At 45.6% G+C, this 71,413-nt stretch overlaps 3 protein-coding genes and 1 long non-coding RNA gene across 8 annotated transcripts; 1 reads left to right on the forward strand and 3 right to left on the reverse strand.

Moving 5' to 3' along the window:
* Positions 1-8,622: 8,622 nt before the first annotated feature.
* On the reverse strand, positions 8,623-23,427 carry LOC127305681 (uncharacterized). Of its 4 annotated transcripts, none has more exons than XM_051336193.2 (10): positions 23,165-23,427; positions 14,789-14,922; positions 13,940-14,084; positions 13,655-13,827; positions 12,876-12,944; positions 12,676-12,790; positions 12,508-12,611; positions 12,377-12,418; positions 9,732-9,944; positions 8,623-8,922 (listed from the first exon to the last, which is right to left on the reverse strand). In XM_051336193.2, exons 1-10 carry the CDS (start codon positions 23,277-23,279, stop codon positions 8,854-8,856), a joined length of 1,179 nt encoding a protein of 392 aa, XP_051192153.1. In that variant the 5' UTR covers positions 23,280-23,427; the 3' UTR covers positions 8,623-8,853. The 4 variants fall into 4 exon arrangements, with proteins under 4 accessions (XP_051192153.1, XP_071679037.1, XP_051192155.1 ...); XM_071822936.1 differs by lacking the exon at positions 23,165-23,427 and adding an exon at positions 16,366-16,508 and having other exon boundaries at positions 13,700-13,827; XM_051336195.2 differs by lacking the exon at positions 23,165-23,427 and adding an exon at positions 16,366-16,508 and having other exon boundaries at positions 12,876-12,947; positions 13,700-13,827.
* Positions 23,428-27,731: 4,304 nt separating this feature from the next.
* On the forward strand, positions 27,732-29,263 carry LOC127305680 (uncharacterized). Its single transcript, XR_007854065.2, has 2 exons — positions 27,732-28,002; positions 28,943-29,263. It is a non-coding gene; the product is annotated as an uncharacterized lncRNA (long non-coding RNA).
* Positions 29,264-29,685: 422 nt separating this feature from the next.
* Positions 29,686-33,916, reverse strand: LOC127305679 (uncharacterized). 2 transcript variants are annotated; one of them, XR_011747803.1, is made up of 4 exons: positions 33,730-33,916; positions 31,878-33,543; positions 30,269-30,333; positions 29,688-30,176 (listed from the first exon to the last, which is right to left on the reverse strand). XR_011747803.1 is itself a non-coding variant. In XM_071822935.1 (3 exons), the coding sequence occupies exon 2, from the start codon at positions 33,348-33,350 to the stop codon at positions 31,905-31,907; it is 1,446 nt and encodes a 481-aa protein (XP_071679036.1). In that variant the 5' UTR covers positions 33,351-33,543; positions 33,730-33,916; the 3' UTR covers positions 29,686-30,333; positions 31,878-31,904. The 2 variants fall into 2 exon arrangements, 1 of the variants encoding a protein (XP_071679036.1); XM_071822935.1 differs by having other exon boundaries at positions 29,686-30,333.
* A 2,518-nt stretch (positions 33,917-36,434) lies between these two features.
* LOC127309239 (ethylene-responsive transcription factor 1-like) lies at positions 36,435-37,491 on the reverse strand. Its single transcript, XM_051340161.2, has 2 exons — positions 36,672-37,491; positions 36,435-36,590 (listed from the first exon to the last, which is right to left on the reverse strand). The coding sequence occupies exon 1, from the start codon at positions 37,489-37,491 to the stop codon at positions 36,703-36,705; it is 789 nt and encodes a 262-aa protein (XP_051196121.1). The 3' UTR covers positions 36,435-36,590; positions 36,672-36,702.
* Between the last annotated feature and the right edge of the window lie 33,922 nt (positions 37,492-71,413).

Below are 71,413 nucleotides of genomic sequence, written 5' to 3' on the forward strand. Positions count from 1 at the left end.
AGATGACTGGAGAGCCGATATCTTCAATTACTTGAAAGATTCGGCTCGGGGGGCACCTAAACGGATAAGATACAAGGCCATGAAGTATGTCCTTATTGGGGATGACATGTTCTACAGAACTTTGGAAGGGTTACTCCTCAAATGTTTGGGAACGGCCGAGTCGAATCGGCTCTTACACGAGGTACATGAAGGCGCCTGTGGAACTCACCAATCGGCTCATAAGATGAAATGGCTGATCAGGCGATCGGGATTTTATTGGCCCACCATGCTTGAAGATTGTTTTCAGTACTATAAAGGGTGTCAAGCATGTCAGAAGTTTGGGAGTATTCAGATGGTACCTGCATCAGCGATGAATCCCATCATCAAGCCTTGGCCATTTCGAGGTTGGGGCATGGATATGATCGGCAAAATTAATCCTCCATCGAGCAAAGGCCATGAGTGGGTTCTGGCCATTACAGATTATTTCACTAAATGGGTGGAGGCCGTCCCTATGAAGTCAGTGGCATCAAAAGATGTCATCAATTTCGTGAAGGAGCATGTCATTCATAGGTTCGGGGTTCCCCAGACTATCACGACCGATGGAGGTTCGGTTTTTATTTCTTGCGAGTTTAGAAAGTTTTGCTAGGACATGGGAATTAAGCTGATCCGATCATCTCCATACTATGCTCAAGCAAATGGGCAGGCTGAAGCGTCTAATAAGAGCCTTATCAAGCTGATTAAGAGGAAAATCGACGAGCACCCTAGACGTTGGCACGAGGTATTGTTAGAGGCTTTATGGGCTTATCGCATGTCATGTCATGGAGCGATAAAAACCTCGCCATACCATCTGGTCTATGGACAAGAAGCCGTGTTGCCCTGGGAAATCACGGCTGGCTCGAGACGGATTACATTTCAGAATGAGTTAACAACTGAAGAATATGCAGCCCTGATGAGTGATAGCATTGAGGATGTCACGGAGCTTAGACTTTGGTCGCTTGAGAAAATTAAAGAGAACAAGGCCAAGGTAGCTCGCGCATATAATAAGAAGGTGAGACCAAAGGAGTTCCACGTTGGTGATCTGGTATGGGAAGGTGTATTGCCATTGGGGACTAAGGATAAAGTATATGGTAAATGGTCTCCAAATTGGCACGGGCCGTATAGAGTCGACCAAGTTTTAAAGGGTAATGCATACATGCTGGAGGAGCTGAGCGGTGTGAAATTCCCAGTGGCTGTCAATGGTCAGCATCTCGAGAAATATTTCCCAAGTATGTGGGATGATGGACAGTGAAATATGGAGGCCGATGCATGAAATCGGCCAGTAAAAATTTTTTTTTTTTTGAGGCACAGCCGATGCACAAGACATCGACTTTAGAATAAAAACAGCCGATGCGCAGCCATCGACTCTAGAGGTACAACTGTCACGAGCAGGCATCAGTTCATCGTTTGAATTTGGGGGCTGGCCCTGCTGGCGTTTTTGGTAAAAGACCGATGCTTTGCCATCGGCTCTTTGAGCATTGATCTATTTTGGTAATCGGACAAATCAAGCATGGAATCCTTCTTCATTGATTAAAAGAGGATTTTTTACAAGAAGAGCCGATTGCTCTCAAAAGGAGGATTTACTGCCTAAGATACTACTACTAGTCCTATGCTAGTAGTGCCTAATCTAGAGGCCGTCGCTGCCCTCGTCGTCGCCATCATAGCTGTCGTCGGCGCTGCTGCCGGCGACCTCCTCGTCGCTGCTGAAGCCCTTGGCGGGAGCTTCGTCTTCATCTTCATCATCGTCGTCGTCATCATCTTCTGACCCGGCGCGGAAGCGTTTCGCCGGCGGGTACTCGTCGGAGGAGGTGTCCTCCTCCGTTTCCTCGTCTTCCTCATCGGAGGAGAGGCCCGCATCCCAAGAGAAGGCGTCGTCGTCGCTTGCCCCCTCCAAAGCCCCGTCCGCGAGGAAGTGGAGGTCCTCCTCCCCGTCGGTCAAGGAGTCATCGTCCTCGGACTCGACGGAGAAGTCCCAGTCCCTCTCATCCCACCACTCCGGGGCGCGGGCCTCGTACGCCCTTATCGGGTCATACTCCGGCATTGGCTCGCTGGAGGAGGAGGACTGGAAAGAGAGACCGGAGGAGGAAGAGGAGGAGGAGTCCATGGTGGAAGGAGGGTTTTCGAGTGCTACAGAGGAGCAGAGGATGAGGAGGCGATGAAGAAGTGAACTGCTCGACGTGGTTAAATAAAGGGAATATAGTGGAGATGATTTAATGCTTGAGCAGTTTCCGAGGATGCGGTGCCAGAATTGTCAATCGTGCAGAAGTTGAGAAGACAGGGCACCATGATGGAAAGACACTGAAGCGGTTCTGCTCTGCGACGCGTGACCCGACGAAGAAAAAACAGAGTGGTTTTGGAATTATTATTGCCAAAATCAGGGGGGCATGTGTTATCACCAGAATTTAGCCAGGGCAGGAGATGGGCCGTGATCGAGATGGGCTTAGAGGATGTGCACGTAAAATATTCCTGAGTCGGCCTTGTACGAGAATTTGGGCTAGATTGCCCGTGTATCTGTATATTATGGTAGATTTTGTTAGAAGTAAGAGATAGAGTTTAGCTCGTACACGGTTAGGTTTATTCCCGAATTAGAAAGTCCACGGACTATAAATATGTACCTAGGGTTATTGAGAAAGGAGGACGATCACGTTCACAACAAACCAATCTAGGCGCATCGCCACCCCTTGTTTCGAGGGTTTCTCCCGGGTAAGCAACATGCTGCCTAGATCGCATCTTGCGATCTAGGCAGTATCAGTTTATTCGTTGTTGGTGTTGCTCGTGCTGAAGCCTTTTTGATGGCGAGCAATACCCTTATCGTGGATGTTTTGGGGCTGACGTCGATGCTTTTATGTTATGCTTGTTTAGCTACGCTGCCCCTCAATATCTAGCTGCCCTTACACCTATCTTGGGTGTAAGGGCAGCATCTTGCTTAATCTTTATTTGGTAGATCCGATCTGTTATAGTTGTTCCTTGTTCTTCAAGGATTAGTTTGATATCTGCATGGTTAGGCCTTGCAAACGGGTTGAACGATCCGGTAGTGCGTAGGGTATGATTTGCTGATCCTAGAAGGGATTGTTCCGGGAATCGACTTCATGTTGGTTTTAGGCCTCTTTAAGGGCTGGTTTTCCATCATCTCACGTATCTGCTAGGCTCAACTACGCGTAGGATGTTCCGGTTATGCGGTGAAAACCCTAAACTGTCGTAGATTGGTTTAACTTTGTATTGATAAAGCAGGATCCCCATGTCATTGTAAATCCAACGTGAATCATGGGGCAATCGGCTCTTTGAGCCGATTCACAGGATAACCTAAGAGCCGATCGGGGCTCGTATTTAATGTTTACGTGTTTGCCATGCAGGAAACTAGACGAAGCAATCCATCACCTTCCTGACCAGGTATAGGTCAGGTGGCACGCCCTTGCAACCGCCAGGACGTGTGCCGGAGCATTGCGGGCCGTTGCCCGAGGGACCAGGGCCCACCAGCAGTCCTGGGAGCCTCCCGGCTCTCCGTGTTGCTCGCCGCTGCTCGCCGGTGGGTTTTGGCAGGCAACAGTACCAATGAAGACTGGACGGCAAACGCTGTTCTCCCTTCAAGCAATCTAGATAGTCATTGAAAACCTTACTAGACTTCTTCGGAAGAGTACACTTCATGCCCAGAACATCGCCCGGAAACTCATCAACATCAACAGCATCAATAGCCGAAAGCGCCGGAGAAAACACCGCAGCAACAAGAGAAACCGCCGGGGGAAAAACCGCAGCAGTCTGAGCCAACCCGGCCCAGGGCCCGGTTAGACCGGCTTCCAGACCGGCCAGCCCGGTCCCTGGCCCGGTTGACTGGTCGCCAACCGGATGCATCGCACCGGAACACAACCGGACGAATTTTTGCGAACTTCCCGGTTTGCCGCCCGGTTGACCGGATTCCACGCCAGGCTGCCCGGTCACTGGCCCGGTTGACCGGATTTCAGACCGGATTTTTCCTGGTCGCGAAATTTCGTCTTCTTCCCGATTCTGGTCGCGATTTTTCGCGATTTTGACCTCCGAAACAGCCATGGATGACCTCCAAACTGCACCAAACTATGCCAAACTTCCTCCAACCAACCTCCTTCGACCGAGAGCCAAACTCCTCCGATCTTAGAGCTAATCTTCTCCGATGCAAACCGATCAAAGAGATCGATCAACAAAACATCGCCGTGAGCAACCCAGAAAGCTGATACCACATGATGCGTGAGAACCCAGTGGATCCTCCTTGGTTGATGCCCGATCTTTCACAGCGAGAACCTGGGGTAGAGATTCCTCCCAACAACGCGATGAACGCAGCCAGGAGAAGAGGGAACGAATCCAGCAAGCAACGGATCGATGAACGATACGTCTCAAACCAAGAGCTAGACAATCCTTGATGAACACAAGAACCTTCGCAGCGGATAATATAGATAACGGCAGCGCCGTACCCCCGGAGGGATGATACACGTGAACACACGCAACTAGGTAAAACCTAAACTTTAGACTAAATTTGTTCTACCTCTAACCCTAGCCGCACCTCCACTTATATGAGAGGGAGGTGGCCGGCCAGCCTTGCTAGGCTGGGGCGCCCCACTTGATGGGCTGACCTGGTTTGGCTTGGACAGGCCCAAAACCAAACACAACACTAATTTAACCCTAATTGGCCCACCACATGACCTGGCTACATTATTTCCTAACATAGAATGAATGACACAACCTTAGACTTAATTATTACATGGCGTAGGTCGTCCTAGCGTGTCACTCCTGAATCTTTGATGGCGTACCACCTAGGTTGGTGGAGTCCTGAAATTGGGCTCCACATAGGCCTCCGTGCCCATATCACATCTCGTCCTTTAGACTTTGAGCGACCTCTGTCGGTCTTGCTCTTATCTCTGTTGTAGTTGTTGTTTCTGTTCTCGGTCCTGCCTTGGACCTGCAGTGCTTCTGCCTTAGATGATGAACCCTCTGCCTGCACCATAGATTTCATCTTTTCCCTCTGCTGGAGGGCCTCATAAACTTCAGAAAGGGTTAGTTCATCACGACTGTAGAACAAGGTGTCTCGAAATTCACAAAAGAATTAGGCAACGAGACTAACAGTATAAGAGCGAGATCATCATCATCATATTTTACCTCCATGGACAGCAAATCAGAAACGATCTCTCTAAAGATCGATATGTGATTCATCATTGACGCACCTTCTTGCAGCTTGTGCGAAAACAACTTCATCTTCACGTTCATCTTACTGGTTAGATCTTTAGACATGCAGATCGATTCCAGTTTCAACCATAGTGCTGATGCGGATTTCTCAGCCATCACTTCCTGCAAGATAATGTTGGATAGATGAAGCTGAATTAATGAAAAAGCCTTACGATCTTTCCTCTGTTCATTGTCGGTCCAGGTCTTGGCATCTTTCTTGCCAAATCCATCAAGAGCTTCATCCAGATCAGAAGATTGGGTAAGGATCGCCCTCATCTTCACTTGCCATAGAGAAAATCTCGTGGTATAATCCAGCTACGATAGATCGAACTTCAAGGAAGACATGTCGCAAAACCCTAGATTGAAACACGGGCCCTGATAGCACTTGTTATAAAAGGGACAAGCAAATAACGAAGAACGATAAAGGTAAACGCAGCGGAGACACAAGATTTAACGTGGAAAACCTCTTCCAACACAGAAGGGGAAAAAACCACGGGCGCCAGCCAGCAAAACTTCACTATATCGGGGAGTGTTTACAAATGTCGTGGGTTATCTTATAATCTGATTAACCCTAGCCGGCGGCCTCGCTTCGCTCGTCAGAAGTTAGCCTCCCTTTAATATATGAATTTGGATCACAATATAACAGACGTCGAGGATCGTGGCCGTGGACGCCGGCGAGCTACTGCGGTGAATCGAGCGCGGGAGGCCCCCGAGGAGCTAGCCGGCGTGCACCTCCTCAAGCTCCAGCCCTCCTACGTGCACGTACGCCTCATGAACGGCGCCGACGTCGACACCAAAGCCGCCATGCTCCGCCACAACGTCAACGCCGTCCAGGTCCAGCGCGGTCTACGTCGGCGACTTGCGCTGGGCGCACGACGAGGTTCCAAACTTTGGCTCTCAGGCATAGCCGCGGAGGTCTGCCGCTCCCGTCCGGTGGTCGCGTCCGCCCAGGAGAGACGAAGCTTCTCGCGTGTGAGCTTCGAATTCAGGTGGCGGATGCTGCATGCACTCGACCAGAACAACATGGTCGCCGTCGCTGGTGGACCACCCTCACTGAGTCACAGGCGCGCCCGTCGCCGCCAAGGCTTCCAAGTTCCCGTCCTGCATCCCCGCCCCGCCATGGCCTCGACGTGGTCTCCTAGCATGTAGGCGCAGTTCGCCGGCTTGGGGCTGTCGCCAAAGCCGCGGAGATCGACGGCAAACATGCTACAGTTCGTGGTGGCACGTTCTGGGTACACGGTCGGCACATAGAAGGAGGAGAACACGACGTGAAGCTGCGTATGATGATGGCGGCAGTCACCGGAAAAACGACGCCGATGGGCCTCTCTTTGTCCACTAGCTCTGACGGTCTCATCGGCCACCACTCTGACGTCTCCCTCTGCTTCGCTCGGATGACTACTCTCGCCGCCGTCGCAGTGGGAAAGGTAGGGGAGCTCTGCTGTCCGCCAGTGGAGAATATAGCGTTGCGGGTCCCTCCCCAAGTCCACATACAGGTCGTCGCTGTTGGAACAGAACAAATGAAAAAGCAAAGGCTGGAGCTCATCTGTCTTCGATCATTTTGTGTCTGTCTGATACGGAACGAATGGTGCATGGAGAGGGTCAAGGCACACCGTGAGGCTGACGCACAGGATCCTAGTCAGCGTCAGCCGCCGTGGCTTAATCAACTCGTGGCCCTAACGGGAGAAAACAGCCGTTTGGCCTGACAGTGGGCCCTCATCTCTTAAACTGCTATCAGACGAGATTTTGCACGATCTGTTGTTGGTTGCTTCAGAAGTGTTAGTTTTTAGCAAAATTTATCAAAAATGATGCTGATCTGAAACCACTGCCTCAATTGTGGTAGATTTGTGTAATTTACTCTGCCAAACCACACATGCAAACTAGCAAGACAGCATGACATGCACGATGTCTTCTGTCCGTCCGCAAAACACGCACGGCCCCATTTCCGGGACTTGTCGTTTCCTCGGTTGAATGCCGCTCGGAAGGCAATCATGGGAAAGCGTCAAAGGTGAATGAACATCTTCCCCGGTGCCTTGACACTCCATACAGATCTTCCCCGGTGCCTTGACACTCCATACAGATTTCCAATGCTTCTCTGTTGCCTTTGCATCCAACCTCTACGGGCGCCTCTACAGGCGTTAATACATGCTGGGAGTTCGCACCGACTATTCAGTACTATCACATTATGCAGCTGGGACCTATGGGAGGTTGCCAATGCAAGGGCCTTGGTGTGGCGAGGCTATAAAATGGCATCGCTCCACAACTAGCATAGGTTGCAAGATATGACTTCCCCTTTTAGATCGTGCGCTCTACTGCCAGTAGCGGTTCCCAACATGGGTTGACAGAGTGTAGAGATAGATCGAAACCAGAAATAAAATACATTTTAGGCCTTGGGTGTGGCGAGGCTATAAAATGGCAGGGTGCCACACTCCACAACTAGCATAGCTTGACAGAGTGTAGAGAGATAGGCCGAAACCACACATAGAATATATACGCTTCACATGATTGGTAGAAAACATACGTTTAGACTAGGATCGGGAGGTCTCCGGAATACCTAGAAAACATATTTGCACGCGACTAGAACAAGATCGACCACTGGACCTAGAATTAGCTTAACCCAAGGTCACCCAGCAGCCACGACCCGCATTTTCTATTTTAGGAAAGCCAGCCCAGTCTAATTCCTTTCCCAGAAATAAGCAATCGGCTTCTTCCGCTTTTCCTAACATCACGCTCTTGGTCGATTCTCTGCTTGCCCAGTGTCACCAGAAAACACAGCCCTTAGTGCACAAAGATAGCATCCATGTAGATCATGGCGTACATAAGCTTTATGAATACAATTGTTGTTGCTTCATGAAACATGTTTCAGTTCCTTTCTGGACTTTTTTTTTTGAAACAGGATTTCCGTACTGAATTGCTTACATGCTAGTGCATCAAAGGTTCGGTGAAAAAGAAACTTGATAGTAATTAACTTAGATTGGGCACATGTACCTGTTATTTGCTGAACCACAATGTAAACAAATGACAATGTAACAACATATGGAGTTAGGTAACATTCAGGCTTGACTGAAAAAAATAGTTGACATGATTGTAGAAACCGTGACATCTTTGCACAAATCATCTAACTATAGATTCAGGTTTAGATTATGTTGCTGTTAGTACTGCAAATATGGTTGGTCCTTAAACTGTTTTGCGACATGTTGTATAGCCAAAAATTACTCTTTTAAAAATAAACTATGCTGTCAGCTAAGATGGCAATAGAGTATGTACCTCCAAATATACACTGTTTTAGTCTTAACCAACGAACATTTGTGATAATTTTATAGCAAGAAGTTCAATTCCTGCAGGACATAGGAAATATGCATAGGAAATATTCACGCAAATCAACCCAAACAGTTCCAAACTGGTGTTGCAAGCAGGTCATCCGCTTAAACAATGTTGTAGATTATTTTATGCAATAGAGATGCAAGAACTTTATGCATCCTAGCTTCAGAGTTGTTTCAAGTAGGCAACAATGTTTTGCATAACCAAACTGGTTGAATTTCTATGATTCTCCAGCAATTTATATACCAATAACAGCAGTCTTTATTTGACAATTCTAGTTCTAATTATCCGCCTTAAATAAATCAACAATGCCCCATCTACTCACTTGGCCTAGTTCACAAATTCTATTTCGGTGAATGGCTCCCCCGCATGAAGCTTGAGGGCAACATCACCAACAACCTGCACCAAAAGGCAGCACGTAAGTCACTACGAGAGGTAAAGGTAATTGGGCCCAGCCAAGTTGTATTCTCTCACATTGAGGATTTCAAATAGGAGTACTTGTATGACAATAGACACAGTTATTGAACTGTGTGTATTGTCATACAGCCCCTTAAAAAACAATACGCACAGTTAATGATGATGGTGGTGGCTTCCTTTATTAAGACGGAAATGGCAGCCCATCTAACTAACTAAACAAGGGGTTGAGTGAGGTACCCTCCAAAGTATGTTCAGGATTGCAAAAGTTCAAAAAAGGAAGCCACGGCTCAGAAGGAAAATTATGAATGCACGCACAAAGAGAAAGAGGAGGTTCATGACAGTGAAGCCATTTGATTTTTTAAAGCATATAGGTTCTTGTTTAGTGATACTTCTAGTCATAACAAAAAAAAGTTCTTCCAGCACGACGCTCTTTTTTCATACCAATCATGTGATTCTTCTGAATCTACAGGTTCTTTTAACACACACAAATCAATACCGTGATGCAACTATAGGAGTTAACGGGCAAGATATAGCTACTAGCAAGAAATGCATGATTGATTACTGAAAAATAAGGGATTTGCTAGTTCTCAGCTAGCTGAGAACTAACTTCGTGCTCAGTTAAGTCGTACATCATTTGATTGCATCGTAATTTGTGCGAGTCATGAGTTGCAATATTAGTTGTAACTGAGATTTGATGACATCCTCTGAATGAGAATGAAGTTAGTTCTCAGTCGACTGAGAAATAGTCACACCCGAAAAACAAGTAGCATCGCAGTGAAACAAGTGCAAACCTTTGCCATTGTTCTGTAAGAGTACTCCGTGATTCCTGCAACATGTGGTGTCATAATAACATTTGGGAGTTTCAGAATTGGATCCTCTGGATCGAATGGCTCTGTCCAAGCAACATCAACGCCCAAACCACCTAAATGGCCTGATTTAAGGTGAACGAACACAGCTTCGTAGTCCAGTAGGCCTCCTCTAGCTATATTGATGAGATATGATCCCTACAAAATAGGGTAGATACTGAGAATGGACGATCTGCTCCAAGGTGCATATGTTCACAGTTTTCAGAAAATCCAAAAGAAGTCTGATGTGTAGATTGTGAAAAAAATGTATGAACTTTGAAAGTGCATCTAGGACACCTAATGGTTTTTTTGTTGATTAATGACAAGGCAATTAAGGAACTAATAAATTATTAAGTGTTTCAGGTTTTAATCCCTACACTAGTCGGAACATAGTCAATGACCCCCAAAATTAAGAAAATTTATGGCATTCCGATGTTAGATTTCCTAGTTTATTTGAGTCAATAAGTATGCGGTACTATCAAGAGGTGTAGTTGGCTAGATCAACAGATTTTTTTCAAAATTCTCAAAGTCGTTCCTCAAAAAATTCAGCTTGGATCTATCTTTCCCATAAAATATGTATCTCCAGAACTACCATACAAGTCGATTGGTACCTCCAAACCAAATGGGAAGAGAGCTGGTGAGAAAACGTAAATATGGATTCAAAACTGCCAAGCTTAGTTCACGGACCTAAGGGACTCAGATTCTTTTTCAGATGGTGTTCTGTTCAGTTTGATACCTCCGAGTGGATGGTGTGTGCAGTACCTCCGAGTCGTAGTTTGTCCTCAGCTAAGTGCAGTTCCATTATAGGTCCAGAAATATAACGAAAACCTAGATTTGCTTTATCGGGTATCAAACGGGTTTTCCCAGAACCTCTGAGCTGCGACTTAGCAGTTTTCATCTTGTCCTGTTTCCTGATGTTGTTCTCTTTGGTCCATAACTTCCAAGTAAATTTTGTCCAGAACTACCAGATATTGAATCTTTGCTGCTGGCAGAAGCTTGCGACCGTTCATGCCCGGTACCTCCGAGGTGTCGTGGCTCCTGAGGTGTTTCTAGACGGCTCGATACCTCATGGTACTTTGCTTGAATTTCTGGGAAAGGTGTTTTCCTTGCTCTGACCGTACAATTTTTTTACATATTAGTTCCTCTAGGTATGTTTTCTGGAACTCACGACACATTGTATTTTCATCCAAAGGTCGGATATTCAGCCTTGCCTATAACTAGTTGCTCCTACCCTTTGGGAAGGCTGAGGGAATTTGAGTGAAAGAAAGACTTTGAACCCCCCAAAGGCCCCAACCCTTGTGATTTGTGCTTGTGGGGCTCCCATCCACTCCACTCCAATCTTTGTGAGAGAACATTGAGGCTTTGAGAGACTTCCATGAGAAACTTTGGAAGGGTTGAAGATCCAAGTGGAGGCACCAACTACTGGTTACTCTTGGAGGGCGTTGCACCTCCTACACGAGTAGGTGTCACTTGGAAGCCTTCAAAATTTTGCGAAGGAGGCAAGAATTTTATAGAAGCCGGAGATTGCCTACTTTGTGTAAAGATCTACCCTTAGTGGTCGGGCATGGACTCAGTGTCCTAGAGGCATCTTGGTGGCCGAGACTTTGGTGGTTTCTGAACCTCTCCGACAAGGACGTAGAAATTGCGCCAACTATCAGAACCGCGGGTCTATATCTTGTGTTTGCGTTCCTTTCCACTTAACTCTTTTTGTAAAATCTACTTTGTCAAAAGTTTATGTTTGTATAAAAGCATGCTATGGTAATCTTATGAAATTTGTAGATAGCAATTTATTAAAAAATTGACAACTTCCACTAATTAATTTTAAATCACCTATCCCCTCCCCCTCCTTCTAGTCAACATTTTCAGTCTTTTGTGTGTGAATACAAGGGAAGAGATGCTCAAGCCAAAAGTAGCAACTCTATGCCACGAACCTTGGATAATACCTATAGCCCAGGAAGGTCGATAGTGGAGAGGAGAGGTTTAAATATAAGACTGATTATTTCTTGTTTCATTAATATATCCTAAGAGGGTTTTCTTTGTACAAAATAAACTATGACAAACGGGATCGTTATTTCAGCTGGCTTAAGGACCAAGCTACATGATGTCTTTGTAATTTCAAAATAGTCAACTAAGCATCCCATAATTAGTGCCGACTAGGGCCAGTTATGCATGTCAATTGTGTCGTCTGCAGCGGTGCACACATGACACTTCACACTATATGTGCGTATTTTCTTTGTGCAATGCACAAACAAACACTTCACAAAAGAATTGTGCATACAGCATAGTTCCATAAATACTCTTGGTTTTCAAAAAAATTGGAGTTGTACGTGTATTTTTTGAAGCAGGAAGATACGCCCTGAAGATCATTTTGGAATGTTCAGATTTTATTCAGTGCATATGTCAGCACAATCTGATCCTCCAAAATTATCATAAGATTAAAAAAGTCTCATGTACACTTTTTTCTAATATAATGAACCAAGAATGATGGCTTCTTTATTAGATACTGTAAATAAATCTCAGAACGAGATTAAAAAAACAATGTGTAAATCTGCTGCACTGCAGATAAGTATGTCAGAGACAGATACACATACCTTTTTCAAAGCTGAGATGAACTTGTGATCCACTATCCCAACCTATAAAGATTTATAGCTTAGTAATTGTAGTCAAATAGAGGTTTATCTGGTGGAATTTTTATTAAAAATGAACATAGAGAGGGATTAACTGATTCATTGTTTAAGGTCATGCAAGTTATAACTATGTCAGCTTCCCGAGCAAATTCGTACATATCTTCTGGACCACCTTTCTTGTCAACCAGCCCATCAAGATCTGCATCGGCAATGTTTTAAGAGAGAGGAAGGGAGGAAACGATACGGGAACTACTTCCGCTTACCACAAGGCACTGTATTTAATGACCAATTTCTTTTTGTAGCGAGAACTTTTACTCCAAATGGTTTTAGTCTCTTGGCAACTTCCAAGCCAATGGCTCCAAACCCTAGGATGAGGATCTAGGAAAGTACAACAAGTTGCTACTCAAATGGGATTCTTCACGTGGGTAGTAGATAACAAGTAACTTATGCACAAAAGGCATACTGTTTTCCCGAATATTGTTTCTCCAACTGGAAGGCCCAAGTCCTTCTGAATGACAGCAGTGTCCATTTCCTTCTGCAAGTTAAAGGCCAACATCCAAAACATTAATCCATTACAACTGAAAGAAGCTAAGTTAGATTAATAGAACTAAAACAAGAAACTTATCTTCCAGATAGTGAGAAACTAGGAAGGTAGCTTATTTATATAAAAAAAACTGAATGAATATTCTGTATGAATATATATGAACTGATGAACGATGCCTCGGAAACAGTGTCCAGTTGCCTGGATTTTTGGAAAATATACTAAGTACAAGATCCACTTGAAGCATAAGTTATGTTCAATAGATTCATCATGCATGAGTTCCCAGATTTCTACAGCTTGCAGGCCCTTATATACCAGAAAAGACTTCTTCAGAACACAAGTCTTTCGCAATCGGCAGATGTGTCATTATGAACTTTCAGGTCCTATGTAGTGACAATTCCAAAGTGTATACCTGAAACTTAGAGTACTTAACTTGAGCCATTATGTTTCATGTGCTGCAGAATACTATATCCTCACTCGCTTAACGCTTTAGATACAGATAATTTTACAACCAAAATACGTAATGTTGTAGAATACTATATGCTCACTTATTCATATTTGCATCAATCTTTCATCCAACGTTCAGAAATAATCAAAATAATTAGGCCCACTATCATGAGAAGTTAAGGTATACAGAAGGGGAAATAGTCTAGTAAGAAAATGAATGCATTCAGTGTTCATCAAGAGGAACTCCCCGATACAGAGAACACTTCGAAGAGAACAAAACTGACAGCCATACGACGTACTTGCTTTCGCAGAACACCTAGAGTTAGATAGATGGCCATTTCTGCGCAAGCGATTGCATTTCCTGTCGTACTCCCAGGTATCCGTGCAACTTTGATTTTTTGTTTTGTAGCAGCATTTATATCAACACCTGTGAAAAAATTGCATTGCTCCATATAAGAAGAGCTAGTTTTGTGGAAAGGTCATTAAGAAAGTAAGATAACACATCAACACCCGAACCACTACTCCACGCTTATATTCACCTTCTAAACCAACACCATACTGCATAATAATCTTCATTTTAGTTGCCTTGGCTATGATATCTGAATCTATACGTTTATTTTTCACTACACATATATGGTAGTTGTGAATGACATCGGGTACCTGCTCAAGACCTACTTCATCAACCTGAAAGTGCATTAAAATGTGGTCAGACACAAGTCCAGACATGCATAGTGACATTTGGCACACACAAAAAACACACTCAAGACTAAGCGCGTGCCATCAACCATTATATCAGAATCAGACTATCAAGATTAAGGATTCTCCACACTCCAAATGGGGAAATGAGAAGCAAGGTACGTATACATAATAATCCACGTAAACAATAAAACTAGGAACCAATGCAGCCTATCTTACAAAGCTTTTAAGTAATAGGATGTACTTACAAATTTTAAAATATATCAGAAAGAAAGAAAGAAAAAGATAAAACATATATCATGTATCACTGAGAAAGGACGTTCATTACTATGAACACATCAGCTTTCAGTCCTTGCACAATCCTTAATTGACTAGATTTGCCTGTTTGTCCTTCTATTTGAACAGGGAAATCAAAGTATGTGCTCTGTGTCAATTCTTATCAAGGACATGCGCCGTCATATGAGCTCTCAAACTCGACTACTAGAGCTACAACTACAACAGCCAATAGAACTTAAACCAACAGTCATCTGAGCTTCTGAAGATGCATCAGTATGCGGTATGGGTAGCTAACAGAAGATGCTAATTTCAGTAATCTTTAGCATACAACAACATCAAAGCCTTTTTCGCAAGCAAGTTAAAATCAAGTTAAAGTTAGAGGACGATCAGTTACTTCCACATGCATCACTAATAACCTGAATAAATGGGTAATTTTGCAAATACTCCTTTGTATACATAGTAGAAGCAGGCCAATAAGGGCCACAGAATAGCACACGTGTAACAGCACTGCAGCCATTGCTTCCAACTGAACCAGCCATTCTTGAATAGTCTGCAATGGAAAATAAGCACGAGGAAAAAAAAAGTGGTATCAGGTGCTAAATATTGCTTAGGGAAATTGTAGGATAAAAGAAAATTTAAATTATTATATAGAGCACTTTGAAAGCAAGAAATTTCAAGAATCAATTGGAATCTTTTCAGTTTTTGAATGATTCGATCTTTCTGTCTTCAGCATATTTTTAAAGAGGAAATAGAATTGCTGATTCTGTGTTTATATATTTAATAGTTACAAATCAGAAATGTTTCATACAAGAAATGATTCTTTGTTTAAATCGAGTATCTTCCAAGGATTTGCTATCATAGCCCCGAATACGTGAGTCAAACAATTATCTGCAAGGCTGCAGCACCAGGCTAATGTAAAATTTGGAACCCTCTAAAGAACTGTTTTGAGAATTGGCACGCAATTAAATACTTGTAAGAACTCAAACTTTGCAATTTCAATTTCTTTGTTTAAAAATATTGTCTTTCTTATTCAAATAAAGTTATTTGATAAGATTAAGAGTAAATCGCACTTTTAACCCCTGGTTCAAGTTGTGACTTTGTAGAAGTTTTTACCCTATTTTAAAATTCTAGCCACATTTTCCTCTTGGTTGTGACACTGTGACAGCTTTTACCCTATTTTATTATTTTCTCCAAACTGAAAAACTTCATCCACTTGTTATGGCAGCAAGAACAGACAACTCACCACACAGTCGTTAGTGGCATACAATGCCAGATTATATGAAATTCCCTCAAATCTCATAATATTCAGTCCAATTTTATGAAATGTGTCAATTTGCCGAACATGTGCAGCTAAATGTGCCACGCTGCTAATGCGCCATATTGGACACACCCTAGAGAATGCTGGTCTGAGTTATCTGCCTAGTAATCACAAGGTCACAAGTAAGAAGTAAAATGTGACAATATCATAAAAGAAGAAATCGTCTATAAGACTAAATTAGTAGATCCAAGATCTGATCTGCTTCAGCAGGTGAATTCCTTCGGTTTGGGGGGGGGGGGGGGGGGGGGGGGATCTGGGCGCTGATTCACGGTTAGACAGGACTTCAGCTATGTCATATGGAATTGCAGACCCAGAAAATAACAGTGAAATTCATTGATTAGTATCAAACCATCTACTACCTCTGTATAGATACATCCAAATTTAGACAAATCTAAGATTTCTACGAACATGGACGGAGGGAGTACATTGTTTCAGCAACTCATCTGCCATACTCCCATGCCCCACGCAGTGCGCTTATCAATCATATTATTCTCTTCCTCCCAAACCCATCCAATTTCATCAACCAGTTCACCGCAATACACCTCAAAACAACCCGCGGGCAAAATTAGGAGGCGCCCAAGCTGGTTGGGCACCACGGGAGACCATAAGGGGCTAGCCCAAGAAAGATCCAGTCTACAGAGGAGCGCGGAGAGAAGGAGGAGGAGTCGGCCGTACCTCGCGGGGAGTACGGGAGATTGGGATGGTGGCTCGGCGGCGCTACGGCGGCGCGAGACAGTTGGAGTAGTGAGGAGCGTGTGAGTCTGGTTGCTGCTGATCTTGCGCTAGCCATATAGGGGAGAGAGCAGAATACTGGCTGGGTTTGGTTTGGTGGAGGCGGGGTGTCACATTCACATCACACCATCTGAACTACTGTACCGGCGGGGCGCCCGGCGCTGGGCCAGATCTCCGATTCCCGAGTTCGACGCATTTTAGTTGGGATCCCCTCTACAAAAGAAAATGCACCTTGCGTCAGGAAGAAACTAGGAAGTTTTGGCGCCGCGCCCGTGAGGTGATATTGATCGTGTAAAATAAGTGTAGCGTCATTTTAAATTACCGGCATGCAGTTATTCAAAATTTACCCTTTTATGTTTTGGAAAATCCTTTCTTTATATATATATACGGTTTAACAAAATATAAAAATGGACGATATTTGGTGGAAGGAGGTGTCACAATATGTCAGCATTTCCAAATATTTTTGATAAATTTTCGTAATTTCTGTGATTCGTTTGAATTTCTAGGCTCTAATCTATGGTTTAGTTGTCATAAGGCGAAGAGAATTATAAATATGCTTCCCTTTTCTTCCCATACATCCCAAACATAAATACACTAACAAATAACAACGGTGTTTTCAATTTATTTATTTATTTACATGATGTTTATTTTTCCTCGATGGAAAATAACAATAGCACTAAGTAAAAAATGGGAAAATACAGTACCGGTACAATCAACACAGATTTAGTTGGGGTTTATTTTGAGTGAACACACACGGATTAGGCCTTATTAGGAGTGGACACAACCGTATTAGGCTAACATGTGGACACACGCCAAAAAAAAAAAGCAAACGCATCAGACGACTCACGACTAATGTAATAATAACTAGTGGTTGGGGCGCCCCTTGGGGCGCCTCCTCGCCGGTGTTGGGCATCCCAATCATATAACTCTATGTTTCTTTCCTTAGATGCTTGCAATATGCCATGATTCAAATAATGGATATAACATAATAATGTAAAAAAAATCAACATCACTCCATCAAAGTAGAAACACAACATGAATTTTGAAAGAACAAAACCGAAATGGCAAGAAAAGAGCAGTGAAATCAACCCTCAAAGAATAAAGCTCAACATACCTTCTAGAACCGCTAAAATCCATTAGTACAAAATTTAGACAACAATCATCCATCGCTAAGTCAAGTTTAGTCCATAGTCCATTTGGTATACAATGGAAATACAAATTGTTTTGCACACATAAAAGAGGCCAAACCATATTTTTTCCATTTATTACTGAACTGTTACATAAAATTGTAGTACACATAAAAGAGGGGAAACCATAATTTTTCATCTATTCTCCCTAAGGAGCCATCGACAAGACCTGTGGCTGGATAACTTGTCAGCTTCTTAGAAGGTTGGATCCATTTCTGAAATAGTTCAAATATCAAACAGAAGCAGTTATTATAGTGAGCCAGAGGGTAATGTTTCTTTGCTAATAAATCTTCTGAAGCGTAAAGACCTGTGAGTTCAAACAAAAGCAGTTATTATAGTGAGCCAGAGGGTAATGTTGTTTCGCTAATAAATCTTATGAAGCATAAAGACTTGTAAGCGGTCTCAACACTCTTATCTGACCAACCTTGCAATTCAGAGTTGATGCATCAGTAACAGTTCAGCTATGAGTAGGCTTCCGATGTAAAGCTAGGTTAGACAAAATCAAAGCTAAATAATAAAGTGTGCTGCCACCTCATCATAAGATACTAATTCCGGCACTAAAGAGATAATGTATAGTTACAAAAAGTGTGGTGATATTTCAATTTGCATTAAGAATCTTATAAATGTTCAAACAAAAATTATGTAATGTGACTTACAAAGGCTTATCTCTGTTACCTAAAAATAGCTTCTACTCCTCGTCTGTTTTCTGTTCAAACTTCAGCTCTTTAACCTCGTTATATGAAGCCCTCTATGATCAATTCACTTGTATTCAATGAGACCATGTATACCGAAAAGAATCTGAGATCGAGGCCATGGCATCTTTGATCTCCCCTACAACCTGAATCAAATGCATGCACATTAGCCAATTGCATAAAGTCCTTTAACAACATTTCATAAGGGACAATCGGGACAAGAAAGGAGGAAGGCTCTAACAAAAACAGATGCAGCAAACTCATATTTTTACCATTTCCATTAAACATTGTAGAAAATATCATTATATACTATGTATCCAAGTCTATTTTGATACAATTGCAACAGCGAAACATTTGTTGCAAAGTTCTTTATCATGCGAACCGGGATGCGCAGCTCAGTAGCAACCTTGATTGTTAATGGCGCAAAAATGATGCATTAGTTCAGGTGAATCTGACACTTTCTAAACCTCGAGAAGTGATATTTGCAAACAACGCTTCAATAAAAATTGCACACTTAGTACCATACTACTAACCTTGAGAATGTTCTTAGAAGCGCCTAGTTCGCCTATGCCGTAGCCCCTGACAGAGTGAGGCCCTCCAAGCGCGAACGCCTCATCACTAGGCAGATCTCCTACACATCATACGTAGCGACTGTGGGCGATGAGACTGGCCGGCGGTGGCTTGCCAGCACCATTCTTTTGCTTGTTTAGATTCACGAACTTGAATCACGGCATATTGCAAGCATCTACGGAAAGAAACAGAGTTATATACGATCCCTTAAATTAAAAAAATCGCCAAAGCAACTTTGGCTGTGTTTCATTAAATGAGCAAACAAACAACAAAATGTTATTTACAATGTTAAGAGGGGCAGTGAACAGTTCTGACCCAAAATTCAAGAATTTAACATCCATCATGCTGAATATAATAGCATCTAATCTGGCTCTCTAATCACATTATATTGGAGATGGCAAAGGCCCGCATGTCACCATTTTTTTTGCCTAGTCCACCATACGCTCGAAAACGTGCCGAACAGAGGTGCAGCATGGTCCAAAGAAGCAGCCATTCTCCTTACATATCATCCAAACAGTGAGTATTTTGGCTGCCGTGCAAGGAGCCATGCAATGTGATTAGGAGAGTAATGCAAGGAGCTCCCAGGGCATTCGCCACCATGGTCCACAACTGAACTGCAAAGCAACACGAGGTTAGATATGGGCGGCCCATTCAGGAGCATTGGAGCACAATAGGCAGCAAGGGTTATGCTGGATGCACCACCAGGCAAGTGAGGAAATCGCGGTCGCCCTCGTCATCGACCAGCATGAGGCGCTGAGTGTGCTGCCAAAGCTAGCTGAGGTTGCAGAGAACCGGCATAGGTGCATTAGCCTTTGACATACCGAAGTTATAAGTTGCCGGTGCTAGCCTCACACACTGGAAGATTTCGACCAGTGGAATGGCTCCAGAGCACAAGCCAGAGGTCTTAAGGCAGGCGCCCATCAATCTAGTGGGTGTCCCAGAAGTCAGCACGTCACCCATCACCGATTGTGACAATCCTCGAAGCCTGGAACAGACCGTCCACTCCAGGGTCAGCTGCAGTGCTAGGTGTTGGATAATTAGGCACAATTTCCATGATTAATTCCAGAATATTAAGCATGACGACAGTAACTACTAACATGTGAAACTCGAACATACTAGATGTAGTGATCAACATGAACAGTAGCATAGCAAACAGTACAACATCCATCGCTAAACAGATCGAGATATGTCGCACGTACCGATCTGGTGGAGGTGGCGGTGGAGGTGTAGCAGATGATGTCGCTGCAGTAACGTTGTTGATGACAACGTTGTTGACGACGGGGAAGACGGGTCGAAGTAGATGGCGTTGAAGACGACGGTAGGCAGCACCGCCCGACTTGGACGGAAGGCGACCCGTGATGAAGAACTTGAGCAGTCGCGCAGAGCGCTTCCCAAAAACCTAATTCGCCCTCTCCCGTACAGGATCGCAAGGACGAGTGGTTCCGGAGACCTGCTCTCCCGTTCGCCGATGCACGTCGGCGCGCGGGATGGAGTAGGCTACGATGGCGGCGCAAGCAGAGAGAGGTGGAAACCCTAACTCGTGTATTAGATGTGTTTCTGCGGTAGCCGGGCAGGAGATTATATAGGCTCGGGAAACCCTAGGCAACGTGGGCCTCGCCCACGTCGCACGAACGTTTCGAGTCGGTTACAGATAGCCCACGATCCGGGAGCGACCCGAACCGACTAACTGTGACGCGTCCGTCTAAGACTCTGTTCGTTTTCCTGAGCTGCAAAAAGTAAGGAAAGTCTCGGCTCGAGGCTCAATCCACTCACCACGAGCGCGGCGCGGCGCGCGTCGTGACGTGTCGAGTCGAGTCGAGACGAGCGAGGAGGAGGAGGAGCGCGCGTGTAGCACTCCTATTCTCACTCACTTACTAGTGGTGGAACAACCCACCTTATAAGGTGGTCTAACTTCCTCCCAACTTTCCATGTGGGACTAAACTTCCCACCTCTTGCCACTCCCTAGTGAGCTGCCACCAACTTGGGCTCAAACTCACAAGGCTGCCACTATGTGGGCTTTGAGATTTATAGGAAAAACTGAAATCTAATTTGGGCCACTAAAAGTGGGCCCAATATTTCAACAATCCCCCACCAGATCTCAAATCCCCATTTAGAGATTTACCAATACTCGCTGCTTGTTTATATACCAAGAGTTTCACGGAGATCGTTAAGTTGAACTTCCGCCTAGAACTTTAAGCTACATCCACTCACACTTGAACAATGGACTAAGCCTTGAATTGCAAGTTTTGCGTGAACAGGGTTTCACTCAAAGTCATGACCAGTACATGGCTGCCAGTAGCCTACCCCGCGGGTGAAGCATATGCGTCATACTTCGTGGTCTCTTCATGAGTTTACTAGAGATCACCCAAATCTCATAGATTGCGACGTTTAACAATCGGACTCATATAGGTGTGTTATTTCAAGAATGCTCTGTAGGACAGCATCTTTGCTAAAATAGCCAACATAAACACATTAAGGCTTGTTGCCAACTCCGCCTTACAAAGAATCGAGAGTTGTGCATCTTCACATAGAGAGGGTTACATAATACTCTCCTCAATTAAACCACTAGTTTGTTCTTCCCTGTGTCCTAATTCACGGGATCTCCGATCACAAAGGTTGGGTTACCACTATGGCGTAACATCAACGGGTCTCAAACCCATCTCCTCGATGCACTTTCTATCACATTACGTGATAGTCCCTTTGTAAAGGGATCTGCTGTGTTTTTGTCTGTTTGAATATATGTAACAGCTTATTACTCCGAGTTTCGCAATTTCCTGACAGACTTCAAACGTCTCTTGACGTGTCTTGATGACTTCGCGTTATCCTTAGAATTGTTCACTTTGACAATTACGGTTTGATTGTCACAATTCAAAAGGATAGCCGAACAGGTTTTTCAACCACGGGCAAGTCCATCAAGAGCTCACGCAACCATTCCGATTCAACGGTGGTTGTGTCTAAAGCAAAGAAGTTCTCGCTTCCATAGTTGACCTCGTCAATATGGTTTGCTTACAAGATCTCCATGACATCGCGCCACCTCCAAAGGTAAATACATACCCACTTGTGGCGTACAGATCAGCTACATACGAGATCCAATTCGAATCACTATATCCTTCAAGCACACTGGGTGTCCCGAATAGTGAATCCCATAACTCATTGTACCACATAGGTAGCGCATGACCCTATCAAGTGCATGCCAATGATCGACCCGGGTTTGACATGAACCTCCTCAACTTGCGCACAGCAAAAGAGATGGCGGGGCTAGTCGCGCGCGCTAAGGACATGAGTGAGCCAACGATCCGAGAATATCTCAATTGATCTATGGCAATCCTCCTGGTTCTTGCGTAGTGTCACACTGGGATCATAAGGTGTTGAAGAAGGCTTGCTATCAATATAGCCGAACCGGCTCAAGATCTTCTCAACATAATGGGATTGCGTTAGAGTAATCCCACTCTCGTTCTTAATCGCCTTGATATTCGTAATCACATCGACTTCTCCCAGATCTTTCATATCAAAACTCTTTGACAAGAAAGACTTGACCTCGTGTATTACTCTCATGTTTGTACCAAAGATCAGAATATCATCCACATACAAACATAGTATAACACCTTCGCCCCCACCATAGCGATAGTAAACACACTTGTCAGCCTCATTGACAACAAAGCCTACGTGGTTAAAGTTCTGTCAAACTTCTCATGCCATTGCTTAGGTGCTTGTTTCAGGCCATATAAGGATTTCAGCAACTTGCACACCTTTCTTTCTTCACCTTTTACTACAAACCCATCAGGCTGATCCATATAGATTTCCTCTTCCAACTCTCCATTAAGGAAAGCTGTCTTTACATCCATTTGATGAACGATAAGACCATAGGAGGCAGCCATGGATAGTAGTACTCGAATGGTGGTAAGTCTAGCGACAGGTGAATAGGTGTCGAAGTAATCTTCGCCTTCTCTCTGTGTGTAGCCTTTCGCTACAAGCCGCGCCTTGTACTTTTCAATAGTACCATCAGGTCTTAGCTTCTTCTTGAACATGGACGGAGGGAGTACATTGTTTCAGCAACTCATCTGCCATACTCCCATGCCCCACGCAGTGCGCTTATCAATCATATTATTCTCCTCCTCCCAAACCCATCCAATTTCATCAACCAGTTCACCGCAATACACCTCGAAACAACCCGCGGGCAAAATTAGGAGGCGCCCAAGCTGGTTGGGCACCACGGGAGACCATAAGGGGCTAGCCCAAGAAAGATCCAGTCTACAGAGGAGCGCGGAGAGAAGGAGGAGGAGTCGGCCGTACCTCGCGGGGAGTAAGGGAGATTGGGATGGTGGCTCGGCGGCGCTACGGCAGCGCGAGACAGTTGGAGTAGTGAGGAGCGTGTGAGTCTGGTTGCTGCTGATCTTGCGCTAGCCATATAGGGGAGGAGATACCGAGAGAGAGCAGAATACTGGGTTTGGTTTGGTGGAGGCGGGGTGTCACATTCACATCACACCATCTGAACTACTGTACCGGCGGGGCGCCCGGCGCCGGGCCAGATCTCCGATTCCCGAGTTCGACGCATTTTAGTTGGGATCCCCCTCTACAAAAGAAAATGCACCTTGCGTTAGGAAGAAATACTAGGAAAAAGTCATTCTCAAAAAAAAAAGGAAAAAGTCCATTTCAGATCTTGAACTCATAGTGTTTGGACGAATTAAACCCTGAACTCGAAATCCTAAAGCTTGTTCGGTTAATCCCCTTGTTAAGTGGATTCGAGTGGATTAAGGTGCATTAGACGTACTAATTTGATTTAGATGGGATTTAATCCCTTCCAATACATGTCAATCCTGGTGAATTTGTAAGAAACCAAAAAAAGGCCTAAACTATTGAATTCTAGTCTAAATCAAAACCTACACCTGTCTGGCACACCGGGAATAGGATAATCCCAGCTAGAAATACCCATTGTCTCACTGACTACATGGGTCTTTATGTCATATATATTCATCTCCTATTTCAATCCATATCTCCGTTCTCTCCGTTCCATTTTGGTTTTCGAGTAATAATTACCATGATGAATTTGGTTCCGTATTAAATTTAGCCGACTTTTATTTAGAAAGTTGTGTCACGATCAGCATTTTTCGAAAGCCAAACTAATACTTTATCCTTTCCTAACTAAAATAAAACTACACCAAGTTGTACCACTGTTAGGCCAACCACCAATAACAACAAAATGAACATTCTTCTTTCGCTCTTCGTTAATAAGGTATGCGTTGGTATTAATAATTTTTTATAGCAACTACGGCACCCGACCCTTTAGAATCCACCATGTCGGTGTCTGCCAAGCTGCCAAGGATTCCTCCAGATCCCCAAAACCTCGCCCCCGAACGCTCCATCGTGCTGCACCAAACTCGTCGTCCACCAACGCGCGCCACCACGGCCTTGCAAACACTAACGCCATCTCACTGTGGCCATCGACACGAGACCAGCGGGATCGAGAAGGACCAGCCTAGAGCGAGAAGCGGTAGGGCAGCGGCCACGTGGGAGGGGAGCGCCTCCACCGCCATTGGTCGTAACCGTATGGACGCAGCGACCAGAGCAAACCAGGCCCCCCTGGCCCGGTCAGGCCAACTGCGGGCTCGTGAAGCTCGCAGCGTCAACCCCGCCATCCTCAGCTCAAGCCGCCCCTCGGTCCGCCGGAGGCGGCATAGACGCGCCCAGCCTCGGCCCACCTAGAACCAGATGTGGCCAAAAGATCCCAAATCTCGGCTAGGCGAGCACCACCACGAGCCACCCCGCCACCCCGCCACGAAGGAACCGCGTCTTCGCCACCACGCCACCTTGCCCTGCGCCACCCGTGGATGCGCGCCCCGCCACCGGAATTGTTGTCAACCTAAGGGCACCGCCACTGGGCAAGGAGACACCGTGTGCCCCCTCCACGCGCTTGGGGAAGAGCAGCTCCGCCGCCACTGGCACCGCGTGGCCTTTGCCCAGCGGCCTGCGCCAATGGCGGTGGCTAGGTAGGGGGAAGGGGAGGCGACTGTAGTAGGGTTTGGTTGCCCACGAGAAGTGACAAAGGTAGGTTGGCTATGCCCCTATTTCCGGTCTGACCTGACCTCGGGACATAGATGACCACACGAAGGTACGCCCAGTGGAAGTGTGGAAGGGATGTTTCGTCCCATGCAATCTAGTTAAATCGTTGAGTAAGTTTTAGATAATGCTACACTGCATCGATGAGCTGCTGACAGCCTGGTCAAGAGGTGCGTACTACGAAATGTTCTACCACAGATTATGTGTTGCAACTTGCAGGTGAGCTCGGTATATATACAGGGGAAAATGATTCCTTGCCCTCCGGGGATAAGGCTCTCCCAGCCCCCGGGTCCCCAGCCGTCGGATCAACCATTTTGACGGTTAGATTTGCATGTAGCAAAAAAACACCTTCGGTAGAAAAAAATCACCCCCGGCAGCAAATGATTGAAGCAAAAAACGGTTCGTTCAGAAAAAGAAAAATAAAAAGGCTGGGCTCGCCGGAGACCTCCCGGAGACCACGTAGCAAAAAAATGTGGTAATGTAGCAAAGATGAAAATCGTCAGAGACATCGCCGGAGACAACGTAGCAAACATATTATCACGATGTGATGCTATTTTTTTTGCTATAATTGTTTTGTTGTTTTGCTACTTTAATTTTAAAAAATTGCTACGAGCTCTTCAGCGAGATCTCCGGCGAGCTCAGCCTTTTTATTTGATTTCGTAACTGAACCGTTTTTTGCTACAATGTAAGCGGGTTATGTTTTTGTTGCCGGAAGGTATTTTTTTGCTACATTCAGTAGAAACAGATCTGACCGTCCAAGATAGCCGATCCGACGGCTGGCGATCCGGGTGCTGGGAAATCAGATCCCCCGGGGGACGCCTCCCATATACAGGTGAATAGAAGTTGAGACGGTGACTCTTGGCTAGGTTGGGCCGTTGGGGCGCCGGTATGCACGTGGTGGCACTGGCGACGCAGAACGCGAACATAGCCATGATGCTCGCGTTCTCGACCTCCAGGCGTCCACCCAGCAGTAGTACACGACGGCGCTGCTCACGCGGCTCGAGCTCTAGGCCAACCTGTTTAACGGAACTGTGTCCTTGCACTCCAAGTTGTACACTGTAAGGTCCAGCGTGGCATCGATGATTTGCGACGCAGCGAAGTCGTGCACAGTGTGTGCAATGGTTGTCGTGGCTAGATCCGGCACAGTGTGCTCAACAACGTGCACATATGGGTTCACAACGATTTCTTATATGACGTGGGCGTAGGGGCAGAGTCTGTGACGGTGCCGTCTGTCCATGGCGCGCGCGTGTCCAATGGTTTGGTGATGAGTACTGATAAAAGAGCAACGTCCTACGACATATCACAAAGCCTTAAGGGTTGGATTACGGGTAGAAAACCGAAGGACATTGCGTCTCTTATCTTCGACTCCTCAAAGCGCAAAAGGTGCAATTAATGTCAATCAAGCCTTAAATGGAAATGCTTGGGTCAATATGATCAAGTTGGGCAACTACTTCACCATGGCTCAATTCTCGCAATTCCTCGACCTTTGGACACTTTGCCAAGGGGTGCAACTTCAAGAGGCGGTGGATGACGACATTACTTAGAACCTCACGGCTAGTGGACAATACTCCGCAAAATCGGCTTATGAGGTGCAATTCATTGGCTCCGTCGCTTCCTACCTTCACAAGTCGGTTTGGAAGGCTTGGGCCTCTCCCAAAGCTAATTTTTTTGCTTGGCTTCTCGCTCAAAACCGCATTTGGACCGCCGATCGCCTCCAAAAGTGTGGGTGGCCAAATTGCGGCCTATGTCCTCTTTACAAGCAAACCATGGAGACGGTTCCGCACCTCTTCATCCATTGTAGGTTCACTACACGTCTTTGGGGCAAAGTGGCGGAGTGGTTGCATAACACGGACATTCTTCCGGGTGGTTGGGATGGCCTCTCCATCGAGCTTTGGTGGCGCAACATGACAAGCTCTCAAATGCCGAACCGCAAAGCCATCTCCTCGCTAGCTCTTCTTGTCACTTGGGAGCTTTGGAACGAGCGCAACGCTAGGGTTTTCAACAACAAGCATGCTACCCACGATGTAATCCTAGAAAAGATTAAGAGGGAGGCCCGCTTGTGGGTTCTCGCCGGTGCTAAGCACTTGGGGCAAATCATGCCTGGAGAGTAGTCCCATGTATTTTTTGGTTCTTGTTCGGACTTTCTTGTCAAACTCTTCGCCTTAATCAATCGAATGGGGCAAAGCTTTTGCCCATGTTTCAAAAAAAAACCTTAAGGGTGATATTGGTTAGTCCAAGTATACCACGACTATTACCTCCGGTGCAAGTTGTGATACCAAAAGTATATATAACTTTAAAAAACCACATACGTGTGATGATAGAATAAATCATTTGTTGCAAATCCGCGTCTAAAATGTCAACCTACCATGATTAAATTATGTGCAGACCACAAGCCTGTTGGAACCAGGAAGGGGCATATCTTAGAAGAGCTCTAAGCTCTCAGGGTTCCCGTGGCCTGTGGTTGCTCCAACTGTTGTCCCAGCATGTCAGCGTCTTCGTTGATTTTTCTTCCAAAACACGTGCAACAGTCAGCAGTGTGTCCATGGCGGTTCATGTTGTGAGGTGGTTCCCTGGGTCAATCCAATCAGCCAAAAGAAAAACTCTAGCTGAAATAGCCCAATAATCCGGGCTATTTGATAAAATGCTCCATTTTACTTTGACATTTGCTTCAAAGGGTACATTTACTTTGTCATGGATGAAATGCCCTATTTTACTTTACCCATTTGCTTAAATGCCCCATCTAAATAATTTACTGCAAACTAAAACAGCATCCTTCTAATCTAATCTGACCTGCAAGCTGCAATTACTCTTTACCCCTGACTTTACCCCTGAGCTGAATAGCTGAGCCGTGGAAATGCATTCATCTCTCTCCCGGGCGACGACGCCGGCGACTCGACCGGCCGGCCGTCGCGACCAAGCAAGATCGCCGCGCTGTCTCTCCACCGTGATGTCCCTCCTCGCCCCTATCCGTCGCGCCCCTGTCTTCCTCTCCCTTTCTCTCTTTATGTCCTCTCCCTCCGCGTCCCCGTGCGGCGACCACGGATGACGGTGGCGGCGCATCCCGATGTCTAGAGGTCAGTCCCCTCCACTTCTTACTCCTCTCCTCTGCCTAGTACTTCTCTAATTTGTTTTTTGCTCTCTCTTTCGGTAGGCAGAAACACTAGAATTAGAATCGAGGGATGGCTCTGGACTGAGGTGTGCTATGGATTTGTGGAGCAGTATCCCGGCTCCTTATGGTTAATGATCCCATCTTTATTTTTGTACTGTGTATTTTTCATGGTAGAGCAGGAATAACACGATTAGTAGTGTCTCTAAGATTCTAACTTGTGCATTTTTTCCAATTCGAGTACCGGTCATGGCGGAAGACAAACGAGCATGGCCATGAGTATTGAGGATAGGGTAAATCAGTCATTGTAGGTTTTACATTAGATGGAGAAACTTGTTAGATTCGAAGTGGGGCATTTTAGCAAATGGGCAAAGTAAAACGGGGCATTTCATCTATGCCAAACTAAATGTGCCGTTTGAGGCAAATGCCAAAGTAAAGTGGGGCATTTTATCAAATAGCCCTTTCTTTGCTGTCGAAGAGCATCGGAGATCTCCACGAGACGATGTGATTGTGAGAAGAAGAATCTGCTCATTTTCTGAACCGGTATCATTTTCTGTCAGTTAGTTTGAGTTAGCATGTTGTCTTTGAACTTGTATTTGCAAATTGAAAGTTAATTTACTTGTATGTGCGTCGCTTACTGCATAGGAGGGCCATTAATTGAATGTTACCGTATATCCTGAACCTCCATCATGTGCTTAAATTGGTGAAAACACTATATCAGTTGCTGAAAATAACAAAGTCCGCCATGTAGTAAGCGTTGCTTACTGAACCTATGTCATGCTGAAAAAACTACTCCATACAGTGCCTCAAAAGTTTGTATATCCTGTATTAGTTCCTCCATGACAGTTGCTGAAGATAACAAAGTCTCCCATGTAGTAAGCGTTGCTTACTGATATCATGTTTTTCAGGTGCTGAAAAAACTACTCCATAACAGTGCCTCAATGATGGCTTCCATTCCGCATCAGTTCTGGCAACATGATGTGCCACTGCGTCCGTGAGCAGCAATGTGCTATTAGTGTTACTGAAATCATTTGCAATCCTGTAATCTGAAACTTCCTAGTTCATAAACATATAATTTTTCGGTGGTTTACGTTCATGGCTGGGAATCTGTGCAGGGAATAGACAGGTTTATTAAGCACACATCTCATGATACTGTGATTTTCGTTCATGGCAATGTCTGAGCTGCACACATTTCGTGAAAGCATCATCTATTGATTCCACAATACGCATCTCATTGTTTTATTTGTACGCCGATGTATTCTGATGAAGTAGTGAAACTGAACATGAAAAAAGTAAAAGTAGTTCTAAGACCACTGCAAATTACCGACAGTCAACTTGTTAAAACTTCAAGCTGACACTTGTTGTTTGATAGGCCTATCGGCAAGAATGCAAGATACTCTAAGTTGAGGATCGACCGATCAGCAGTCGGAGGAGCTTCAGCAATTTCATCAGAAGAAAAAGGCGTGTCGATCTCAGACCGGTTTGAGATCCACGAAAGTGTAGTTATTCTCCGTAGAGATTTTGTTTCGGAGATTGTCTGCACTGGAGCACGGTGATTTTTTTTTCTTCTTCTGGGAGTGTGTTCTAATCTGAACTGAATGAACTGTGATATTTCTGATTGCTTTTGTAATCCAAGCTGCAATGCCTAATCAGATCATACTATTTACGACTGCACGATTCAATCCGAGCTTCACACATTACGAAATAAAACAAAAACTGGACATTATGAAATTATTATGAATTCGGCGTTATTTACATGACACTGGCGAATCAGAACTTCAAAAACATGCAAGTTAAGACTACAACCAAGGCGACGAGTACAATAAAGGTTGGCATTGAAAATCTGATCAATTTCTCTACTATAAGAACCTTGAGCTCTTTTATCTTCTCTTGTTGTGCAACATCTTTCTTATTAATTATTTCAACCTTTCTTCCAGCTCTTCTATCATCACATCTTGAAATGCTAGAAAGATCTCTTGTTAAAACTTGTTGCATAACTAACTTTTTGTCCCGAACCTGCTCTTCCATATCATGTATCAAATGTCACTGTCTTTACCTCCAAGTGTAACCTGCGATTTTTCTCCTTCATTTCAATTTTCTCAGCATCCAGTTGAGTAGCCTTGTCATGTGATCTAAGACAATCTGGGTCATCGAAGTCACAAACAATTCAAGAAAATGAACTAGATAAACATAACAATGAAGCTTGAAAAACATCACAGGGCCAGTACACTAACGATGTGCACAGAAGAGCTGTAAGACATGACGGAGGCCCCATCCTCACCAGTATAGCCACTATGTCCTGACATTAGGGAAGGAAAGCTGAGTTATTATAATATTAAATCATGACAGGATAAATTGTCAGAATGCATCTGTCAATGTATAGAAACAAACGTCATATAACTTGTTTGTGAATAAAGGGCAGGAATAAAAGACATGTGTTCATGTATAGAACAAATCAGACTAATAATCAGGGAGACAAGTGAAACGAACATTATCATCTGCAGAATACTGACATAGTTTGACAAAAGCAATAGGCAGTTCTAGTAATACTATAATGGACTACAATCGCAACTACATATTTTCAGATTGGTAGCGAGCTATATTTACGGTCCTGTAATCTAGGCTGGCAAATAGTCGAATTCGATGACAAAACTTCAAACAGCTATACTATTTTGCTATTGATCTAACAAAATTCAGGCACAAATATATGAAGATAGGCTTACTAAATTGGCATATTGCATGTATTACAGGGTCTTATGGACTATCCTCATGACATTGGTAACTACTAACTACCCACATTCCTGGTAGAGGCAGACCATCAAATATTCAAAATGCAAAAGGTACTCAGTGGCTGCCAACATTTAGTTACGGAAAAAGTGTGGCGAAGCACGTGCGCACGCCTATCGCTGCCGTCGCTTGGTTCTAGGGATAGGAGATGGATTCCTCACGCCGGCAGATGATTTGAAGAGTCAGCTTCATTTAGTCTAGCGTTGGTTGTCAACTAACATGTAGGCCTAGCCCCTGTAGCATACTGTTTGTCTTGTACCTAGCACGTGCAGCAGTCAACTCCCATCTCCCTCCCCTTCCGATTCCTCCTGCTCCTATAACACGAGCGAAAATGTCCAGACGTTTGTTTCCTTCTGCAGATTTTATTATACAAGCATCCATTGAACTAATGTTGCTAGGTGAAGACCTCGAATTAGGGCCGGACAATACTTTGTAAACGTGCAAAATCAGAACAACAAAGTCATAGTTTTGATGCATAAGTACCATCTGTCAATGTTCATAAATCGGATGCAGTAGTATTCCTCTCCAAACTCATGCAGATAAAATTCATACATCACTGATTGCAAGTTAAGCTGGATTAATATTTGCTTCAGCTAGTAAGATTGAGAGATGATGGTGCTAGTGCGGTAACCAATGATAAAAAGGGTGATTACATACGCCACCATGGATTCTACTGTGAGGTTCTCCTTGGTATGGAGAGAAGGAGGGAAAATGAAGGGGCAGGTCGAGTCACGGGTCACAGAAGGGCAGATAGAGACGAAAACTGAAAACTGTACATCAGAGGAACATTGATCTACGAGGTCCATTCAACGGCGGCTCCAGGAATTGGGTGAAGGGTATTCATTTCCCTCCCCAAAAAAAGCTCAAAGCTCAATGTGAACAAAATAAAAGCTATATAGTATATATATATATATGACATATGGCCACATATTCACTAGTACCAACAATATTTGAGTCAAATAACAACACAAAATAGATAAGTTCATAAAACCATAAATCCATAGTAATTATCAATAAATACAAATAATCATTTGCATTGAGGCATACAAGCAGTACCTTTTCTTGATAGAATAATTGATCCTATTACCATGTAACTCTGCGATCGCCTTGTTGGAAGATTTTGATGACATCTTCATCCTTCACTTGACTGAAGAAATCTCTCTCAACAAATGTAACCAAAGCATTGTTCAAATATTCATCACTCATTTTGTTCCTTAGCTTATTTTTCACATAGTTCATTGAGGAGAATACCCTTTCAACACTAGCAGTAGCTACCGGCAAAATCAGTACCAACTTAAGAAGCTTGTAAACAAGAAAGTATTGTTGATGTTTGGTTGTCTCCACAAGCATAGCTGAAAGTTCAATTATACTCTTCAAGTTTGTAAACCTTCCATCTCTACGCACATGACAAATATACATGTCTAATTGCCAGGGAAGTCTTGCTAGTTCATCACTTGAGAAATCAGTAGCATAAAACTTTGAAGCAAGATTAACCAACTTCTTTTTATCATAGGCAGCAAATGCACGAAGTGGACAGAATGCTGCCATGCAAGTAAGTAGCTCAGTGTTTACCTCATCAAATCTGCCATTCAGCTCAGAAATCTGTCTATCAATGACACTCACATACATATCAACATGGAAGCGATGGTAATTATTTGCACCGTTATGGATACCAACTCTTCTAGGTCGCCCAACTGGATAGTAACGAGCATTCATATCAACAACTTTGACCCTATGCTTTGTACAGAAAGATGTTACCGTCACAATCTTCCTAAGGACTCGTTTTATTGCAGCATAATTTGATAGGACACGGTTCATAGTTCTGAAATGAGAGCCCCAACGTGTGTCACATGGCCTTCCCAAACCCATTTCCTGATTCTGCCCAGTCCCTATTTCCACTTCTTCCAAATCCAATGCAGCTATCAGTTCTTCGGCTTGAGCAATCCGAAGCATCCTCATCTTCTTGCAAGACATGCCAAGAACATTTAACAAGTTTGCAAGTTGTTGAAAGAACCAAGTACAATCACCACTCTCCTTAGCAACAGCAACCAGAGTTAGTTGTAGTTGATGGGCAAAACAATGAACATAGTAGGCAGAAGGAGACTCATCCATGATCAGTTTTTTCAGGCCATTAGCATTACCTTTCATGTTGCTAGCTCCATCGTATCCTTGCCCACGCACCATTGCAAAGGTCAGATTGTACTTCATTAGCATTTGCTGAATTGCAGACTTAAGTGTCAAAGAGGTAGTATCTTCAACATGAACAACACCAAGAAATCTTACAACTGCCCGTCCTTTCTTATAAACAAAACGCAAACAAACAACCAGCTGTTCATTCTGATACACATCACTAGACTCATCTGCAAGTATGGCAAACTGACCACCATCAAGCTCTTCAATGACTCGTTTTGTAGTCTCTTGTGCACAACATTTTATCAGCTCTTCAATGAATTCGCTTCCCAGGATCATGTTCAAGTGCCCCCAAATCAGCTTGTGTTGGTTCATCATCATCTTCATCAATTTCTTCATTATCTACCATAATTGGGACTGGGTTTGCGCCGCTGCTCTCCGGTTCAAGTCCTGCATCCGGTGCTTGAAATAGAACCAATTGCAAATTACTCTCGGGCTGACTGGGTGTTGATCTTTCATCAATCTTTTCTGCTTTTGAAGCTTTTCCCCACATTGTAAATATGGTACTGTCAGCAGCACTTTTCTTTTTCATCTACATTACAAATGAAACAAATGAAATTTGAGGAAATTACTCAAATTAGGAACTTGCATCTAGCAGCAATATCCTAAAACTAGCAACTAAATGTGCATCTAGCAGCAATATCCTAAAACAAGGTCTAAAGGCTAAATCTAGACCGAAATCTGAAGAAATAGAGAGAAAATGAAGTCTAAATATTACCTTCCCCTTGCCGTGGCTCTTGCTGGACATGGCGTCGCCAAATCGCCGCTCGCCGGTGGCCGTCCGCCAAGCCGCGGTTGCTGGTTCGCCGGCCGCCGCCCCGCGCCGCGCCACGCCGCCGGCCCGCCGCCGCCTCCGCTTGGCTCGACCGGAATCGAGCTAGGGTTGCCGCCGCCCGCCCGTCTCTTCTCTCGTGACTGCGTGTGCTCTGGTCGTGGCTTCGTGCGAACGAATCGTGACTGAGAGCACAGCGTGAGGTTGGGTTGGGCTGAGGACTGAGGTTGGGTTGGGCTAACGGCCCACATCCGACATATCCCTGTACTTAATTGTTTTTCTGCCCAAATCATGAGTATTCAATTGCATATACCTGCATACACCTGCCGCCGCCCATGGGTCCATTAGGATTCAAAACTTGCCGCTCTTCCAGCTGATTAGCAAGCCTCATTAGTCTGCCAGCTGACACACGCCAGGCATGGCCCATATCCCCAAGAAGCTATGCAAGGGGTGTACGGTCCAGATACATGTGCGCGGCGCGCACCTGCTCTGAAAAACCTGTCTCAACCGTAGCAGCATCAGGAGTTTAAGATGATCACAGTACTGTATGCTAGTCATTTAGGTATCTGAATAATCCTCCTAAGTTCGGGGACTGTAAGATGAATATTCCTCCTAATTTCGGCGACTGTAAGACCACACAGGTAATTTAGTTCCATCAAGTTTCACTTCACGGCATCATCTCAAAACTCAAATTTCAGTAGCGAGGATTACAGGTATGGAGATGGCATTGAAGATTTCAGAAGCATATTTTATCGTAAAGCTGATTGGAGTTAAGCAAGCTTGGAGATTAACTGAAGCAGAAATAGAAATAAGTACTAAGAGATCGATTCACCAATCCATAATTAGTCGGTAATATAGCTACCCTGCAAATGATCTTTTCAGCCAAACTGCAGATATAATACCGAGCATAATTTTAGCATAATACATCTCAGATCTTCTCATATTTCCTGGTCTCATATCTGAAACCTCTCAAAAGTTTCTTCCTGGCAGGGCCCTCCAATAAGCTAAAGACAATCTTCACGCTGTGCATACCACGGTATCAAGGAAATCGCTGTCAAGAAAGAGATCCCTTAATGGGAATTTCAGAAGATCTGTACCAAACACCAAGCTAGACATACCATACCGAGCCTAATTTAGCATGTCCTATGTACGGTTTATTTTCTTTGAGAGATATATGCTTTTTCTGAACCAATATGAAAGAGGTACCGAACACTGACTAATGACTAGGCAAGTAGCTTTGCTCTAGCTTGGCCTGCCCAATTATTTGTTCCAAGCTCCACCACTGGCGTCGAATCTATTTTGCAAGACATATCGACCCTGAATCTCCATTTCAAGATAATCTCACCGGAATAGTTCATACTAATCCAGATAATGATACAGAGACGGTGGCTTTTAGCTGGCTCCTTCAATGGATCGACGGTGAGCAGCTACTGCAAGAATCAGCCAGTTCAGATTATTTTGAAGTTAGTGTGCATGGTTACTGGCTATAGAACCACCTGCTGCTCCCCGTCACCTTTCTTCGTGTCTCGCTTTGCTACCCATCTGGCCAAGCGTCATTCACCTACTCTTTGAAAGTAGAAGTTCTTGTGTCTGCCGATCATGTAAGTGGCAACCATTTCTGGAGCGACAATGGACTGACTACTGGATTAGATCAATTGGATAACGAGAACCAACCCTCCACCTGATTAACAATAGGTAAAACACTTCCGTTGAAACTACCTGGCTAATACCTTTAATTTTTTTTTCGCTAATACCTTTAATGAACTCTATGTGGTTGTCACGAGGAATAATAATATACTCAATTCTATTTATACCTGCATCAAGCCAAGGACCTAACATAACATGACCGAATTGACAATGTGGGGGTGGTAAAGCATCTAGATTAGTTGATCAGTGACGAGCAAAATACACCGAAACAGAATTTCAGGATATTTACTTGCGTCGACAAAAAAAAAGATGTTCCCTCGTTACATCATGAATCAGGACACCAGTAATATATACAATAAACTATATTGATACGAACTACAAGCAGAAAAATGACTATCAGTGATCAAATATTACTGCATCTGGTATATTTCGTCGGAGATAGGGTGGGCAAAAACTAAAACCGTACGAGCCAGCTGGTGGATAGCATTCATTTTATTTCACAAACTGAATTCTAACCGCCAATCTAGTTTTAAAAAAATAAAGTAGCCCAAACCAATAAAACCAGTCAAACTTTTTTTGCTCACCCTTAGCCGAAGCCCAAAGTGAAGAGATGTAGTCAACGTCATCTCCAACAATATTGAGAAGAACTTTGCTTGCCTCACCTATATATATATATATATAGCAGAAATGTGCAAGTAACCAGACAGTTCCGACTTTAAAAGATGAACTTATGTATGTAAATACGATATATATCAGTAATCACATAATGTAGATTAAATATTATCTACATCCTGGTATTTTTTTACAAAAAGTATTTGTATTCGAATTTTCAGAGGTTCAAAAAAGGGCCTCCATGTATCCTGAGCTACAAAAATACATTCTCTTAATTTTACCAACTATTAAACTCACAGAATTGAAGAAAAGGAGCAATAAAGTGCACACATTAAAGCATAATAATGGACATAGATTAACGATGTTCACATTCAGATATGATGGTTCTTCAACCTTACAAATGGCTGCCATACATAGACAGTCAAATAGGAAACGGGCTAATTATAAAAGAAACTCAGGATGCAACTTTTCGCATCTAAGCTTGGACATAAGCATATGCTAGCCGACGGTGACAATAGGGTGCTTCCCAATCTCCCATGGTCTTATTTCTGAAACACAGAGCAAACGGTTCAGAGTAAAGGAAAAAACTTTGCGGCTCAATTTGAAAGGTTCAAATTGCCAAGGCTTACCTTTTGTCCCTATATACTGGTTCTAAAACCCTCAATAAAATTCGCCAGGGATGAGCATGTCATCGAAGCTCCAAAGGTCCATGTTGCCGAGGACATCCTGAGGTTCATCAAGATTCAGAAAGTTGTCAATCGGTTCATCCACAACATCATCCATGAGAATCCTCAGATAAGGTTCTAAATCCTCCAGCCCATCGGTGAGATCAACTGCACTGTTATGCATAACAGGAGGCACCACTTGGCTGTAGGTGTTGCTCTGGACAAGCGCAGACTCATAGCTGTAGGTGTTGCTCTGGACAGTCCCAGACTCATAGCTATAGGTGTTGCTCTGGACAAGCGCAGACTCACCCAAGTCAGAGCAGCCAAAAGAGTTGCTCCCCTGATCAGAGTACAGATTCATGACAGGAGCTTCAACAGGGGCAGCAGAGTTCATTGCAGGAACAAATGACACGTTATCAGGCTGATCAGGTGGCTGGTTTGTATTGGCAATGTTGTTGACTGTTGGTGCAACGGCAGGTATCTGTACTTCTTTTGACTTGCGTACTTTAAGAGCAGCAGGGCGGAAATTTGGAGCAACTGTTTGCTCCTCTGGAAAGTTAAGCTTGGCCTTGTTGCCACGAATCTTGCGTGCTTCAACATCATAAGCTCTTGCAGCTTCTTCAGCACTGTTGAAAGTACCGAGCCAGACACGCACACCCTTGCGAGGATCTCTGATTTCAGCAGCCCACTTACCCCAGGGGCGCTGGCGGATACCCCTGAATTGGTTCTTCCTCTTCCTTTTCAATGACCTTTCCGCAGGGTCATCAAAACCAGCAGTAGTCATGGTGCCCAAGCCATCTGCAATGCAAGAACGGTGTCAATGCTAAGAGAGTCATTCGCAGAAATTTCTTCTTACTAAATTTAGACATAAGACTATAAGAGATCATAACCCTGATGAACACTAAACAATGAGTACAATCCCCTTCAGTTTTTGGATCAAACACCCATCAAATCACACTTAATAGAAAAAGCAGGGTTCTTAAGACAACCCAGCTTTACGTTCAAATTCTACTATACACAATGGAGAGTCCATAAAAAATCTCGGATCAAAGTAAAACCCACAATATCCAACTTTAGGCTAATCCAGTATTAACATGGCAATCTGATATGTAAATAATGAACAAGAAAGTAGAGTAGCTAAAACTTCAACAAAGACCAACGTTTGAACTCTTATGGCTTACATCGGTAGTAGAAGCTACCAAGACTTAGACAACTTATTCAGAGGCACCAACCAGCAAGACTAAACTACATCAACCAATAGTGGACAGAAACTTGTGAGGAAGCTCATGAAATATCAGATGCTTATTCAATTGTTGCAGGATCAATACTTCAAATTTGGCTGTCATCAAGTCTATTAAAGATATACTGCAAAAGGACAGAAGTGTTCTCATGCAGAAACGAATGAAATGGTCATCTAGTAGTGTCAGCCTAAGCAAACAAGAACACAGAGCATCTTTAAAAAAATTGCACAAAGACGAATTATAGAATATATTGACTGAAATAAACTACCCTAGAAGTTACCTCTAAAAGATCAGTGAATTTAGCAGTATGATTAATGCACGACTCGGCAATCAACACAATAATCAAATTAGATTGTGAGTTCAACAAAACTAGAGCAATCCTCACGGCTCACGTGGATCTAGTGCTAGCCTAAGCAAACAAGAACACAGAGCATCTTTAAAAAAAATTGCACAAAGACGAATTATAGAATATATTGATTGAAATAAACTACCCTAGAAGTTACCTCTAAAAGACTAGAACAATAATCACAAGAACACGGAGAGAATTTAGCAGTATGATTAATGCATGACTCGGCAATTAACACAATAATCAAATTCGATTGCGAGTTCAACAAAACTAGAACAATTATCACGCGGATCTACAGCCATGGAACAGGGAGATAATTCCTTAACAAGGAATGATGAAACAATTCACAAGGCCAAAAGTCCCGAGACCTTGGAGCAAAAAAAAAGTTACTAAGACTTTCAACCCTTTTGACTAAACGCTAAGCATGTAAATCAGCATTCTCTTTTGACTAAACAGTAAAACATAGTATATGAATCAACATTCAAACTCGGAAAAGTTAGAAATCCCCAGATCGACAACCAAAATCGCTTTCCCAAAGTGAACAGACTAGTAACAATTTCGGAATCCCAACACGACAGAGAAATGAAGATGGTAACCCTTGTCCCAAACCACTCCGTAATACCCCAAAATCCCTAACAAACAGTAAAACAGGAAAGCACAAGAAATGTCCGAAACACACCATCAAACGACAAAACATACCATCCCCTGAAACCTGAACCGCTATCTTCCCGAACAAATCCCACAGCTTCCACAACAACCAGTTACGAAAAAATATACCTGAAATCTTATGGGCGGGTGTGTGCCAGACGGATGTCCTGGGCACATGCACTAGGCGACAGGAGGTTGCGGTCCGGCTGGTAGGCTAGCTCATGTCAGCTTTCGTTTTTTAAAAAACTATAACTTTTGAACCGTGCGGTGAAATTATAATTCGTTTTCACTTCTAAAATCCCCACGACGAGAGCTTCGAAACTAGACCACATTTTCATATGTTTCGACGAATTTTTTTTCAAGCAACTTTGATACGCAACAGAGCAATTTTATTATGCAGCAAAACAACTTTAGTGTGCGACATAGCAACTTTGGTGTGCAACGAACATATACACTTTTTGGTACACGAAGGCACAACTTTTGTGCCCGAAAATAATTTTGGTGTCCATTGAAGAAATTTCAATGCGTGACGAAGCAAATTAAGTGCCCTGCACAACAACATTGGTGCCTGGCGACACAATTCTCGAACCGAGCAACTTTGGTGCCTGACCGGGCAAATTTAGTTTCCTGTAGAGCAACTTTGGTACTCGACAGAGCAAATTTGATTTGTGATGGCCCAACTTTGGGGTCCAGCGAAGCAACTTTAGTACCCACCGAATAAATTTTGATGGATGGCTGAGCAACTTTGCCGTCTAGCGATGCAACTTTCGTTGTGAATGTAGATTTACGTTGTGCAGTAAAGTTGCTTCGCCCCACACTAAAGTTGCATAATCTTGCATTATAATTGCTTTGTCGCATGTAAAAGTTGCTTTAAAAAAACTACATCAAAATACATAGAAATGAGATCTAGTTTTGAAGAGCTCGTCGCAAGAAATTCAAAAGTGAAAGCGGATCCTAATTTCGACATCTGGTGTAAAAGTTATATGATTTTAAGCATTTGAAAAGAAAAATTAATGTGCATGATGTCATTGTAGTGCATGTGCTACAATCACTGAATGTCTAGGTATAAATGGTATGTGTTCACACTGACAAAGGTAGCATGTTCCTTTTTTAGTCGCCCGCTCAGATGCACTAATAGGCATGCGGCCGCCCGCTAGACTAATCCAAAAATATATATACTCCCAGCGAGCCGACGGCGATACCTTTGGAGATGGACGTCTTGACGGTGGGCGGCTTGATCTCGATGACCTCGTCGTCGCTATCCTCCTGGAAGTCGAACTCGAAGTCGGAGTCCCTGGTGTCGGCCTCGAACTTCTGGAAGTCGGCCTCGAAGTCCTCGTCATCCAGCTCCAACACCTCCGGGAACCGCGCGAAGAGCCGGCCCGTCCTGGGCTTGTTCTTCTGGGGCCACAGCGTCCGCCTCAGCTCGTCGCACTCCGCGATTGAATTGCCGCCGCACATGGCTTCGTCGTCGGGAGCGTCGCCGCCGTAGCAGCAACTTGTGCAGGAGTTTCTAGTGAAGCGGAAGGTGGGGCTAGGGCAGGTCGCTTTATACCCGGTGGCGCGGGTGACGGCGTGAGGTGGCAGGAGCGTAGGTAAGGGACGCGTGGTGGGGCAGTGGCGTCAGTGGGACGACGCGTGCGGCGGAAGCTACGAGGTAGGAACATTGCACGTTGGGCCCTTGAAAGAAGCGAGTATTTTGGAACCCTCCCCTTACTAATGAATGAATGATATTACTGTACTCTCTTTCTTTGGTAGCGAGTTCTCATTTATTACCTCAAGATTGTAGTAATGTCTCGCACTAAATGAAATTGGGCTAAGAAATTTAACATAAGATTTCCTTGTGAATAATTATGTACAGTGTAATCTTTTGAGGATTGCCACTCATTGATGGCACAATGTATTAGTCTATACATTCAATACAAATTGGCCGTGTGCATTGTTTCGTTGAATAGGTTTGGCATGCTCCCCTTTTTCAAAATAGTATATATGCAGAAAGAATTACATTGTCAATAGCAGATTTAATGTGATGACCATGGGTTTACAACTTTGTGTCCAACCTAACACAAAGAAAAAAAATAGGAGTAGGGCGTTTTGTAGACCGGATTACATTTACCTATTCTTTGAGAATTTTAAAAAATGACATTTAAATTTTAAAAATTCAGAAAATAAAATTCAAAATTAAGAAAATGATGTATTCTGCTAACATGTCAAATCTCAACTAAAAATATCTTATATTTTAGGTCATGTAAAAACGCAAAAGTGAGAATCTGAAGTAGTCAACAAGTAGGACACTCCAATAATTCAAACCTCCAAAATTGTCAGATTTTTCTATTTTTATGTGGCCTAGGATATAAGGTGTTTCGAATTGAGACTTCGTACGCTTTGGTAAAATACATCATTGTCAACATCTAGGATTTTTTAGAGTAATTTGAAACTTCAAAATGTTGTATTCAACTTTTTAGAAAAATGAGCTACATGTAGCTCTTGCTACATTTGCAGTTTCTGAAAAAGGTTAGTGGTTTTTTAAGTGATAGTTTCCATTTAGAAATAAATTAATGGCGTAAAAAGTATCTCGAAATTCTGTTAATGAATTTGCACTAAATAGAAGGGGAAGGTAGTAAAAACGCTTGAAACCAATAACGCCTCTTGTCGATGGCCTAGATTGTTCTGGTATGATCTGGTAGCACCATGTTGAGCCAAACTAAGCCCAAGGCACACAACTGTAGGTGATGGAATGTGTGGTGCAGCAGTGATGTCGGCAAGATGACACAAGTGGGCCTTGCACTTTAGCGAGGTGACGCATGTGGCGGAAGCCATAAGGTCGAATGCCTTTTCGATTTTTTCACTTTTGCCCCTTAGGATAAGTGAAATTTCTAACATGATCCTTAAGTTTCAAATGAATGGTTATGTTATATTTATTTGATAATGACACCATTTATTAGCTCAAGATGTAATATGATGACCATAAGTTTACAACCTTGTGTCAAGCAATGACAAGTACAAAATGCACCAACATATAATCATCATCGAACAATAATAACAAGAACAAACATGAAGTGGTTTTTTCACAAGGATTTGATTGGTGAAGGCAAAAATAAAGTGGTGAATTGGGGACTGGAATAGAAACTTTCTGTCGACATTCTATTATTTGATTTTTAATAAAAAAAGGGAGGGTGAAAAGAGCTTGAAATAGGAAACATATCTTGTCGGTAGTCTAGCTTAGCTTAGTATGATCTGGTTCCACCATACATGTTTAGCCAAACCAACTGAGAAGGCACAAATGTAGGTGATGGAATGTGTGGTACACCGGTGGCGTCGGAAAGATGACGATAGTTGGGCCCGTACCTTTGTGAGGTGATGAATGCGACAAAATCCATGAGGTGAAAACATGAAAGGAAACAAATGAGCACTGCACCGTTTGCCCCTTGAGATAAGTGAACATTTATAACATAACCCTTGAGCAACGAATACTGTTTGAACTATTTTTTTTTGATATCAAGTCCCCAATTATTAGCTCAACATGTAATATGATGACCATGGGTTTACAAATTTGTGTGAAGCGTGGTAACCCGAACAAACATGGAGTAGTTTTATCACAAGAATTTGATTGGTGGGTGAAAAAATAAACTAGTTAATTATCGATTTACAAAGAAATCTTTCGTCGATATTTTACTATTGGCCTTATATGAACAAGGGGGAACGGTGTAAAAATCTTGAAACCGGTAACATTTCTTGTTGATAGTCAAGATTATCTTGGTATGATCTAGTGCCACCATGTTTAACCAAACTAATCCCACGAGCGAAAAATATAGGTGATGGAATTTGCGGTGCGGAAGTAGCCTCAGCAAGATGACACTGACGGGGCTTGTACTCTTGTGAGGTGATGAGTGTGTCGGAAGACGCAACACGGAAGTAGGAAAGGAAATAAATGAGTGTTGTCTTTGTTGGGATTCTTCCAAGTATGCACCTTGAGAGAAGTGAAAATTTATAACATGGCCCTGAATGATTGGTTGAGCTATCCTTATTTGGTATTAAGCCCCCATTTTTTAGTTGAACATGTAATATGAGGACCATCGGTTTACAAGTTTGTGTCAAGAATAGTAATAAGAACAAAATTGAGTGGTTACATCATGAGAATGAGATTGGTTAAAACAAAAAAAGTGGTGATTTGATGATTGACATAGAAAATTTGTAACGACATTACATGTTGTATAGTAAATATGGTAAGTAGTTATAAAACACATGAAACCTAGTAACATCACTCATACATAGTTTGGCCTAGCTTAGTGATGAGGGTTGACCTTGATAATGCCTATAATTGTGAACTGGGGTTTTAGGGAAAAGACAGCGTTGGTGGTTTCGTGGACTTGTGAGACAAACGAGGTATCCGATGTAAATAGATTGGAGGCTAAAGTTACCGAGATTGTATTGATACTAGTGATTGCAATGATACTATTTATAACAAAGGTTTGGGATCCCCTCCCTGGTGGCTCCTCCTAACCCTTATATAGTGGGCTAGGTCTCAGGGTCCATTCTCGGGCCGGTTACATACTATATGTCGGTTTACTCGACGTAGCTAACACTTGCCTATTTTTATCTAGTTTCTAGGATTTAACTTCTCTTGGGCTTCATGGGCCTTCTAGACTTCCTCCTGAATACGTACCATGGATAGTAATATCGAGTACCCAACATGGTATACCCATATCACTTAATGTGATCACTACCAACCATGTTTATTCTAAATATCCCACGAGATCGATCAGGTATAGGTGATAGAATTTGTCATGCGGCACTGGTATCCACAAAGAAAACGCTACTTGGATTGCACTTTCAGGAGGTAACAAGTGTGCCGAAAGCTGTGAAGCAGTAACTAGAAAGAAAACAAATAAGTGTTTCCATTGAGAATCTTGCACAATGGCTTATTGAGAAGTGAACATTTCCAACATGACCCTTGAGTAATAAATGAATGGTTGAGTTATCTTTCTTTGATATGAAGTTGCCATTTATTAGCTCAACATGTAATGTGAATGGTTCATGTAATGGTTGTGTCTAGAATAATAACAAGAATAAACGTGGAGTGGTTTCTCAAGAGGTTTTGATTTGTGGAGGAAATAATAGAGTGGTGATTAGGGACTAGAATAGAATTTTATGTTGACATTGTACTATTGGATTTTTAGTAAAAAATGGGTGGTGCAAAAAGCTTGAAATCGACACGTATCTTGTAGATAGTCTAGCTTACATTGGTATGATCTAGGGCCACCATGTTTAACCAAACTAATCTCACGAGCGATAAATATAGGTGATGGAATTTGTGGTGCGGAAGTAGCCTCAGCAAGACGACACTAGTGGGGCTTGTACTCTTGTGAGGTGATGAGTGTGTCGGAAGATGCAACGCGGAAATAGGAAAGAAAATAAATGAGTTTTGCCTTTGTTGTGATTCTTCCAAGTATGCACCTTGAGAGAAGTGAAAATTTATAGCACGCTCTTGAGTACTGAATGATTGGGTTGAGCTATCCTTATTTGGTATTAAGCCACAATTTATTAGTTGAATATGTAATATAGGGACCATCGGTTTACAAGTTTGTGCCAAGAAGTTATAAGAACAAAATGGATTGGTTACTTCATGAGAATGATATTGGCATAGAAAATTTGTAACGATTGATGATTGACATAGAAAATTTGTAACGACATTCTACTACGTGCTTTGTAGTAAAATATGGTAAGCAGGAGTAAAACGCATGAAACCTAGTAACATCACTCGTAGACAGTTTGGAACAGCTTAGTGACGAGGATTAACCTCGGCAATGCACATAAGTATGGACTTGGGCTTTAGGGAAAAGGCAACGCTACTGATCTTGCACTTTCGTGAGGTAACAAGTGTGACGAAAGCTGTGAAGCGGTAACTAGAAAGGAAACAAATAAGTATTTCCTTTGGAATTCCCGCACAATGGCTTCTTGAGATGTGAACATTTTAAACATGACCCTTGAGTAATAAATGAATGGTTGAGTCATCTTTCTTTGATATCTTTGATATGAAGTTGCCATTTATTAGCTCAACATGTAATGTGAATGACTCATGTAATGGTTGTGTCTAGAATAATAACAAGAACAAACATGGAGCGGTTTCTCACGAGGTTTTGATTTGTGGATGAAATAATAAAGTGGTGATTAGGGACTGGAATAGAAATTTATGTCGACATTGTACTATTGGATTTTTAGTAAAAAAGTGGGTGGTGCAAAAAGCTTGAAATCGACAACGTATCTTGTCGGTAGTCTAGCTTAGCTTGGTATGACCTAGTGCCACCATTTCAAACCAAACTAATCCCACGAGCGACAAATACAGGTGATGGAATTTGTGGTGCGGAAGTAGCCTCAGCAAGACGACACGGGCGGGGATTGTAATCTTGTAAGGTGATACGTCTCCGACGTATCGATAATTTATTATGTTCCATGCCACATTATTGATGATATCTACATGTTTTATGCATACTTTATGTCATTATTATGCGTTTTCCGGAACTAACCTATTGACGAGATGCCGAAGGGCCAGTTCCTGTTTTCTGCTGTTTTTGGTTCCAGAAATCCTAGTAAGAAAATATTCTCGGAATCGGACGAAATCAACGCCCAGCATCCTATTTTTCCACGAAGCTTCCAGAACACCCGAGAGCCGCCAGAGGAGGGCCCTGTGGGCCCCAGACGACAGGGTGGCGCGGCCCAGGCCTTGGCCGCGCACCCCTAGTGTGTCACCGCCTCGTCGCCCCTCCGACTCCGCCTCTTCGCCTATATAAAGGTCCCTGACCTAAAAACATCGACACGTTCGATGAAACCAGAGAAAACCTTCCAGAGCCGCCGCCATCGCGAAGCCAAGATCTGGGGGACAGGAGTCTCTGTTCCGGCACGCCGCCGGGACGGGGAAGTGCCCCCGGAAGGCTCCTCCATCGACACCACCGCCATCTCCATCAACGCTGCTGTCTCCCATGAGGAGGGAGTAGTTCTCCATCGAGGCTCGGGGCTGTACCAGTAGCTATGTGGTTCATCTCTCTCCTATGTGCTTCAATACAATAATCTCATGAGCTGCCTTACATGATTGAGATTCATATGATGATGCTTGTAATCTAGATGTCATTATGCTAGTCAAGTGGGTTTTACTTATGTGATCTCCGGAGACTCCTTGTCCCACGTGTGTAAAGGTGACAGTGTGTGCACCGTGTGGGTCTCTTAGGCTATATTTCACAGAATACTTATTCACTGTTATGAATGGTGTCGTGGATGTGACCACGGCAGATGCTACAGGGGGTAGCACTTCGTTGATGCGAGGGTAAGGGAACATCGCCATCTACGGGTCGAGGTGCAAGAAACGCAAGGGTTTTACCCAGGTTCAGCCCCTCCGGAGAGTAAAAGGCCTACGTCCTGCTAGATCTTTATTGCTCAGTGGAGAATTACAATGGGGGGGCTCAGTCGGCGATGAGCCAAGAGCTTACAATGAGGAGATTGGATCTCAGATGATGTGTCCCTCTAGGGTTTAGCCCGGGGGTTTATATTTCCACCCCCGGCCTAGGGTTACAAAGGGATAACTCCGAATCGTATCAGTTACTACAAATCCGGGATACTGCACCCTTCTTCAAGTAATCTCTATCTTGAATCGAGCAGATCTTCTCCTTAGAGCTTCGGCCCAGTCGCCTTCGGGCCCAGTCGATTGGGCGACTGGCGGTCCTCCCTGGGCCTTCATCCTCGTGGCGAGTGGGACTGGCGACCCACCCCCTATGGGCATATCCCCATCAGTAGTCCCCGAGCGCGGTGGTGACGAAGCGTAGATCCGGTGCGGGTCGCGGAGAGACACTAAGGCGGATTAAGGTGAATCGCCGCCGGGCTCCCGAAGTAGACTCCAGCAGATCGCTAGTCTTCACTCGCCTGAACTTGATGAGCCATTCGACGCATGACAGTCGGCATTATGCCAGTCGTCGTAGGGCAGTCGGCGCATGCCAATCGCCGCAAGTCAGTCGGCGTAGGTCCCGTGCGCGGACGCGTGGAGGAGGCAACGGCTAGTTTTCACGTTGACCGAGGTGTAGACCGTTTGCATGGAGTTGACCGTTGGGCCTGATTTGACCGTTAACGGCTAGTCTTAACGTCCGTCCCGCTGATCCCGCCGCCAATCCTGACCGTTAATCTCGGGGCGGCTATCTCGCGGCGAATCAACGGGTGGATTTGGTGCTTATCTGAGGCGAGTGCAGCGATATAAAAGGCCGAACCCGGGGGTTAGGGCTTATCACTCCGCCACATTCTTCCTCCATTCCCTTCTCTTTTCGTCGAGAACTCCTGAGCGCAACCATGGCGGCGAGAGCCTGGGGAAAATCCAAGGTCACGCGCGAGTCCCTCCTTCCGTACGTCGCCGCCGGGGTCATCCCCGAGTTCAATCAGGAGCGCTGGCGAGTTCCGCCGGCGAACGAGGTGGAGCCGCTCCCGAGGCCAGGCGAGTTCGTTCTCTTCCTCAGCTTCTTGGATCGCGGATTCGCGCTCCCCTCCTCCGACTTCATCCGCCAGTTGTTGGCCTTCTATGGCATCAAGATATGCGACCTGGGGCCGCACAGTGTACAGCAGATCTCTCTGTTCGTAGCATTGTGCGAGTGCTACCTGGGTTGCCCGCCGTACTTCCCGTTGTGGGTATCAATCTTCCACGGGCGGGCGACTCGGGCCAACAAGAGCAGCGAGGCCCTCATCCCGAACGGCGGAATCACCTTCCAGGTGAAGTCCGGGGAAAGCTTCATCGACATGGCGCTCCCCAAGAAGGCGCAATCGCAGTGGCGCCGCTTCTGGTTCTACGCCAAGGAGTACACTCCCCCCGGCGAGGTCTGCATTCCCCAGTTCAGCCCCGAGCCCAGCGTCCCGCGACGTCTCAACGTCCGGTCGCTGCCGCGCGAGCAGGAGGAAGTGGTGAAGGAGATGCGCCAGGCGATCCAGGCGCTGAAGGATAACGGCCTGACGGCGGCCAATATGTACAACTGCTGGCTCGGCCGGCGGCTGATCCCCCTGCGGTGCCGAGCTCACCCCATGTGGGAGTACCGGGGGCAAAATGACTGCACCCGGTCGACGGCGACCGAGTGGGACGAGAGCGAGTATCGGAAGGCACTCGCCAAGATCACCACGGCCACCTTTACCTCCTTCGAGGACGGCCTGCAGCCCTACTCCGAAGATACCCCGGCGCCTCAGGTAACGCCTCGTGCGGCGACTCTAATCATTTCGGCAATGTCCCTCTTTTCTGACTTGTTTCCTTGATTCGAATGCAGCGGTGGCAGAAGATTACTGACCACCTTCCCCCCCTCGCCGGGAAGGAGCCTCCGGAAATGACCGAAGGCGAAGAAGAAGAGGTCGACGACGAGGAGGAGCGCACCGAGTCGGACTCCGAGGCGCGGGACTTCATCCGACCCCCGCGCGGGTCGAAGAGAGGCGCCGGATCCTCGTCTCAAGGCGCAGCTGATGACGAGGCGACCTCTCACCCGGAGGGGGAGGCGGAGCCCTCCAAGGAAGGGGCCGAGTTGCCGCCGAAGCGACTGCGCCCGACCATCCTGGAAGGTTCCATGAGGCTCCAGCGCCCTCTGAAGGACGCAATCGACGCGGGAGCTCGAGCTGGTCCGGGCGTAAAGGCAATCCCCACGGTGAAGTAAGTGCTCCCCGCCAAGCCTTTTCTCTTTATGGCGGGGTTGCATGTCGAGTCACCTTGCTCCCGTGCAGGTCCAAGAAGAAGACCTTGGCCAGGCCGGCCACAACTGGGGCGGCGGCCACGAGGGCGGCCGAGGCGAAGAAGAAAGCCGCGGAGAAGAAAGCGGCGCCTTCCGACCTCGAGGGCGCGGGGTCGGCCCCGGAGGAGCCTGTCGCCACGAGCCAGGCCGAGAAGACGGGCACCAGCCGCGCCGAGCCCACCGCCGAAGTCTTCCCCCTGCCCAGCATGGTTCGCGGGGGCACGGCGAGCGCAGCGATGGGATCGGGCGCCGTTCCTCCCGTGGTGGAGGAGGAGTCAGCGGGCGTCGGGTCGACCGAGGGCCAGAAGGCGCCTGAAGCCGAAGAAAACGTCGTCGAGGAGGGCGGCCTCTCGGAGCCGCTGAAGGAGCGCCGGTCCGAGGCTGCTAGGGACCGAGCCCTACCTAGCGACGCCGATACGCGGACAGGCGGGGCACCGTCAACCGAAGCGATGATGCAGGTGGGGAAGGCGGCCGAGTCGCGCCATCCACCGCCTTCTACCTTGACCTTCACTGAGCTCCACACGACGCTCGGTGAAGCACACGTGGTGAGTATTTCTGTACTCGCAGTCCAGTCACCCCCAGTCCCCGAGGGTCGACTTGGCCTGAAAGGGCGAGTCGAGTCTTCTTTTGCGTATCTGGAGTGCTTTTATTGATCTTGGCACTGTTTTTGATTTTGTGCAGGCGGAGGTTAAGCGATTGACCACGCTCGTGGAGGAGGCGGCGCAAAAGAACCGGAAGCTTATTGCTCTGGGTAGTAAGTCACGCTCGTTTGCCTTCCTCTCTCAGTCGCGCTGGCCTTGATTGTACTTCTGTTCTCACCGTCCTCTTTTTTTTGTAGCAGAGGCGCAGGCGAAGGCTCTTGCCGAGGCGCGGGAAGGGTTTGTCAAGGAATCCTTCTACCGCGAAGCCGAGTTCCGGGCGCAGCAGGCCGAAGAGGCCCGGAAAAGGGCGAAAGCGGAGGTGGCGGAGTTGACGAAGGTCTTGGAGCAGAAGGGCCGGGAACTGGAAGATGTCATCACCGAGTACGAGGTGAAGCTGGAGGCCGCAACTGATGAGCGGGATTCCGCGCGTGGGGCCGCCGTGACTCTGCGGGAAGAGGTCGCGGCCTTGAAGCAGCAGCATGCCAAGGAGTTGGCTGCGGAAAAGGAGGCATCCGAAGGCATTGTCCTGGCGGTGCAGGCCGAGAAGACCAACTTCGAGGCTTTCGTCCGTGAGATGTCGCGGCAACTTCTTGGTAAGTTCTTGCCTCTTCCTTGCTTTTTGATTGCCGAGGCTCCGAGTCCCCGGGCGTGGCGAGTCGGCGTTAGGGGCCGGTCCCCAAGCCTGGCGAGTCAACTTCGGGGGCCAGTCCCCGAGCGTGGCGAGTCGGCGTTAAGGGCCAGTCCCCAAGCCTGGCGAGTCAACTTCGGGGGCCAGTCCCCGAGCGTGCCGAGGCGGTCTCGGGGGCCAGTCCCCGAGCATGGCGAGTCGACGTCGAAGGCGAGTACTTATTTTCTCTTCCTTATGTTTTTGGATGTAGGTACGAGCGACTTCACGGAGACGGCGACTCCGCGGGAATGCCTGTCGACTGCGACCGCGCGCGTCATTGCCTGCGCGGGGGAGATACTGGCTGCGCTCCAGTACCTGAGTCCGCGGGAGGTGATTCCGCGGGACACGCCGTCCGTCTTCAAGGCCGTGTCCAACATCCCGGCCGTCGTTGACTGGCTTCGCCGCTCCTCCTGCCGTGTTGGCATTACCATGGCTCTGAGCATGGTATTGGCGCACTACTCCGAGGGGTTTGATGTGGAGGAGGTCACCGCTGGCTTCCCCTCGGAGACTGGTGAGTTCGACGTTGCCGAAGTGCTGCGCCTGATGGATGCGGTGCGCCCCTTTGCCGACCGGGTGCTGGCGACTGCTGACTTGGAGACTCACATCTCCAGCCAAGCGGCGCCTGGGGACACGGAGAAGGAGCCAAGCCCGGTGGACTACCCCGCGGAGCGCCTTTTCCACGCCGCGGCCACCGACTCCTTGTCCACATACCCGGTCGTCCTGTACACACCGAAGTTTCGTCACGGCGATGGTGGCGCCGAGCCTGTCGTAGAAGGGGCTCCGGGGCCGTCCTCCTAGGTTACTGGGTCCCTGTGTAAAAAGTAACTTGAATTCCCGCGAGCGGGTGTCAGTTGTAAATAAAGTGTCAGCTTTTGCTTAACTATGATTCGATGGTTGCTTTTGGATTTATGTTATTGTGACGGCGATGCTTTGGAGTTGGGTCCGACTCTCCATGGCCTTCAGGCCAGTCGCCTTGCGACCCCGATGAAGGCTATCGACTTGACTGTTTTCCTTGTCGAGCTGGGCGTCCCCAGTCGCAGTACGTAGTCGTTATAGTGCGAATAGCAGCCTCATGGGTGGAGTAGCGGTGAGTTTGTAGTTTGCGCTGTTTGTATGTAGCGCGCCACTCGTCGTGGCTCGGTGAGCCAGTCGCTAGGCGACTCCAAAGGGGGTCTTTGCGGGCGTTTTTCCTTGGCGAGCCGCGGGTCCGTTTTGCGGGGTCCCTGGTCGAAGTACTTGGCCACGCAATTCGCCAGCCTAAGGTAGAGGAGGGCATTGGTATGCTGTATAGCGTAGCACGAGACGGTCGCCGTGGCCCGTGGGGCTGGCCGAGCATGCGGCCCTGCTGTGGGTTCCAGTCGCCGTTTTCACCCGACGGCGTAAGTGGTGGTGGGCGACCAGACCTGGTGTTGCGTCCAGTCACACCGCCATGCCCTTGTTAGCCCGGTTACTTGGCCGATCGTGGACTTCACTCTTCCAGCAGCGGCGACCGAAGGTCTCTCAGTACCGAGTCGCTTGTCGCGGCGACTAGGCCGGTATGTACCGGGATGAGAGATGGAGATAGCTAGCGGGAGAGGCAATTGGAGTTGGAGATCAATGCGGTCGGCGATTTTCATTAACTTCTGAATTTGCGGGCTACACTTTGTCCTTAGGTGTAAAACCGTCGGAGGAGGTTCACGTTCCAGGGGCGCTCCACCTCTCTGATGAGTGGTTCGCCCTTGTCGTCCTTGCGGACGTCTGTGAGGTAGTAGGAGTCGTTGCCGAGTACGCGGCTGACGGCGAATGGTCCTTCCCAGGGCGGGGATAGCTTATGCATGCCTTTCTTGTCTTGGATTAGCCGGAGCACGAGGTCTCCGACTTGGAAGGAGCGGCTCCGAACGCGACGATTGTGGTAGCGACGGAGATCCTGCTGGTAGATGGCGGTCCTGGAGAGTGCGAGGTCTCTGGCCTCATCAAGGAGGTCGATGTCATCTTGGCGAGCTCGCTCGTTGTCTTCTTCGGCGTAGTTGGCGACCCGAGGCGAGTCGTAGGCGATGTCCGTGGGCATAACGGCCTCGGCGCCATATACCAAGAAGAAAGGCGTGAAGCCAGTTGACCTGTTTGGTGTTGTGCGGATGCCCCACAATACTGAAGAGAGCTCTTCTGCCCAGCAACCGGCTGCGCGTTCCAGGGGCACAACCAGGCGCGGCTTGAGTCCGTGCAGGATGCTCTGGTTTGCTCTTTCGCTGGCCGTTCGACTCGGGTGTGCGACTGACGCGAGGTCGAGTCGGATGCCCTTCTCTTCGCAGAAGTCGGCCATCTCCCCTTTGGCGAAGTTGGTGCCATTGTCGGTTATGATGCTGTGAGGGTAGCCATATCGATAGATAAGCTCGCGTAGGAACTTTGTGGCTGTCTTCCCGTCGCACTTCTTTATGGGTTTTGCTTCTACCCATTTGGTGAACTTTTCCACCGCAACCAGGAGGTGAGTATATCCGCCGGGGGCCGTTTTGAATTTCCCTACCATGTCCATGCCCCAGACGGCGAAGGGCCAAGTAAGGGGAATGGTCTTCAATGCTGACCCCGGCATGTGCGACTGGCTTGCGTACTTTTGGCACCCGGCGCATGAACGGACGAGCGCGACTGCGTCTTCGTGGGCCGTTGGCCAATAGAAGCCGTGACGGAAGGCTTTGGCGACGATTGAACGCGCGCCTGCGTGGTGGCCGCAGTCCCCTGCGTGGATATCACGCAGGATGTTGCGCCCTTCCGTGGTGTCGACGCATCGTTGGAACACTCCCGAGACACTGCGCTTGTACAGTTCATTGTTGATGATGGTGAAAGACTTGCACCTGCGTACGATAGCTCGTGCTTTAGCTTCGTCCATTGGCAGTATCTGGCGCTCGAGGTAGCTGATGTATGGCTCGGTCCAGTCGACGCTGTCGGCGGCGAGTGCGACTAGGGTGGAGTCGGGAGCAGGAGGCTCGGCGATGTCCAGCTCGCGGGGTGCGCGCACTGAGGGGTGGCTGAGGATATCCAGGACAACGCCCGCAGGGGGTTGGAGTCGCTTGGACCCGATTCTGGCTAGTGCGTCGGCTTCCTCATTCTTGCGCCTGTCAACCCATTCGACGACGTGGCCGGCGAAGCTAGCGCCGGCTTGGTCGACGGCGCGTTTGTATGCAATCATGTTGGCGTCGGTGGCGTCACAGGTGCCGGAAGTCTGACTGGCGACCAGGTCGGAATCGCCGAGGCAGCGCAGCCGCGTTGCGCCCATCTCTTTTGCTACTCGCATACCGTGTAGAAGCGCCTCGTACTCGGCCATGTTGTTGGTGCAGGGCTCGAATCTGAGTTGCAGGACGTACTTCACGGTGTCGCCCTTTGGTGATGTGATGACGACTCCCGCGCCTGCCCCCTCGAGGTTCTTAGAACCGTCGAAGTGCAGTGTCCAGTGTTTGAGGTCCGCGGGGGAGCTTGGCTGCTGGGCCTCTTCCCAGTCCGCGAGGAAGTCGGCGAGTGCCTGAGATTTAATGGCGTGGCGCGACTCGTAGGTGATGTTGTGGACGCCGAGTTCGACTGCCCACTTGGCGATTCGGCCAGTTGCGTCGCGGTTACGGATGATGTCGGCGAGTGGTGTCGAGGCGACTACCTTGATGGGGTGCTCGTGGAAGTAAGGGGCCAGTCGCCTCTGGGCCCTGAGGACGGCGTACACCAGCTTTTGGTAATGCGGGTACCGCTGCTTGGATTCGATTAGAGCTTCGCTGATGTAGTAGACCGGGCGCTGTACCAGTTGCTCCCTTCCCTCTTCCTTCCGTTCGACGACCATGACCGCGCTTATAGCGCGGTTCGATGCGGCGACGTATAGGAGCATAGTCTCTTTTGGCAGCGGGGCCGCGAGGATAGGGGCATTCGAAAGGGCGTGTTGGAGTTCTTCCAGGGCCCGCTGCGCCTCATCCGTCCACCTGAACGACTCCGACTTCTTGAGCAAGCGGTAGAGTGGCATGGCCTTGTCGCCGAGCCGGGGTATGAAGCGACTGAGGGCGGCGACTCGGCCGGCGAGTTTCTGCGCGTCGACTAGGCAGGTCGGCTGCTTGGTGCGCATGACCGCCAGTGTCTTTTCCGGGTTGGGCTCGATGCCTCGTTTGGAGACGACGTAGCCTAACAACTGTCCAGAAGGGACCCCGAAGGTGCACTTTAGAGGATTGAGCTTGATCTTGTATCGCCGTAAGTTGGCGAATGTTTCGGCGAGGTCATTGATGAGGTCGGCCTGGTGAGTCGACTTGACTACCACGTCGTCGATGTAGACGTGCACGTTGCGGCCGATTTGGCTTTCCAGGCAGCTGTTCATGCACCGTTGGTACGTTGCTCCGGCGTTCTTGAGGCCGAAGGTCATGGACGTGTAGCAGTAGGCACCCAGAGGCGTGATAAATGCTGTCTTCTCTTGGTCTTCCTTGGCCATCTTTATTTGATTGTACCCAGAGTACGCATCGAGGAAGCATAGCAACTCGGACCCGGCGACCGCATCGATAATCTGGTCGATTCGCGGCAGGACGAATGGGTCCTTGGGGCATGCGCTGTTGAGGCTTGTGTAATCGATACACATTCGCCACGTCTTGTTCTTCTTTAACACCAGGACTGGGTTTGCCAGCCATTTGGGGTGTTTGATTTCGATGATGAAGCCGGCGGCGAGTAGCCGGTTTACTTCTTCGGCGATTGCGCGTCGCCGCTCTTCTCCTACAGGGTGCATTGCCTGCCTAACGGGCCGCGCGGAGGGATCAACGTGTAATTTGTGCTCAGCAAGTTCTCTCGGGACACCTGGCATGTCAGACGGTTTCCATGCAAAGATATCTCGATTCTCACGGAGGAACTTGATGAGCGCGCTTTCCTATTGGGCGGACAGGCCCGTCCCAATGGTAACTTGCCTACTTGGATCGTTTTCTACAAGATCTACTTGGCGAGTGCTTGTTGCAGGCTTGAAGGTTGCTGCGGACGAGTCGAGCTCGGTTGGCTTCTCCAGGATGGCGGGGTCGTTGCGATCGACTAGATATTTGGCGAGCTCAGCGGAGTTGTCTTGTTCGTCGGCGATGACGGCGTCGGCGAGCTTGGCGCTGACGTCCTCGCATTCCAGTGCCATCTCCGGATCGCCGTGGACGGTGATGACGCCTCGAGGCCCTGGCATCTTCATCATGTTGTATGCGTAGTGGGGTGTCGCCATGAAGCGGGCGAACGCCTATCGGCCGAGCACACAGTGGTAGGAGCTGCGGAAGTTCACCACCTCGAACATTATCCGCTCGGTGCGGTAGTTCACGGGCGTACCGAAGGTGACTGGCAATGTGACCTTGCCGATCGGGAAGGCCTTCCGCCCAGGGACGATGCCGTGGAACGTAACCTTGGTGTTCTCGAGGCGTGAGTCTGGTAAACCGAGTCGCTGGAAGGTTTCGTAGTACATAATGTTGATGGAGCTTCCCCCGTCCATCAGGGTTTTTGGTAGCCAGTAGTCGGCGACCTTGGGCCTGACGACTAGTGCCACTCGGCCGGGTACTCGATGCGGGGAGCGTGATCTTCGCGGCTCCAGGTAATGCTTTGCTCGGACCAGTTAAGCCACCGGGGCACGTCAGAAAGGATGACCGCGTGTACCGCCACTGCCCTTGCGAGGACCTTCCTGTCCCGCCGGTCGCCGACCCCAGTGAAGGTGTGGAGCGAGCCGGCGCTGCGACCGAAGCCTTCTCCCTTGTGCTGGTCTTGGTCTTTGGCGCGGTCTTTGTGCTGATTACCGCCGTCGTTTTCCTTGGCGCAGCGGGCCTTTTCTATCTGCTTCAGGGAGTAGCAATTTCCCGTCGTGTGATTGGCGGGTTTGCCCTCCTTGCTGTGATAGATGCATGGTGCATCTAGGAGGCTTCGGGCGTCGAAGCGCTTGGGCTGAGGCCGATCCTCCCGTGGTGCGCGAATGTCGCGCCGGAACGATTTTGGCTCGCGCTGCTCGTAGTCGGTGGTGGCGACCAGCTCGTTGTGTCCTCCTTCTCCGCGGCGTTTGCCGTTGTTAGACCGGCCGGCGAATCGGTAGTCGCCGCGCCGGGGCTCCGTGTGCGTGGGGCGGCGATTGCGTCGCTGGCCGTACTCGTCGTCTGAGTCGACTGTAGGGTCTTCGTCGGCGTAGCGGGTGGTGATGTCGAAGAGCTTGGAGATTGAGATGTTATCCCTGCTGACGCGACGGAGCTTGGCGCTTAGCGGTTCGTACCGGCAGCAACGTCGGAAGCAATAGATTGCCGTGTCCGTGCTGATGCCGCTGGAGGTCGTCCACATGTCCTGCCAGCGCTGCACCCACCGGCGGGTCGACTCGCGCGGGCCTTGAACGCAGCGATCCAGGTCTTCTATGGTTGTAGCACGAGTGTATGCGCTGGCGAAGTGCTGGATAAATGCGGCGCGGGCTTCTTCCCAGGAGTCAATGTTGTTGACGGTGAGGGTGTTGAACCAGTGGCGATTGACGCCGTCCATCATGAGAGGCAGGTAACGTGCTGCGAGCAACTCGGAGTGGCCTTGGATCCCCATTGCCATGGCGTACGAGTCGATCCAGACTGTAGGGTCGATATGTGTGTCGTACTTCTCGATGTCACGGGGCCCCTTGAACCCAACGGGGTACGGCTCGCCTCTGATCATTGGCCCGAAGCAAGCGGGGCCGATTCGAGTGAACGCGCTCTGGCGCGGGGCTTCATCGGCGTGGCGGTCGTTCAGCCGATTTCGCGCCCGCCATTCTTGGTCGTTGACGATGTGGGTTCGGGCGTCGACTGGCTGTCCATTGGCGGCGACCATCACCCGCGCGGGGCGCGGCTCGATTCGGTTGTTAGACGAGTGGGCCGCGCGCGGTGCTGGCGGCGGGCCGTGGTTGGCATTGACAACCGCGCGGTTTGCTGCGTCCGACGACGCCGCGCGACTGGCGGATGTGCGCGAATAGAGTCGCCCTTGCGAGTCGGCTGCGGCGTGCTGTTGCTCCAATGCCTTGGCAACCAAGGCCTTGGCGTGCTGGACAAGGATTGCGCCGTCTCCCGTTTCGGGGATTCTTGCGAGGACGGCCTGTGCAGCCGCAACGTTGTCGGCTGGAGACGAGTGCAACGGTAGGCCATTGGCGTCAACTTCTGCCCGAGGAACTTCGGGTGGTGGCGGTGGTGGTGGCGGAGGTGCTCCGTGCGCCGCTCTATCGGCAGCAGCCCGACTTCCTTCCGGGATGTCAGGGTTCTGGATTCGGGCGACCCGGATTTCCCCATCTGGGTCGTCGAAGTTAAGGCGAGCGCTGGGGAAGTCATTCGCGCGGGCGCGCTCCATGCGCCGGCGGTTTCGCTGCTGACGATAATGAGATACGGCTCTTACTTCATCTTGCTCGAGACGAAATTTCTGCCTTTCGGCGAGCTCCTTTTTCCTCTGCTCTTCGAGGGCCGCCCGGTGCGCCTCGATCTCGGTCGCGGTGGCGGTTGCAGGGAGGGGGGTGGTGAAGGCGTCGACCGGAAGCTCTTCCTCGCCCCCTGCCATGAAGACTGCGGTCGGGTAGCGGTAGGGTGGGGCCTCGACGGAGTCCGGGTCGGAGTCGCTGTCGAAGAGGGAGAGGATGGAGTCGTCCTCGAAGCCATCTTCGAAGTCGCTTGGGTGAGAAACCAAGGAGATAGAGTCCTTGGCCGACACCGTGGCGATAGAGCGGGCAGTCGGGGACGCAGCGGTGGACCCATCGACCGATGTTATAGCGATGATGTCGGTGAAGTCGGCGTCGATCGCGGCGATAACGGAGTCGATGGCTGGGACGGTGTCGATGGAGTCGGCGGCTGACGAGGTAACGATGGAGTTGGCGGTCGGTGCCACGACCGCCGAATCGGCATCATCTTCCAGGGCCGACTCGGTCTCTGCGTATACCTCGCCGGTGACCGGGCGGGTAGCAGTGAGGAGCTGTCCTGGCGCGAAGGGGTCGTGCGACCGACCGGGGCGAGGCTCGGCGGGGTCGCTGACACCGGCGAGCCCAACGAAGAGGTTGATGGAGCCGATCGACACCATCCAGGCGTGCTTGAGAGGTGACGAGGCGGGCCGGTAGGTGCTTGGCTGGATGTGGAGGAAATTGCCGGTGGCGATCATCCTGCCGGAAGCGACCGGCCGCCGCACTGGCGAGTAGGGCCTCGCCGTAGCTCGGAGGCTTGATGTCCCATGCCCCACGGTGGGCGCCACTGTCGTGGATGTGACCACGGCAGATGCTACAGGGGGTAGCACTTCGTTGATGCGAGGGTAAGGGAACATCGCCATCTACGGGTCGAGGTGCAAGAAACGCAAGGGTTTTACCCAGGTTCAGCCCCTCCGGAGAGTAAAAGGCCTACGTCCTGCTAGATCTTTATTGCTCAGTGGAGAATTACAATGGGGGGGCTCAGTCGGCGATGAGCCAAGAGCTTACAATGAGGAGATTGGATCACAGATGATGTGTCCCTCTAGGGTTTAGCCCGGGGGTTTATATTTCCACCCCCGGCCTAGGGTTACAAAGGGATAACTCTGAATCGTATCAGTTACTACAAATCCGGGATACCGCACCCTTCTTCAAGTAATCTCTATCTTGAATCGAGCAGATCTTCTCCTTAGAGCTTCGGCCCAGTCGCCTTCGGGCCCAGTCGATTGGGCGACTGGCGGTCCTCCCTGGGCCTTCATCCTCGTGGCGAGTGGGACTGGCGACCCACCCCCTATGGGCATATCCCCATCAAATGGCATAGTGAAGTGCTTATTTATATCTCTTTATGATTGCAATGTGTTTTGTATCACAATTTATCTGTGTGCTACTCTAGTGATGTTATTAAAGTAGTTTATTCCTCCTGCACGGTGTAATGGTGACAGTGTGTGCATCGTGTAGTACTTGGTGTGGGCTATGATTGTGATCTCTTGTAGATTATGAAGTTAACTATTGCTATGATGGTATTGATGTGATCTATTCCTCCTTTCGTAGTGTGAAGGTGACAGTGTGCATGCTATGTTAGTACTTGGTTTGGTTATGTTGATCTGTTATGCACTCTAAGGTTATTTAAACATGAACATTGAATATTGTGGAGCTTGTTAACTCCGGCATTGAGGGTTCGTGTAATCCTACACAGTTAGTGGTGTTCATCATCCAACAAGAGGGTGTAGAGTCTAGCATCTATCTATTTATTCTGTTATGTGATCAATGTTGAGAGTGTCCACTAGTGAAAGTATGATCCCTAGGCCTTGTTCCTAAATACTGCTATCGCTGCTTGTTTACTGTTTTACTGCATCTTTACTTCCTGCAATATTAATACCATCAACTGCACGCCAGCAAGCACTTTTCTGGCGCCGTTACTACTGCTCATATTCATTCATACCACTTGTATTTCACTATCTCTTCGCCGAACTAGTGCACCTATTAGGTGTGTTGGGGACACAAGAGACTTCTTGCTTTGTGGTTGCAGGGTTGCATGAGAGGGATATCTTTGACCTCTTCCTCCCTGAGTTCGATAAACCTTGGGTGATCCACTTAAGGGAAACTTGCTGCTGTTCTACAAACCTCTGCTCTTGGAGGCCCAACACTGTCTACAAGAATAGAAGCACCCGTAGACATCAAGCACTTTTCTGGCGCCGTTGTCGGGGAGGAAAGGTAAAAGGCTCTCATACTCCGGTCCCAGGTAAAGTACTTTTCTGTTGCCGTTGTGTGTGTGCTCGAAGCTATTTCCTTTAGATCCTGCAATTGCATCTTTTTGTTTCTTGTTTACATTAGTTAGGCATAATGGACAACAATGAGCTTCTTATTCTATTTCCTGATTTAAGACATGGATGGTTTGATGCGAAAATTAAAAAACCTATGGAACATATTAGTATGAACGCTTTGAACACCATTGTTGCTAATAATATGGAAAATTCTAAGCTTGGGGAAGCTGGCTTTGATGAGCATGATATTTTTAATCCCCCAAGCATTAAGGAGAAAATTTACTTTGATGATACTTTGCCTCATATTTATGATGATTATAATGATATTGGTCTTTTAGTACCGCCTGTTACGGAGGATAAATTTGATTATGATTATAATATGCCTCCTATATTTGATGATGAGAATAATAATGATAGCTACTTTGTTGAATTTGCTCTCACTACAACTAATAAAATTGATTATGCCTATGTGGAGAGTAATAATTTTATGCATGAGACTCATGATAAGAATGCTTTATGTGATAGTTATATTGTTGAGTTTGCTCATGTTGCTACTGAAAATTATTATGAGAGAGGAAAATATGGTTGTAGAAGTTTTCATGTTACTAAAACACCTCTCTATATGCTGAAATTTTTGAAGTTACACTTGTTTTATCTTTCTATGCTTGTTGCATCATGCTTCATGAATTTGTTTATTTACAAGATTCCTATGCATAGGAAGCATGTTAGGCTTAAATTTGTTTTGAATTTGCTTCTTGATGCTCTCTTTTGCTTCACCTCTTATTTCTTGCGAGTGCATCATTAAAACTGCTGAGCCCATCTTAATGGCTATAAAGAAAGAACTTCTTGGGAGATAACCCATGTGTTTATTTTGCTACAGTACTTTTATTTTGTATTTGAGTCTTGGAAGTTGTTACTACTGTAGCAACCTCTCCTTATCTTAATTTTGTTGCATTGTTGTGCCAAGTAAAGTCTTTGATAGTAAGGTTCATACTAGATTTGGATTACTGCGCAGAAACAGATTTCTTGCTGTCACGAATCTGGGCCTAATTCTCTGTAGGTAACTCAGAAAATTATGCCAATTTGCGTGAGTGATCCTCAGATATGTACGCAACTTTCATTCAATTTGAGCATTTTAATTTGAGCAAGTCTGGTGCCTCTTTAAAATTTGTCTTTACGGACTGTTCTGTTTTGACAGATTCTGCCTTTTATTTCGCATTGCTTCTTTCGCTGTGTTGGGTGGATTTCTTTGTTCCATTACCTTCCAGTAGCTTTGAGCAATGTCCAGAAGTGTTAAGAATGATTGTGTCACCTCTGAACATGTGAGTTTTTGATTATGCACTAACCCTCTAATGAGTTTGTTTTGAGTTTGGTGTGGAGAAAGTTTTCAAGGGTCAAGAGAGGAGGATGATATACTATGATCAAGAAGAGTGAAGAGTCTAAGCTTGGGGATGCCCCGGTGGTTCATCCCTGCATATTTCAAGAAGACTCAAGCATCTAAGCTTGGGGATGCCCAAGGCATCCCCTTCTTCATCGACAAATTATCAGGTTCCTTCTCTTGAAACTATATTTTTATTCGGTCACATCTTATGTACTTTACTTGGAGTGTCTATTTGTTTTTGTTTTTGTTTGAATAAATGCTTGTGTGGGAGAGAGACACGCTCCGCTGGTTCATATGAACACATGTGTTCTTAGCTTTTAATGTTCATGGCGAAGGTTGAAACTGCTTCGTTCATTGTTATATGGTTGGAAACGGAAAATGCTACATGTAGTAATTGATAAAATGTCTTGGATAATGTGATACTTGGCAATTGTTGTGCTCATGTTTAAGCTCTTGCATCATATACTTTGCACCCATTAATGAAAAAATACATAGAGCTTGCTAAAATTTGGTTTGCATAATTGGTCTCTCTAAGTTCTAGATAATTTCTAGTAAAGAGTCTGAACAACAAGGAAGACGGTGTAGAGTCTTATAATGTTTACAATATGTCTTTTATGTGAGTTCTGCTGCACCGGTTCATCCTTGTGTTTGTTTCAAATAACCTTGCTAGCCTAAGCCTTGTATCAAGAGGGAATACTTCTCGTGCATCCAAATCTTTGAGCCAAACACTATGCCATTTGTGTCCATCATATCTACCTACTACATGGTATTTCTCCGCCATTCCAAAGTAAATTGCTTGAGTGCTACCTTTAAAATTTCCATTCTTTACCTTTGCAATATATAGCTCATGGGACAAATAGCTTAAAAACTATTGTGGTATTGAATATGTACTTATGCACTTTATCTCTTATTAAGTTGCTTGTTGTGCGATAACCATGTTCCTGGGGACGCCATCAACTCTTTGTTGAATATCATGTGAGTTGCTATGCATGTCCGTCTTGTCTGAAGTAAGGGAGATTTACCACTCATTTAATGGTTAGAGCATGCATAATGTTAGAGAAGAACATTGGGCCGCCAACTAAAGCCATGATCCATGGTGGAAGTTTCAGTTTTGGACATATATCCTCAATCTCATATGAGAACATTAATTGTTGCTACATGCTTATGCATTAAAGAGGAGTCCATTATCTGTTGTCTATGTTGTCCCGGTATGGATGTCTAAGTTGAGAATAATCAAAAGCGAGAAATCCAATGTGAACTTTCTCCTTAGACCTTTGTACATGCGGCATAGAGGTACCCCTTTGTGACACTTGGTTAAAACATGTGTATTGCGATGATAATCTTGGTAATCCAAGCTAATTAGGACAAGGTGCGGGCACTATTAGTATACTATGCATGAGGCTTGCAACTTGTAAGATATAATTTACATGATACATATGCTTTATTACTACCGTTGACAAAATTGTTTCATATTTTCAAAACCAAAGCTCTAGCACAAATATAGTAATCGATGCTTTCCTCTTTGAAGGACCTTTCTTTTACTTTTATGTTGAGTCAGTTCACCTATTTCTCTCCACCTCAAGAAGCAAACACTTGTGTGAACTGTGCATTGATACCTACATACTTGCATATTGCACTTGTTATATTACTTTGCATTGACAACTATCCATGAGATATACATGTTATAAGTTGAAAACAACCTCTGAAACTTAATCTTCCTTTGTGTTGCTTCAATACCTTTACTTTGATTTATTGCTTTATGAGTTAACTCTTATGCAAGACTTATTGATGCTTGTCTTGAAGTACTATTCATGAAAAGTCTTTGCTTTATGATTCATTTGTTTACTCATGTCATTACCATTGTTTTGATCGCTGCATTCATTACATATGCTTACAATAGTATGATCAAGGTTATGATGGCATGTCACTCCAGAAATTATCTTTGTTATCGTTTACCTGCTCGGGACGAGCAGAAACTAAGCTTGGGGATGCTGATACGTCTCCGACGTATCGATAATTTCTTATGTTCCATGCCACATTATTGATGATATCTACATGTTTTATGCATACTTTATGTCATTATTATGCGTTTTCCGGAACTAACCTATTGACGAGATGCCGAAGGGCCAGTTCCTATTTTCTGCTGTTTTTGGTTCCAGAAATCCTAGTAAGGAAATATTCTCGGAATCGGACGAAATCAACGCCCAGCATCCTATTTTTCCACGAAGCTTCCAGAACACCCGAGAGCCGCCAGAGGAGGGCCCTGTGGGCCCCAGACGACAGGGTGGCGCGGCCCAGGCCTTGGCCGCGCCCCCCTAGTGTGTCACCGCCTCGTCGCCCCTCCGACTCCGCCTCTTCGCCTATATAAAGGTCCCTGACCTAAAAACCTCAACACGTTCGACGAATCCAGAGAAAACCTTCCACAGCCGCCGCCATCGCGAAGCCAAGATCTGGGGGACAGGAGTCTGTGTTCCGGCACGCCGCCGGGACGGGGAAGTGCCCCCGGAAGGCTCCTCCATCGACACCACCACCATCTCCATCAACGCTGCTGTCTCCCATGAGGAGGGAGTAGTTCTCCATCGAGGCTCGGGGCTGTACCGGTAGCTATGTGGTTCATCTCTCTCCTATGTGCTTCAATACAATAATCTCATGAGCTGCCTTACATGATTGAGATTCATATGATGATGCTTGTAATCTAGATGTCATTATGCTAGTCAAGTGGGTTTTACTTATGTGATCTCCGGAGACTCCTTGTCCCACGTTTGTAAAGGTGACAGTGTGTGCACCGTGTGGGTCTCTTAGGCTATATTTCACAGAATACTTATTCACTGTTATGAATGGCATAGTGAAGTGCTTATTTATATCTCTTTATGATTGCAATGTGTTTTGTATCACAATTTATCTGTGTGCTACTCTAGTGATGTTATTAAAGTAGTTTATTCCTCCTGCACGATGTAATGGTGACAGTGTGTGCATCGTGTAGTACTTGGTGTGGGCTATGATTGTGATCTCTTGTAGATTATGAAGTTAACTATTACTATGATGGTATTGATGTGATCTATTCCTCCTTTCGTAGTGTGAAGGTGACAGTGTGCAGGCTATGTTAGTACTTGGTTTGGTTATGTTGATCTGTTATGCACTCTAAGGTTATTTAAACATGAATATTGAATATTGTGGAGCTTGTTAACTCCGGCATTGAGGGTTCGTGTAATCCTACACAGTTAGTGGTGTTCATCATCCAACAAGAGGGTGTAGAGTCTAGCATCTATCTATTTATTCTGTTATGTGATCAATGTTGAGAGTGTCCACTAGTGAAAGTATGATCCCTAGGCCTTGTTCCTAAATACTGCTATCGCTGCTTGTTTACTATTTTACTGCATCTTTACTTCCTGCAATATTAATACCATCAATGCCTTGACAAGCACTTTTAAAGGCGCCGTTACTACTGCTCATATTCATTCATACCACTTGTATTTCACTATCTCTTCGCCGAACTAGTGCACCTATTAGGTGTGTTGGGGACACAAGAGACTTCTTGCTTTGTGGTTGCAGGGTTGCATGAGAGGGATATCTTTGACCTCTTCCTCCCTGAGTTCGATAAACCTTGGGTGATCCACTTAAGGGAAACTTGCTGCTGTTCTACAAACCTCTGCTCTTGGAGGCCCAACACTGTCTACAAGAATAGAAGCACCCGTAGACATCATAAGGTCATGAGTGTGTCGGAAGACGCAACGTGGAAGTACGAAACGAAATAAATGAGTGTTGCCTTTGTTGGGATTTTTGCAACTATGCACCTTTAGATAAATGAAAATTTATAGCATGCCCTTGAGTATTGAATGATTGGTTGAGCTATCCTCCTTTGGTATCAAGCCACCATTTATTAGTTGAATATGTAATATGAGGACCATCGGTTTACAAGTTTGTGTCAAGAATAGTAATAAGAACAAAATGGAGTGGTTACTTCATGAGAATGAGATTGGGTAACGTAAAAAATTGGTGAATTGATGATTGACATAGAAAATTTGTAACGACATTCTACTGCGTGCTTTACAGTAAAATATGGTAAGTAGGTGTAAAATGCATGAAACCTAGTTACATAACTCATAGATAGTTTGTCCTCGCTTAGTGAGGAGGGTTAACCTCGGCAATGTCCATAAGTATATATGGACTTGGGTTTTAGGGAAAATGCAACTCTACTGGACTTGCACTTTCATGAGGTAACAAGTGTGACGAAAGCTGTGAAGCGGTAACTACAAAGGAAACAAATAAGTGTTTCCTTAAGGATTCTTGCACAATGGTTCCTTGAGAAGTGAACATTTCAAACAAGACCCTTGAGTAATAAATGAATGGTTGAGTCATCTTTCTTTGATATGAAGTTCCCATTTATTAGCTCAACATGTATGTCAATGGTTCATGTAATGATTGTCTCTAGAATAATAACAAGAACACAAATGGAGTCGTTTCTCACGAGGTTTTGATTTGTGGAGGAAATAATAAAGTGGTGATTAGGGACTGGAATAGAATTTTATGTCGACATGGTACTATTGGATTTTTAGTAAAAAATGGGTGGTGCAAAAAACTTGAAATCGACAACGTATCTTGTCGGTAGTCTAGCTTAGCTTGGTATGACCTAGTGCCACCATTTCAAACCAAACTAATCCCACGAGCGACAAATATAGGTGATGGAATTTGTGGTGCGGAAGGAGCCTCAGCAAGACGACACTGGCGGGGCTTGTACTCTTGTGAGGTGATGAGTGTGTCGGAAGACGCAACACGGAAGTAGGAAATGAAATAAATGAGTGTTGCCATTTTTGGGATTCTTGCAAGTATGCACCTTGAGAGAAGTGAAAATTTATAACATGGCCCTTGAGTACTGAATGATTGGTTGAGCTATCCTTCTTTGGTATTAAGCCACAATTTATTAATTGAATATGTAATATGCAGATCATCGGTTTACAAGTTTGTGTCAAGAATAGTAATAAGAACAAAATGGAGTGGTTACTTAATGAAAACGAGATTGGTTGGTTAACGTAAAAAATGGTGAATTGATGATTGACATAGAAAATTTCTAACGACATTCTACTACGTGTTTTATAATAAAATATGGTAAGTAGGTGTAAAACGAATGAAACCTAGTAAAATCACCCATAGACAGTTTGGCCTAGCTTAGTGACGAGGGTTAACCTCGGCAATGCCCATAAGTATGTACTTGGGTTTTAGGGAAAAGGCGATGCTACTGGGCTTGCACTGTCGTGAGGTAACAAGTGTGACGAAAGTTGTGAAAGCGGTAACTAGAAAGTAAATAAATAAGTGTTTCCTTTGGGATTCTTGCACAATGCCTTCTTGAGAAGAGAACATTTCAAACATGACCCTTGAGTAATAAATGAATGGTTGAGTCATCTTTCTTTGATATGAAGTTTCCATTTATTAGATCAACATGTAATGTGAATGACTCATGTAATGGTTTTGTCAAGAATAGTAACAAGAACAAACATCGAGTGGTTTCTCACGAGTTTTTTATTTGTGGAGGAAATAATAAAGTGGTGATTAGGGACTGGAATATATTTTTATGTCGACATTGTACTATTGGATTTTTAATAAAAAATGGGTGGTGAAAAAAGCTTGAAATCGACGACGTATCTTGTCGGTAGTCTAGTTAGCTTGGTATGACCTAGTGCCACCATTTCAAAACAAACTAATCCCACGAGTGAAAAATATAGATGATGGAATTTGTGGTGTGGAAGTAGCCTCAGCAGGACGACACTGGCGAGGCTTGTAATCTTGTGAGGTGATGAGTGTGTCGGAAGACGCAATGCGTAAATACGAAAGGAAATAAAGGAGTTTTGCCTTTGTTGGGATTTTTCCAAGTATGCACCTTTAGATAAATGAAAATTTATAACATGCACTTGAGTATTGGATGATTGGTTGAGCTATCCTTCTTTGGTATTAAGCCACCATTTATTAGTTGAATATGTAATATGAGGACCATCGGTTTACAAGTTTGTGTCAAGAATAGTAATTAGAACAAAATGGAGTGGTTACTTCATGAGAATGAGATTGGTTAACATTAAAAATTGGTGAATTGATGATTGACATAGAAAATTGGTAACGACATTCTACTACGTGCTTTATAGTAAAATATGGTAAGTAGGTGTAAAACGCATGAAACCTAGTAACATCAATCATAGACAGTTTGTCCTAGCTTAGTGAGGAGGGCTAACCTCGGCAATGCCCATAAGTATACATGGACTTGGGTTTTAGGAAAAAGGCAACGCTACTAGACTTGCACGTTCATGAGGTGACATGTGTGATGAAAGCTGTGAAGCGGTAACTATAAAGGAAAAAAATAAGTCTTTCCGTTGGGATTCTTGCACAATGGTTTCTTGAGAAGTAAATATTTCAAAGAAAACCCTTGAGTAATAAATGAATGGTTGTATCATCTTTCTTTGATATGAAGTTACCATTTATTAGTTCAACATGTAATGTCAATGGTTCATGTAATGGTTGTCTCTAGAATAATAACAAGAACAAACATGGAGTGGTTTCTTACGAGGTTTTGATTTGTGGAGGAAATAATAAAGTGGTGATTAGGAATGGAATAGAATTTTATGTCGACATTGTACTATTGTATTTTTAGTAAAAAAATGGGTGGTGCAAAAAGCTTGAAATCGACAATGTATCTTGTCGGTAATCTAGCTTAGCTTGGTATGACCTAGTGCCACCATTTCAAACCAAACTAATCCCACGAGCAACAAATATAGGTGATGGAATTTGTGGTGTGTAAGGAGCCTCACCAAGACGACACTGGCGGGGCTTGTACTCTTGTGAGGTGATGAGTGTGTCGGAAGACGCAACGCGGAAGTAGGAAAGGAAATAAATGAGTGTTACCTTTGTTGGGATTCTTTCAACTATGCACCTTGAGAGAAGTGAAAATTTATAACATGGCCCTCGAGTACTGAATGATTGGTTGAGCTATCCTTTTTTGGTATTAAGCCACCATTTATTAGTTGAATATGTAATATGACGATCATCGGTTTAAAAGTATGTGTCAAGAATAGTAATAAGAACAAAATGGAGTGGTTACTTCTTGAGAACGAGATTGGTTAACGTAAAAAATTGGTGAATTGATGATTGACATAGAAAATTTCTAACGACATTCTACTATGTGCTTTATAGTAAAATATGGTAAGTAGGTGTAAAACGAATGAAACCTAGTAACATTACTCATAGATAGTTTGGCCTAGCTTAGTGACGAGGGTTAACCTCGGCAATGCCCATAAGTATGGACTTGGGTTTTAGGGAAAAGGCGACGCTACTGGGCTTGCACTATCGTGAGATAACATGTGTTACGAAAGCTGTGAAGCGGCAACAAGAAAGGAAACAAATAAGTTTTACCTTTGGGATTCTTGCACAATGCCTTCTTGAGAAGTGAACATTTCAAACATGACTCTTGAGTAATAAATGAATGGTTGAGTCGTATTTCTTTTATATGAAGTTGCCATTTATTAGCTCAACATGTAATGTGAATGGTTCATGTAATGGTTGTGTCTAGAATAATAACAAGAACACACATGGAGTGGTTTCTCAAGAGGTTTTGATTTGTGGAGGAAATAATAGAGTGGTGATTAGGGACTAGAATAGAATTTTATGTTGACATTGTACTATTGGATTTTTAGTAAAAAATGGGTGCTGCAAAAATCTTGAAATCGACAACGTATCTTGTCTATAGTCTAGCTTAGCTTGGTATGACCTAGTGCCACCATTTCAAAATAAACTAACCCCACGAGCGACAAATATATATAGATGATGGAATTTGTGGTGCGGAAGTAGCCTTAGCAAGATGATATTGGTGGGGCTTGTAATCTTGTGAGGTGATGAGTCTGTCGGAAGACGCAACACGGAAATAGGAAAGGAAATAAATGAGTTTTGCCTTTGTTGAGATTCTTCCAAGTATGCACCTTTAGATAAATGAAAATTTATAACATGCCCTTGAGTAATGAATGATTGGTTGAGCTATCCTTCTTTGGTATTAAGCCAACATTTATTAGTTGAATATGTAGTATGAGGACCATCGGTTTACAAGTTTGTGTCAAGAATAGTAATAAGAATAAAATGGAGTGGTTACTTCATGAGAATGAGACTGGGCAACGTAAAAAAATTGTGAATTGATGATTGACATAGAAAATCTGTAAGGACATTCTACTACGTGCTTTATAGTAAAATATGGTAACTAGGTGTAAAAGGCATGAAACCTAGTAACATCACTCATATACAGTTTTTCCTAGCTTAGTGAGGAGGGTTAACCTCGGCAATGCCCATAAGTATATATGGACTTGGGTTTAGGGAAAAGGCAACACTACTGGACTTGCACCTTCATAAGGTAACAAGTGTGACAAAAGCTGTGAAGCGGTAACTAGAAAGGAAACAAATAAGTGTTTCCTTTAGGATTCTTGCACAATGGTTTTTTGAGAATTGAACATTTCAAACAAGACCCTTGAGTAATAAATGAATGGTTGAGTCATCATTCTTTGATATGAAGTTGCCATTTATTAGCTCAACATGTAATGTCAATGGTTCATGTAATGGTTGTCTCTAGAATAATAACAAGAACAAACATGGAGTCATTTCTCACGAGGTTTTGATTTGTGGAGGAAATAATAAAGTGGTGATTAGGGACTAGAATAGAATTTTATGTCAACATTGTACTATTGTATTTTTAGTAAAAAATGGGTGGTGCAAAAATCTTGAAATCGATAACTTATCTTGTCGGTAGTCTAGCTTAGCTTGGTATGACCTAGTGCCACCATTTCAAACCAAACTAATCTCACGAGCGACAAATACAAGTGATGGAATTTGTGGTGCGGAAGGAGCCTCATCAAGACGACACTGGCGGGGGTTGTACTCTTATGAGGTGATGAGTGTGTCGAAAGACGCGACGCGGAAGTAGGAAATGAAATAAATTAGTGTTGCCTTTTTTGGGATTCTTCCAAGTATGCACCTTGAGAGAAGTGAAAATTGATAACATGGCCCTTGAGGACCGAATGATTGGTTGAGCTATCCTTCGTTGGTATTAAGCCCATTTATTAGTTGAATATGTAATATGAGGACCATCGGTTTACAAATGTGTGTCAAGAATAGTAATAAGAAAAAATGGAGTGGTTACTTCATGCGAATGAGATTGGTCAACGCAAAATAGTGATCAATTGATGATTGACATAGAAAATTTGTAACGACATTCTACTACGTGCTTTATAGTAAAATATGGTAAGTAAGTGTAAAACGCATGAAACCTAGTAACATCACTCGTAGACAGTTTGTCCTAGCTTAGTGACGAGGGTTAACCTCGGTAATGCCCAAAAGTATGGACTTGGGTTTTAGGAAAAACACAACGCTACCGGGCTTGCAATTTCGTGAGGTAACAAGTGTGACAAAAGTTGTGAATCAGTAACTAGAAAAGATACAAATAAGTGTTTCCTGTGGGATTCTTGCACAATGGCTTCTTGAGAAGTGAACATTTCAAACATGACCCTTGAGTAACAAATGAATGGTTGACTTATCTTTCTTTGATATGAAGTTTCCACTTATTAGCTCAACATGTAATGTGAATGGTTCATGTGATGGTTGTGTCTAGAACAATAACAAGAACAAACATGGAGTGGTTTCTCACAAGGTTTTGATTTTTGGAGGAAATAATAAAGTGGTGATTAGGGTCTGGAATAGAATTTTATGTCGACATTATTCTAATGGATTATTAGTAAAAAATGGGTGGTGCAAAAACCTTTAAATCGACAACGTATCTTGTCGGTAGTTAAGCTTAGCTTGGTATGATCTTGTTCCAACATTGTTTAACTAAACTAATCCCACGAGCGACAAATATAGGTGATGGAATTTGTGGTGCGGAAGTAGCCTCAGCAAGACGACACTGGTGGGGCTTGTACTCTTGTGAGGAGATGAGTGTGTCGGAAGGCGCAACGCGGAAATAGGAAAGGAAATAAATGAGTGTTGCCTTTGTTGGGATTCTTCCGCACCTTGAGAGAAGTGAAAATTTATAACATGGCCCTTCAGTATTGAATGCTTGGTTGAACTATCCTTCGTTGGTATTAAGCCACCATTTATTAGTTGAATATGTAATATGAGGACCATCGATTTATAAGTTTGTGTCAAAATAGTAATAAGAACAAAATGAAGTTGTTACTTCATGACAATGAGATTGGTTAACGCAAAATAATAGTGAATTGATGATTGACATAGAAAATTTGTAACAACATTCTACTACGTGCTTTATAGTAAAATATGGTAAGTAGGTGTAAATGGCATGAAAGCTAGTGACATCACTCGTAGATAGTTTGGCCTAACTTAGTGACGAGGGTTAACCTCGGTAATACCCATAAGTA

The sequence above is a fragment of the Lolium perenne genome, chromosome 6, assembly GCF_019359855.2.
Source record: "Lolium perenne isolate Kyuss_39 chromosome 6, Kyuss_2.0, whole genome shotgun sequence".
Lineage (NCBI taxonomy): Eukaryota > Viridiplantae > Streptophyta > Magnoliopsida > Poales > Poaceae > Lolium > Lolium perenne.

What these genes read in the sequence shown, in the direction of transcription:
- LOC127309239 (XM_051340161.2), bottom strand. Translation starts at nt 37,491, where the DNA reads ATGACTACTGCTGGTTTTGATGACCCTGCGGAAAGGTCATTGAAAAGG.
- LOC127305681 (XM_051336193.2), bottom strand. Translation starts at nt 23,279, where the DNA reads ATGGCTAGCGCAAGATCAGCAGCAACCAGACTCACACGCTCCTCACTA. An exon ending in ATTAAATACAGTGCCTTGTG is followed by an intron (nt 12,612 to 12,675) that starts GTAAGCGGAAGT and finishes TTGCCGATGCAG; the next exon opens with ATCTTGATGGGCTGGTTGAC. An exon ending in CTTACAGAACAATGGCAAAG is followed by an intron (nt 8,923 to 9,731) that starts GTTTGCACTTGT and finishes CTTTTGGTGCAG; the next exon opens with GTTGTTGGTGATGTTGCCCT.
- LOC127305679 (XM_071822935.1), bottom strand. Translation starts at nt 33,350, where the DNA reads ATGAAGAAATTGATGAAGATGATGATGAACCAACACAAGCTGATTTGG.